The sequence below is a fragment of the Dermochelys coriacea genome, chromosome 2 (assembly GCF_009764565.3).
Source record: "Dermochelys coriacea isolate rDerCor1 chromosome 2, rDerCor1.pri.v4, whole genome shotgun sequence".
In the NCBI taxonomy this organism is placed as follows: domain Eukaryota; kingdom Metazoa; phylum Chordata; order Testudines; family Dermochelyidae; genus Dermochelys; species Dermochelys coriacea.
Window position 1 is genome coordinate 149,577,530 of NC_050069.1, and position 72,089 is coordinate 149,649,618.

Consider the following 72,089-nt stretch of genomic DNA (forward strand, 5'->3'; position numbering starts at 1 on the left):
TATTTAGTTATACATATCATATCCCACAATTTGCATACTGAGTCAGCCAGTCACTCCCTCCATCCCATACATCAGCTGGGCCCCAACATCCCTGCTTCAAAACACCTCCTCCACCCATTCACTACATTCCCACCTCCAACCTGGCCCCCTCCTCACTACTGTACTGAGTATCCCTGAAATCACAGATAGGGTTTCTGTTCCAAAATGCTAACAGTTTTATATTTGAAAAAAAGCTCCTCTGATCCCTGTCCAATATATATAGCTGATCTCCAAGAAACAGTGAGGTGTCACAGCTTGCATTGCATTGTTTCTATGCCATACAGTATACTTTTTCTAGACAGCCAGATACCCTCCCATTTCTTGATAAATGTTCTTCCAACACTCATTAATAGCTTTCATATTGTCATTATAGTGATCATTCACACACTCAGCCAGATCAGAAAAAACTGTTCAAGCCCCAGACACAAATCTCTGATGCAATCCAGATTTCTCCTCCCACATTGGATAAGGTGAACACAAGGAATTAAGCTCCAATCATTTCTACCCAAGCGAATCAACCCAAAGTGCAGTAAATTATACCATCTTCAGTCACTGTGCAAAGTGGGCAAAAGATGATGGCCACCTCTCGCCACCCAAATCAGCCTGTAGTCAGCAATACTCATGTAATGGGTACTCCTTGCCCTCCCAGTATCCTGCCTTCTGACAGTGGCCAGTGTCAGATGCTCTAGAGGAAATGAACAGAACTGGGCAATTTTGAGTGATCCAGCCCCTATTGTTCATTTTCTGTTTCTGGCAGTTGGAGATTTAGGAACACATGAAGCATGGGGTTGCATCCCTGACCATCTGAGCTAATAGCTTTGATGGACCTATCCTCCATGAACTTATCTAATTCACATAGTCGCTCTTCCTTCACCTAGAGAGTTTCCTTGCAAAACTCGCCTATTTGCTACTCCTGTTAGCTACCTCCTTCTTTTCTTTATCTTTAATAAAAGGTCACTAGGGTTTTTAATGGTGTGTTTTACATGGTATTAAGCAATCTGAAGTCTCCTGTATACCAAACTCCAAACCTTGTTTAACACCGTTTAATGTTGGACCATGGTTGGGTTCTGTTAACATCTTTATCCCATATATTCCATCTAATTTAATACAACATCCAAAGATTGAGTGTCATGCACTACCTTGAGTAAAACTCAACAAACTGAGACCATTTTGAACCATATCACATCAATAATTTGATCTCTAGCTCTGCATAAAACAAACAAACAAGCAAACAAACAAACAAACAAATAAAACCCACCACCTAGAAACTTTTTGGAAAATAGCTATTTTTTTCAGGGCTCCACAACCCTACCGTGCACCCTCCTGAGGCACACTGAACCTCAAAGGAATCCAGCAAAGCATGTCAGCTGTAGAAGATCTTTAAACAGAAGTCATGACACAATCTTAACTATAGTGGTGCTGCTGTGATTCTGTAATAACAATGACAGTCCCAGCCCCAAAGAGCTCCTGGTTGAAGTAAAGTGGTGGATGTGTGCAGGGTTTGTGCATGGATCAGGGTGCAGTGGCAGAGCTGTGGGGTACAGGGTAGAATGGAGCAGGATGGTTGGCGTGCACTGGCAGATCTGTGGCTGCAGGGGTTAGGATGCATTGGCAGAGCTTTGGGGTGCAAAATATTCTGGTATCACTTGATATTGGGATGTGTTTGCATAAGTACTCTGTGCCTAGCATGTCTTAGGAATGTGTATTTTTGCAATATTAGCCCTGTTCTTGCAAAATTCTGTAAACTTGCAAGCAGGTAGAGCCTGACGTTTGCTAACAGCCTAACTTTTGCTAGCTTTGCTTTATAACAGCAAAGCTTCCCCACTACTTTAGCTTAGGCCTCATACCCGGCCTCTACTACAAGTGCTTATATCTCAGGGCATGGCTACACTTGCAGATGTAGAGCTCTGTGAGTTAAACCAGCCCCCAGAGACCACAGCAGGGAAAGCACTGCAGTGTATTCACACTGTCAGCTGCAAGCGCACTGGCGTGGCCACTTTGTGGCACTTGCAGCGGCACTCCTGTACTGCATTCTGGGCAGCTATTCCACAGAGCACATCTTCCCATTCTGGCACTGTGGCTTGTGGGAAAGAGGTGGGTGAGTGCAGAGCATTCTGGGTCCTGTCACAATGCCCCGTGATGCATCAGTTCGCATCCCAGCAATCCCTGTGCTTCCGTCCACATTTAGCGCCATCTTTCAACAGTTTTTGTACTGCGCGCTCTGGCTTCCCTTTTGGTCTCTAGGGGTGGATCCCGAACTGCTGAGGAATATGCTAATGGGTCTCGCCAGCATGTCACGAATTGCAGTTGAGTTACTCCTTAAGCTACAAACTGACAGTGAGGACTCCGAGGATGATGTCGACTCACATAATGCATACAACTCGAGATTGCTTGTGGCATTCACGGACATGCTCACCACCGTGGAACGCCACTTTTGGGCTCGGGAAACAAGCACTGAGTGGTGGGATCACATCGTCATGCAAATCTGGGATGATGAGCAGTGGCTGCAGAACTTTCGGATGAGAAAAGTCACTTTCAGGGGATTGTGTGCTGAGCTCTCCCCCACTCTGCAGCACAAGGACACAAGATTGAGAGCTGCCCTGCTGGTGGAGAAGTGGGTGGCTATTGCAATCTGGAAGCTGGCAACTCCAGACAGTTACCGATTGGTCGCTAACCAGTTTGGAGTGGGAAAGTCGACCATTGGAATCATGTTGATGCAAGTTTGTAGGGCCATTAATCGCATCCTGCTCAGAAGAACTGTGACTCAGGTATGTTTCTTCAGGTATGTTGGCAACAAGAAGAAAGCCAAGGAAAGTGTGGGCCCCTTACTGAATGAGGGAGGCAAGCTAGTGACAGAGGATGTGGAAAAAGCTAATGTACTCAATGCTTTTTTTGCCTCTGTTTTCACTAACAAGGTCAGCTCCCAGACTGCTGTGCTGGGCAACACAAAATGGGGAAGAGATGGCCAGCCCTCTGTAGAGATAGAGGTGGTTAGGGACTATTTAGAAAAGCTGGACGTGCACAAGTCCATGGGGCCGGACGAATTGCATCCGAGAGTGCTGAAGGAATTGGCGGCTGTGATTGCAGAGCCCTTGGCCATTATCTTTGAAAACTCGTGGCGAACGGGGGAAGTCCCGGATGACTGGAAAAAGGCTAATGTAGTGCCCATCTTTAAAAAAGGGAAGAAGGAGGATCCTGGGAACTACAGGCCAGTCAGCCTCACCTCAGTCCCTGGAAAAATCATGGAGCAGGTCCTCAAAGAATCAATCCTGAAGCACTTAGAGGAGAGGAAAGTGATCAGGAACAGTCAGCATGGATTCACCAAGGGAAGGTCATGCCTGACTAATCTAATCGCCTTTTATGATGAGATTACTGGTTCTGTGGATGAAGGGAAAGCAGTGGATGTATTGTTTCTTGACTTTAGCAAAGCTTTTGACACGGTCTCCCACAGCATTCTTGTCAGCAAGTTAAGGAAGTATGGGCTGGATGAATGCACTATAAGGTGGGTAGAAAGCTGGCTAGATTGTCGGGCTCAACGGGTAGTGATCAATGGCTCCATGTCTAGTTGGCAGCCGGTGTCAAGTGGAGTGCCCCAGGGGTCGGTCCTGGGGCCCGTTTTGTTCAATATCTTCATAAATGATCTGGAGGATGGTGTGGATTGCACTCTCAGCAAATTTGCGGATGATACTAAACTGGGAGGAGTGGTAGATACGCTGGAGGGGAGGGATAGGATACAGAAGGACCTAGACAAATTGGAGGATTGGGCCAAAAGAAATCTAATGAGGTTCAATAAGGATAAGTGCAGGGTCCTGCACTTAGGATGGAAGAATCCAATGCACCGCTACAGACTAGGGACCGAATGGCTCGGCAGCAGTTCTGCGGAAAAGGACCTAGGGGTGACAGTGGACGAGAAGCTGGATATGAGTCAGCAGTGTGCCCTTGTTGCCAAGAAGGCCAATGGCATTTTGGGATGTATAAGTAGGGGCATAGCGAGCAGATCGAGGGACGTGATCGTTCCCCTCTATTCGACACTGGTGAGGCCTCATCTGGAGTACTGTGTCCAGTTTTGGGCCCCACACTACAGGAAGGATGTGGATAAATTGGAAAGAGTACAACGAAGGGCAACGAAAATGATTAGGGGTCTAGAGCACATGACTTATGAGGAGAGGCTGAGGGAGCTGGGATTGTTTAGTCTGCAGAAGAGAAGAATGAGGGGGGGATTTGATAGCTGCTTTCAACTACCTGAAAGGGGGTTTCAAAGAGGATGGCTCTAGACTGTTCTCAATGGTAGCAGATGACAGAACGAGGAGTAATGGTCTCAAGTTGCAATGGGGGAGGTTTAGATTGGATATTAGGAAAAACTTTTTCACTAAGGGTGGTGAAACACTGGAATGCGTTACCTAGGGAGGTGGTAGAATCTCCTTCCTTAGAGGTTTTTAAGGTCAGGCTTGACAAAGCCCTGGCTGGGATGATTTAACTGGGACTTGGTCCTGCTTTGAGCAGGGGGTTGGACTAGATGACCTTCTGGGGTCCCTTCCAACCCTGATATTCTATGATTCTATGATTCTATGACTCTGAGTAACTTGCATGACGTGGCTGGCTTTGCACAAATGGGTTTTCCTAACTGCGGAGGGGCGATAGATGGGACGCATATTCCAATTCTGCCACCAGTCCACCTAACTTCCGAGTACGTTAAACGGAAGGGGTATTTCTCTGTGGTTCTCCAGGCTCTTGTGGATCACCATGGGCATTTCATTGACATTAACACAGGCTGGTCCAGAAAGGTGTATGACGCACGCATCTTTCGGAACACAGGCCTGTTCAGGAAGCCGCAAGCCAGGGCTTTCTTCCCAGACTAGAAGATCACAGTAGAGGAAGTCAAAATGCCTATTGTGATCCTTAGAGACCCCGCTTACCCTTTAATGCCATGGCTCATGAAACCCTACACAGGGAGCCTTGACAGCAGCAAGGAGCAGTTCAACAACAGGCTGAGCCAGTGCAGAATGTCTGTGGAGTGTGCTTTTGACTGTTTAAAGGGCCACTGGTGCTCTCTGTATGGGAAGCTGGACATGGCTGATGACAATATGTCCACAGGTATATCCACATGCTGTGTCCTCCATAACATTGTGAAGGGAAGGGTGAAAGCTTCACTCAGGCATGGACCTTGGAGGTTGAACACCTGGAGGCTGAATTTGAACAGCTAGAGAGCAGGGCTATTAGAGGATTAGGGATGCCTTGAGGGAGCAATTTGAGGGTGAAAGCCACCAGTAATGTTTGGTGCCCTGCATGGGAGTGAAGTGCAGTGGTTCCAATGTTAGTAGGCATCTGTGTTTGCTACATATGATGAACTAACTTGCAGTGCCTGTTGCTTTCCTGGGCTACAGTATCTTTTATTTAATGCAATAATAAAGAATGTTTTCAAAGCCAAAAAATTCATTTATTGAAAAGAAAATTCATTTATTGAAAAGAAACACAACTGCTTGGGAAACAGAAAGGGCATGACACATCTGTGCAGTTTGGGACGAGGGAAGGGGGTGCGGTGGGGAACGGGACAATAACAGATTTGCTTATGTCCTGTTATCATACTTAGCCTTTCTGTCTGGAGTGCCGTGCAATGAGTGCTACACTTCAGGCTGGCTAAAATGCATGGTGATGGGGATTGAGTGCAGTGAGTAAGGGTCATAGTTTGTAGGGCTGGGTGGTGAAGCCACAGGTGTTGGAGGCAGGTGGTGGTGATAAGAACCCGGATGTTGGGGAAAGTGGGTGGTGGTGACATGGGGGCACAAGGGAAAGAGTTTTGGGACAAGGGCTGCTGGGGCGGCATGGATCTGCTCCATCTGCAGTGCTATGAGCGCCTGCATTGAGTCCGCTTGGCGCTCCATAATGCTTCAGAGCCGTTCCATGCTTTGGTGCCAGCGATCCGCATTCTGCTGGTGGAGCCTCCTTTCAGTTTCCCGCCACTCCTGTACTTTTTGATTTTTATTAATGGACTGCTGCATCACTTCATGCAGCATGTCCTCTTTGCTTTTTTGAGTATACTTCCTGATTCTTTGGACTCTTTTGGCTGTTGATAACAAGGATGGCTGGGATCTCAAGGTTGCATCTGCAAAGCCAAAATGCCACACTTAACAGAGGCAGAATTGTTCACACTAGACAGAGCAATTATTTGGCTGTACTTAAAGACAAGTGCAGTGTACACAATAGCAGAAATTGCCTGTCCCAAAGCAAGTGCACAAAACCCACAGGAGCCCCAAAATGGTGAGTAAGCACAGGGGCAAGGGGGACTGATTGTTTCATAACCGTACTGTCCTCTGGGTTTCTGTGCCTTGGGGAGAGCCAACAGCTGCAGGGGGCCCCTATACTGAACACTGTTCCCACGTTTTCCACAAGAGTTTGTCCTGGAAGATATCTCTCTCCTGAGGTTGACCTGGGAAGCAAGGGAGGGTCTTCCACTACAATGCAGCTTCTGCCTTGGCCCATATGCAGCTTGTCTGTGTGCCACAATGGTCCCCCGCCCCTCATGGCACAGTGGTGTGGACATGTTAGCCTTACTAGGACAAGGAGCACAGTAGCTCTGCCAAGGAACCTGCGCAAGTGGATTGCCCAGCTTCTGCATGAGACCTTTGAACAGCTCACTGAGGCTGATTACTGCGATGTGAGAGAGCGTATGAACCCTCTTTTCTGCATCTAGGCATGCATGCAGCCCTAACCCTCCTTGCCCCAAGAGCCTGCACCGAACAACTTCCTTCCCAAAATAAAAGCCACTTCCTGGGCATCTCCTCTGGTGTTTGTTCTTCCCCAAGAACTGTCATCTGCAACTGGCTACCTTCCTCCTGGCTTGAAAACAGCTCCTGGCTGCATGCATCTAGGGATGGCGGGCTGTCTCCCTCCTCCTCAGCACCCTTGCTCCCGCTTTCCTCCTCCTCCTGCCTTGTTGAACTGGGCTCTGAAGTTTCCATGGTGGTCTTTGGAGTGGAGGAGGGGTCAGCCCCAAGTATCTCGTCCAACTCTTTGTAGAAATGGCAGGTCATGGGGGCAGCACTGGAGCAGCTGTTTGCCTTGCACGCTTTGCAGTACGCATTCCGCAGCTCCTTCACATTAACCCTGCACTATAGTGCGTCCCAGTCATGGCCCCTTTCCATCATGTCCTTTGATATCTGCCCCAAGGTATCATAATTCCTACAGCTGGAGTGCAGCTGGGACTGGACAGCTTCCTTCCCCCAAACTCTGATGAGGTCCAGCACCTCGCCATTGCTCCATCCTGGGGATTGCCTGGCGCGTGGAGGCATGGTCACCTGGAAAGATTCACGGAGCAAACAGGAAGGGAATTTTCAAAATTCCCAGAGAATTTGAAGGGCGAGTCTGACAGTTGGTCACCTGAGGGCAGGGCAGTAGAGTTCAAAGTGATGACCAGAGTGGCTAGAACAGGCATTGTGGGACACTTCTGGAAGCCGATCAGAGTGCATTATTAGACCAGGGCGTCCACACTGGTGCCATGGAGCTCCAGCCAGGGCGCAGCAAGCGTTATGCTTCTCATGGACGTGGATTACCAGGAGCGCTCCAGCCGCAGATTCCAGGCACTCTACGTGCCTTGCCAGTGTGGGTGCTTCATGAGTTAGGGGCCTGGGGCTTCTTTAATGCGCTCTAACTCACAAGTGTAGCCAAACCCCCAGGCTCTCTTCCTACTACAACCCTCTTGACATTTTGTGGAGCAGTGGGCACTATCCAGGAGTTATCTGCTAGATATCCCCACTGCTAGCTGGTAGTTTTTGCTTGTCCTTTTTAGGCCATGTCTACACACAAAAGTTGTACTGCTTCAACTATACAGATACAGTTAAAGCAGTACAACCCCTTCTAGTCTGGATGCAGTTATCTTCATGTAAATGTGCTTCTTAAACTGGTATTGATTGTTCCCACACAGGAAAGAGGGTACGCTGTACTGGTATAGCTGCACACTTGGGGTATAACTATTTCAGTAAAAAACTTAACCCTCTAAGAGAAATAGTTACATTGGCACAAAATCCTTGTGTAGACTAGATCTTAGTTGACTTGGGTTCCTTTTTGGTCCCTTCCCTCTCTTGAGATGGTGGCCACTGATATTCTTCTGTGTGGGCCCTTTCAAGGGACCTCCCACCAACCAAGGTCAAATAAAATGATGCCTTATACCAGCGCTAAATCCACACACAGTTTTTTAAATGACATTTATGATTACATGCCAATTATTTGAAAATATGCAAATTAATTCCCCACATTTTCACACAATAACATGTAAGTATTTCTAATTCACCCCCTTCCACCCTCAAACATTGCCAACTCTATCTCTGCCCATTCCTTGGCCCTGCCCACCCAGTCCTCATCCACGTGCATGAGAGGGGGAGAAGCAACCTCAGAGAGGCTGCTCTCATTGCTGTGCTATGACCCACGATATGAGTAGTCCACTTTAGGGAAGTGATGGAGCACATTCCACCCCTTTACGTGCCTGCACTAGTGGATTGTTTGGCACAGTTCAAAACTGGCACTCTAGTCTGAGGAAAGGAATGTCCTGGTATTTCAGAGCAGGATTGCTATGCATTGCATTGAGAGCTAAGCTGCATGGGAACTCTTACACAGCATCTACCTACAACTGTATCAAGTTCTATCAGGATCAGTTTTCACAATACCATGTACATTACACTGGTTATATTTAGAAAAAATTCTAAGCATGGTCATGTATACATATAATGTTATAATTTGTAGGAGTAAATATTGATTATAGGAACTATTTGAGAATATTTGTAAAAACATTTTATGTTAAGAGAGAAAATGAGTGTTTGGAATTCTGAGACTGGATGCACATATGCTTCACTACATTGTCCAATTATTTTATTATAAATATTTGAATTTGATCTCTTTAACATGTTTGTGTTAACAAATGATGAACTGGTATCAAATAGTTAAGCTGCATGAGACATATATCAGATGAGACTGAATTAAAAAGATTGCATTTATTTTTAATAAACTTAAGTATGACGGAAGATAAAACATAGCTGCATGCTTTAATACATATAGACAGATACATGAATTCACAAAGCTTACTTAAGTGGTCTTCTTATCTTCTTTCAGAGTCCCCAGAGGAATAAGATGACATATGGAAAGTGTTCTTTTAGGGTAATCATATAAAGAAAACTAAACAGACAGAAATACATTAGTTGCTGACTGCAAGGTCAAAAGTCCCCAGAGGTGATATGGTGAATGCCAGCATGAGATCCAGTCCATACTAAAATGGGCTTGTGTTCCTGCTCATCAGTTCTCTCTTTGTTGAACAAAATGTAGCATTTTCAGTATTAAAATAAGTTAATCATGGAGCGGTAGAGTGATTATTGTTTTTAAAAAGGGAATTAAAGTGATACTTCTAGGTTTAAAATAATATATTTAAAATAATTATTCTTATATTTGTCACTAATAACTCCTGAGATAATAATTAAAATCTAGTTTATATCCTAATCACAATAGTCCTAACTAAGGCAAAGCTCCCAGTTACTTCAGTTGAAGGTTAAAGCTCTCACTTTTCACACTGATGACATGTTTTCTTTTTGGGTTTCATTCTGCTTAGGTAATAACAATAAAGTAGTCATTTTTTCACCAATTTTGTTTCTAGTCATTTTTCACTTTCTTCTCATTTACAAGCACAGTTCTGCTATGGTGAAGTTGCAAATGCATGTAGGGTGTGGAGTGACTGTTTAAATTTCAAAAAGACACTTTTTTCATTAAAAATGAATAATAATGAAAACATTTTTAAGGTTTGTAAAACCTTTTCCCCAGAAAATCTATGTTTGAAGCTTATTTACTTATTTCACTACTTCCTGATTTACATCAATTCTACTATTTTAATTTATAGTTACCTAAGTATAACATAAGTATGATATCACTCACTAGCCACGTTTTTAAAAAAAAATAGCTAACATTCGGCTCCTAAATCCATATTTAATCACCTTTATGTGAATGAGTGGCCCGTATGTGATCTTTTTGTAGTGAGTGGTCTGATTTTCCAAAGTGTTGAGCACACAGCAATTCTCAGCAGTTTTACTGGGAAATGTATTGGAACCTATATGGACAACATTTGTGCTATGATAGGTATTCATTCCATCTTCTGAATTCTACATAATGGCATTCATCATAACATTAATCTGTTTCTTACATTCTGAGGCATGGCCCTTCTTTTCTAGACTGAACCTTTATGAGTAAAGCTGCAACAGTTTGTGTACCACCTGAGCGCACAAGTTCAAATATTTCTGTACTTTCCTTAACATTCTCTGGATTCTCATACACTGCCGATTTCCTATGAAACTTGTTCTTGGTTTCTGACTGTTATATGCTATTCATGACAATAGATTAAATTAACATAGTCCTTTGTTCTGTAATATACATGACATGGCTGTGTTTTTTTCCCACATGAGATTGTTTTCCATAATTATTCATCAGATCATTTGTAAGAACAAATATCACTTTATGGATTGTCTACAAATCCAGAGCTATGCTTCATGTTATTTGTGATTGGCCAAGTAAATCACATATTTTGTTTTGTTTTGTTTCTTGATTGGATATCCTAAGCTTTATAAACAGGAGCAATGCCTGAACAAATTTTTGAGGCTTTGACTCTTTCAGGGAGGATAGAAAGCACTTTAAGAAGATAAAGTCAGCAGACCTAGTGAATTTTAGGACAGTTTACATATTTTTCTATCATCATTTGCAAAAGAAATAGCATTTTGTTTGTTTACATTCATTGAGCACATATTTAGAAATAGTTTGGTTCCTTCCTGACACATTAAAGTCAATGGAAATCAATGGGTGCTCAGCATTTTCAAAAATCAGGCCATTTATTTAGCTGCCTAAATAGGGGTTTAGGGCTAGATTCACAAAGGGGACTTATTGCAACACCTAACTTTATGTAAGCGGGGGAATAGTCCTGCTCTTGTGGGGAACTTTCCTGGCTTCTGCACTACCCTGGTGAAGTGGGCTAGCGAAAAGATCTGAGTCCTTGCTCCCACTTCCTTTACCCAGTGGCCTCCCAGCCCTTGAGGACTCCCCTTCCACTCTCCTGTCTGGCAGAGTCCTCATAACCCCAACAAGGCTGGGCCCAGCATTCCTGGGGGGCTCGACCTCCAACCCTGCTGTGGTCACCTAGGACAGGAGCTAGGGTGTCCCCACTCCGGGATACTCTTTCTGCACTGGGCACTTCTTTGACCCACTGACCATTACATACAAGTTAAAGCAAATGCAAGTTATTTAATCAACAATTAATTTTAAAAAGAATAAGGAATAATGGGAAAGGTTAAAGGAAACACATCAACCTGCTCTGTGGCAGGGAACATCACAAACAGTGACTCTGGAATGTCAGGGCAGTTCACAGGCTGTTCCTTGTCAGTCCCAGGCCTTCTTCTCAGGCCCTGGCTGTGCCGCAGGGATGCTGTGGGTTGGACACTTGCTCTGGTGGTGGCCACACGCTTTCAGGCTCTAAGTGGTAGGACCCTTCTTCCCAGTGTCGCCCCCGCCCTGTCGGGGTTACGAACCAAGTCTGGCCTGCAGAGTCTCTTGGCTGAGGCATCTCCCTGTGCTGGGCCTGCTGCCCAGGGTCCCCCTTGCTCTCCCCAGCTGCTTACCGCACCCAGCTCCAGACAGCTCCAGCCCCAGCTGCACCAGTTTGTTTCTTCACTGCTGCTGCTGCTATGCCTCCAGCTCCCTGGGCTGCTTCGTTGGCCCCTCTGGCTCTGGTTGCTGCAGCTCTGCTGCCAGGACAGGTTTGCTCTGCAGGCTGCTTCTGTGACTCTGCTCCCAGCACTGACCTGCTTCCTGAGCTGCTTTTCTGGCCCCTCTGGCTCTGGTTGCTGCAGCTCTGCTCCCAGGGCAAGTCTGCTCTCTCTGGGCTGTGCTTCTGGCTTTGGGGCTGCAGCTCTGCTCCCAGGACAGGGTCTGCTCTCGCTGGATCTGACATAGCTCAGCTTGGGCTCCTGCTTTCTCCTTAGCTCGGCCCTACTCTGTTTGACCCAGGCAAATCCAGCTCACACGGAGGACAGGACCTCCCTGGCTCCTGACTCTCTGATTAGCCTGCCCACCCTGTCATTCAGGCTGACCTGGAGCATTGGCCTCTCCCCATTGTTCCTGGGGTGCTGTCAGTCTCAGGGTCCTGATTCCCCATCAACCATTCCCCCTTTTTAGAACTGAGAGCTAACCAACCAAAACACCCCCACTGAATGTTAATAAGGGGGCAACAGTCTCCTTACATTTAGGTGCCTAGACATGCAGTGGAATACACTACCCTGAGTCAGGTGCCCAGGTTGCCTATACAATGCATGGGGAAAGTTAGGTCACTAAGTACAGTATCCCTATAAGCCAGCATGCTGAGCAGGAAGCTATTATATAGGCTATTCAATAACAGATACTGAGAAGAGGGCTGTGTCCTAAATCCCACCCATTTCAGGAAGTTAGGTGCCTGTCTCTGCTTGGGATCCACATCCAGAAACCCTCTCCCAAGTACCTACACAGTTTCTCGCAAGAAGAAGTGGTGCATGCCTAACATGACACAAAACACCCAAATTATGAGGAAGGAGGCATCCCTTGTAATCTTTAGCCTAGTGTTGAGAGTACTCACCCAGGATTTATGAACCCCTGCGTCAATTCCTCCCTCTGCCTGGTAAGGAGAAGGAATCTGAACTTGGGTTTCCTCCCTCTCAGATGATTGCCCTAACCACTGGACTATAGAGTCATAATCACACTCTGTGTGGCCCAATGCACATTTAATTATTTATACACAGTGGAACAACTTCAACTGGAAAGACTGAGAGCCAGCCACCCTCCACCAGAATACCCCATAACTCACCCATTAGAACACTCACCTGAAAGATAGGATACCCATGCTCAGATCCCTTTTCCTTATCAGGGAGAGTGGGAAATTGAACCAGGGTCTCACACATTTTGGGAGAAGGCTAAAGATCATAAAGAAGACAGCCTCCTCTTCTCCTCCTCTTCTCCTCCTCCCCTCCTCTGTTTGGGGCAGTTAGGTGTGCTCTGAGCATGCCGAACAGGATGGACCTCACAGGAAAGATAGGCAGGGCAATGCCTGGTTTGAGACTCCTGTTGGGGCTTAAATGAGAGAGAGGCATCTGGATGTTTCCCTGAGACAACAGTGCACACGCTCAGCAACATAAACTTAGGTGCCTATGAGACTTTAACTGTGAAAATGTAGGTGCTTTAGATGTCTCCAGAGTTAGGCGGCAGCTGCATGGGGGTTTTGTGAATGCTACTGGTGCCTAAATATTGGACTTAGGCACATAAAAAGGCAATAGGTACCTAAGTCCCTTTATCAATCTGACCCTTAAAGTCTAATTTCAGACAGGTTTCAGAGCAGCAGCCGTATTAGTCTGTATCCACAAAAAAAAAAGGAGTACTTGTGGCACCTTAGAGACTAACAAATTTATTTGAGCATAAGCTTTCCTGAGCTACAGCTCACTTCATCGGATGCATTCAGTGGAAAATACAGTGGGGAGATTTTATATACACAGAGAACATGAAACAATGGGTGTTACCATACACACTGTAACAAGAGTGATCAGGTAAGGTGAGCTATAACCAGCAGGAGAGCTGAGGGGGACGGGTTGGGGGAACCTTTTGTAGTGATAATCAAAGTGGGCCATTTCCAGCAGTTGACAAAACGTGTGAGGAACGGGGGGAGGAGGGGAATAAACATGGGGAAATAGTTTTACTTTGTGTAATGACACATCCACTCCCAGTCTTTATTCAAGCCTAAGTTAATTGTGTCCAGTTTGCAAATTAATTCCAATTCAGCAGTCTCTCGTTGGAGTCTGGTTTTGAAGTTTTTTTGTTGAAGAAGTACCACTTTTAAATATGTAATCAAGTGACCAAAGAGATTGAAGTGTTCTCCAACTGGTTTTTGAATGTTATAATTCTTGACGTCTGATTTGTGTCCATTTATTCTTTTACGTAGAGTCTGTTCGGTTTGGCCAATGTACATGGCAGAGGGGCACTGCTGGCACATAATGACATATATCACATTGGTAGATGTGCAGGTAAACGAACCTCTGATAGTGTGGCTGATGTGATTAGGCCCTATGATGGTGTCCCCTGAATAGATATGTGGACAAAGTTGGCAACGGGCTTTGTTGCAAGGATAGGTTCCTGGGTTAGTGGTTCTGTTGTGTGGTGTGTGGTTGCTGGTGAGTATTTGCTTCAGGTTGGGGGGGCTGTCTGTAAGCAAGGATTGGCCAGTCTCTCAAGATCTGTGAGAGTGATGGGTCATCCTTCAGGATAGGTTGTAGATCCTTGATGATGCATTGGAGAGGTTTTAGTTGGGGGCTGAAGGTGATGGCTAGTGGCATTCTGTTATTTTCTTTGTTGGGCCTGTCCTGTAGTAGGTGACTTCTGGGTACTCTTCTGGCTCTGTCAATCTGTTTCTTCACTTCAGCAGGTGAGTATTGTAGTTGTAGGAACCCTTGATAGAGATCTTGTAGGTGTTTGTTTTTGTCTGAGGAGTTGGAGCAAATTCGTTTGTATCGTAGAGCTTGGCTGTAGACAATGGATCATGTGGTGTGGTCTGGATGAAAGCTGGAGGCATGTAGGTAAGCAGAGCAATCAGTAGGTTTCCAGTATAGGGTGGTGTTTATGTGACCATTGCTTATTAGCACCGTAGTGTCCAGAAAGTGGATCTCTTGTGTGGACTGGTCCAGGCTGAGGTTGATGGTGGGATAGAAATTGTTGAAATCCTGGTGGAATTCCTCAAGGGCTTCTTTTCCATGGGTCCAGATGATGAAGATGTCATCAATGTAGCGCAAGTAGAGTAGAGGCATTAGGGAACGAGAGCTGAGGAAGCGTTGTTCTATGTCAGCCATAAAAATGTTGGCATACTGTGGGGCCATGTGGGTACCCATAGCAGTGCCACTGATTTGAAGGTATACATTGTCCCAAAATGTGAAATAGTTATGGGTGATGACAAAGTCACAATGTTCAGCCACCAGGTTAGCCGTGACATTATCAGGGATACTGTTCCTGACAGCTTGTAGTCCATCTTTGTGTGGAATGTTGGTGTAGAGGGCTTCTACATCCATAGTGGCCAGGATGGTGTTTTCTGGAAGATCACCAATGCATTGTAGTTTCCTCAGGAAGTCAGTGGTGTCTCAAAGATAGCTGGTAGTGCTGGTGGCATGGGGCCTGAGGAGGGAGTCTACATAGACAGACAATCCTGCTGTCAGGGTGCCAATGCTTGAGATGTTGGGGCATCCAGGATTTCCAGGTTTATGGATCTTGGGTAGGAACTCAACACTACAGATTTTGAGGTGTTTTCTTTTTTCTGTTTTAATGTAGTCATTATGAAGGAAGTTCCTTCTCTCAAATAATGAAAAGCTTTATGTTTTACTCCTGCTTGGCTGGAATATTGGTATGGGTGTACCAGGTACTGAGGGTTTAAGAAGAGGGAAGAAGGGGCAAAGTATTTAGCTGTTCCATGCATGATATAATTTGCAGGAAAATGAAACTGTAAGTCATATCACACTTCTGATGAATGCATTCCAGGAGAAAATCCTTCTCTCAGATCCATATTGCAGATCTAATTCCCAATACTGCTCTTCTGTCTACCTGTATAGAAATCTGAACATATCTAGAATTCCAGCTGACATAAATGGGAGATCCATGCATATAGGAGAAGAGAATATCAAAGTAGAGATAGATCTGAGAAGAACTTCCCCTAAAATTTTCAGGTCTTATATCTATTAGCTTTTTCCCTTTGCATATCTATGCCCATACAGCCACCTTTATTAATACTTGAGTGATCTGATGCCTTTTTGATGGTCAAGTGATTACCTCCCAAACAATATATATAGCCAGAGCCAATTTATCTTAACCTTCACAGATATGGTGGTGTAATCGCTTGTGCCTTTCAATTTGTTAATTTTCAATATTAATTTCAATTACAGTTTAAATAATAGAATTAAATTAATAGAAATAAGAGATAGAAAAATACCTATAATAATAGAGTTTGTCCTTCTAAGAATGTTTCATTGTTGCCCCAATTTTATAGGAATCCCCTGAATCTCACATGAACCCCAAACATGTAACAAGAAACTAGGTGACATTGCAGAGATTAAAAAATAACTCCAGGCTGTTATATTTATGCTTTGTTCATCCACTGCTCCCAGACTGAGTCTGACAAAGATGCAAAAAGCTCTGCAAAACTCTTTTTGCTATGTTGATTTAACCTCCTTGCTCTTTTGAGAGCTTACAAGAAGCAGCTCCCACAGACAATAGCCTAGAAGTAACCAGTGGGAGGAATTACACACACAAATTTTTTTGCCTGGCAATCTTGACCAAGAAGCCTATCAGCAGGCTTCAGAAATGAGAACGATCCCCAGGTTATCAAAGGTCTGATTAACCTGGATGCCTCAGATCTGGATAGCCAGTGGAGGCTAGACTAGAGAAGAGGAGTCATTGTCCCTGGTCCTTGATGTGCCAGGACAGGCAACTACAGGCCAAGACTAGCTTGTGCATGGCTGCAATCACCCAGAAGGTTGCTGAATCCAGGAGAGTAGTGCTCAGGGGAAGGGAACCAGAGACACAGGTCCTCAGTTAGGAAAGGAGTGCACTATGTGGGTAAGAGAAATCAGAGACTGGGGATCAAATGCAAACCTCACTTGGTCAGCCTCCTCTGCACAACAAGCCTGGGGCAGTGAAGGCTTGAGGCCTCCAGGAATTTATCCCACCCCAAAGACTGAGCTCTCTGTGACAGTCACCACAACTCCCTACCGAGCTCCAGCCCAGTAGCATTCTGAGGACTACAGAGAGACATGGTAGTTGCACCTGCAAGACTCCCTAATCCTTCAATCCCGCTTTATTGTTTGTGTTAATTTTGTTGCCTTTTGATTATTTGAGTGAAGGGAGTCTTTGATTATTGCTGTGGAGTTATGGATTCCTTTGCTTATTTATAATCCCTGATTCCCCTTGCCTTTCCCTTTTATCCTTGTTCCTACCTATACCATTTCTTTAATTTTCACCCTATCCTTTCCCCTTGGTATAATAAGAATATATTCTTACAATTAGTTAGTTCTTGATTCCTGAATTTATAATGACTGTAAATGTCCTAAAGGATATTGGAACTGCATATTTATTTAGTTACCTCCTCCCTAGTGGAGGCACTGCACCTCTAAAAGTAAAAAGCAAGTTGTCTCATTTTTACGTAGTATATAAAGACCAAAGTCCACTGGATTTCTGGTGACTGGGGTGCTCCAGGAGAAGACTGTATTAAAAACAAATCATTTAATTCAATCTAAAACAATTTTTTCAACTTTGTGATTTGCCAAAAAAGATGAAAGATTTCATTTTTAGATCAACCTGAAACTAATTTTTTTAATATTTCAGAATTGCCAGAAATAGTTTGCCCAGATATAATCATGAATTTGCTTTTTTTCTTCCATTTTGTTTTTATTAGATGTATTTTTGCTGACAGGCTCTGAATGATACTATGTCTTTGTCCCAATGCATAAGTTAGAAATGTTTCTAAATCTTTCTACTATTCTCCATCTGATCATCTGAATGTTATTTATTATATTATTGAATATGTCACAGTGATCGTTAATAGGAAGCTAGGACAAGCTCTGGAGATCTAAATAACTTGCCAGACCTGTTTTGCACTAGCTGAGTATTCTGAGGCCCATTACTCATATCCATTCTGGACATCAGTGTGGGAAGATTGTCATAGTTGAGAGAAATGGCCCCAATTCTCTAAGTAAACAAAGATGGATGCTTCTTAGGATTCCAGGATCAAAGAGGGAACCAAAGTGCAAAACTCCTTGACAATGAAAGAGCATAATTCAACCATTAGGCCATGCATACATGTACAAAAAAGGTGCTCCTACCTAGGGTATAACTCAGCCAGGTCAAATAATTAAACAGTGTTTAACTGTGTCTACATAGGCATTAGGGGTGTTTTTAGTAAGCCTCTATGGACTGGAAAACAAAGACTGTCAGTCTTCAGTGAGAGGGAGAGACAGACATGTATGTCATCTACATATTGAGGTATCACAGCTGAAACTGTCTCAGTCTCCCCTAGTGGCTGTTGAACGACATAGGTAATAGAACAGAACAATGGAGAACCTGAAAAAAAATGCCTTTGGATCAGATGAGCAATTTCCCAAGACCATCTCATGGGATCTCCCTAACCAGAAAGAATAGAAACAATAATATTCCCTTCTACTGCAGCCAGAGTCCACAAGTAGGTATAACCTCCATTTGGGGTTTGCCAGCTCCTGGAGTGCCAGACTAAGTCCCTAAGGAGCGTTACAAAAAGACTACAACTATAATGGCTATTGGAGCCATCTGACACCATTTCCCATCATGCATGCAATTCAGGAGTGGGAACAAAAGGAACTAAAAACCCTTTCTGAGGCCAATAGATAGGCTTCGACTTGGGGGTGAGCTGGACCAATTACAAGCCAGGACTGCCCAGCCCTATGGGAAGGGACAATCTGACTCTATAAAAAAAATCGGTTTTGGTTTTGAAAGCTTAAAAAGACAGTAGAATTCAGGGAATCCCCACTAAACTACCACTCCCCCCAAAGGGAGGCCTTGCACTGCTGTGAGATCTGGAGAGACAGAGAATTCCATCCTGGTGTCAACTTCCAAGAATGGAGCCAATACCCAGGAGGATTCCAGACTAGGTAACCCGCGAGTCTGGTAGAAGTCAGGAGAAGATCCTGCCCCAGCCATGGATGAAGAGTAAGGTAAGGGGAACTTTTGGTTTAAGATGGCCAAAGTCACAGCACTGCAACATTTTATCTCAAAACTAAACCTCAGTGGGCCATGTGCCTTGGAAGGTGACAGGGAGAAAGATGGGGTTTGGGATGAATTGTAAATATTGGGAGATTAGTTTATTTATTAATGTTTAGTATTTATTAGTTAACCATAACTTTCCTTCCTCAAAACCTATTTTTCCTGTTCTCAGTAAAATCTCCCTTTGTTACACTGTTATTTTGGGGTCGTCATTCCTTTGCTGGGGTTTGTGTTTATATATTTTGTTATCATTTGCGCACTGAGCTTTACACTCCTTACCAACTAATTTGCTCAAGGGACAGCCCTTTTATCCATGGCACAGTGAGGAGTCACCATGGGTAGAGGCATGAGATGCCAAAAAGAACCCAGGACCCAACCTATTCAAGAGAGCGGAGAAGTCACTTCTTAATATTGATGATAGCAAGCACCAAGGAGAGAGAAGCGAGGAGGCTTAAGAAGCGAGGAGGCTTAAGGGGCTAGAGAGGTCAAAAGCACTGCATAGGTCAAAAGTATCAATGTCTATTGACACAATTAACAGACTCCTGAAATCTGTCAATTGGTAGTTGTAAGTCAATGAAACTAATATTGTTTTTGTGCCATATCACTGTAAAGCCAGACTGAAAGTGATCAAGAAAGACAGAGGATGGCTGATGACACCAGAATTTTCTCACCACCATCTTATCAGTAATCTTGTCCCTAAAAAAGAGTTATAAACAGACCAATAATCGGCAAGGCTGCTGAGATACAGTTTTGAGAGAGAGAGAGAGACTGGCATTCTGCCCTGCAATAGTAGATATTGACAGTCTCCAGCAATAGGACTAATATCTCTGCACTAGGTTTTAGCACCCACAAGGGGACTGAGTTTTATTCACAGGTTGCATTGCAAAAGAAACTTAGATTATCCAGAACCTCACCAAGCGAAATTGGCCTAATATCAATGAGGAAGACATAGCATTTATCCCCTCCCATCAGGGGTTAAATTAATAGATTCATAGACTATATACCCAGAAAGGATCATTAGATCATGTAGTCTGATTTACTGTATAGCACAAACCATATAGTTTAATACACTTACCACTGCATTGAACCCAATAATTTTTGTCTGACTAATGCATAACTTCCAGAAAGCCATCCAGTCTTGATCTGAAAATTCAAGCGATGAAGAATCCACTACTTCCCTTGGTAGTTTGTTCCAATGGTTAATCACCCTCACTGTTAAAAATGTGTGCCTTATTTCTAATTTGAATTTCCTTGGCTTTAACTTCTTATTATGCCTTTCTCTGCTGGATTAAAGAGCTCTCTACTGCTTGGGATTCTCCATATGAAAATACTTACACACTGTGATCAGATCACCTCTTGATTTTTTTTTAATGAGCTGAACAGATTGCACCCTCTAAATCAGTGGAAGACATTTTTTCTAACTGCTAAATCATTTTTGTGGCTTTTTTCTGCACCCTCTCAAATTTTTCAGAAGATAAAGCACAGTATGTGGGAGCTCTCCCTTTCCCTCCCAATTCTTGGCTCAAGGGTTGGGCCCTCTCACCCTGTCTGAACTCCTCCTTCTCTTACGAGTGAAGAGATCTGTCCATCTACCAGATCCTCCACATCCTCTCTGGAGTGAAAAGTGAAGAGGAGACCCTGCTGCTGGTTTTCTCTTCCATCCTGGTGGGGAGGGAAGAGAACAGAATATACTCCAAACAGCCTCTCAGTCTCTCCATTTCCCTATCATTAACTTTTCTTTCCCTTCTCCCACCAACCCACTATGCAGTACTAGAAGGGGAAATGACTATGTCCTGAGATTTGTCTAGGTCTGTCTTTTCCTCACAGAGGAGATAGGGAACTGCGACTCTGAAGTCTTCTCATCTTATCATCCTCCCATCACCAGAGGCTGGAGGAAACTTATTTCAAAGAGTTCATGGCCAGAAGGGATAATTAGATCATTTTGTCTGACCTCAAATTAATGGCCTGTGTTACACAGGTCAGACTAGATGATCTAATGGCCCCTTTTGTCCTTAAAATCTATGTAACTATGAAAAGAGACAGGAAGACATAGAAGAAAAGAGAAAAAGTGGACTAAATTAAAGGAAGGAAGGGGATGAACAGAAAATTTAGGAGCTATAATAAGATTATTATTTTATTATTGTACAGAAAGTCTGGTGCCAAAATATTGCAATAAAATTCCCATGAATGTTTGAGTGATATGTGTTGAGAAGGAGACTGGAGATACTGGTTGCAGATAGATACAAAGACAGGCAATCAATATTTCTATTCTTATGTACTCGGGAGGAGATAACTTGCTTTAATTATAGATTTTTGTACATTGTTATTGCTGGTATTTGGAATGTTTGTACATCTTTTAATGCAAATGTCTTATGGGAAACATAAATAGGTTTGGGAGTGTGATAGTTTTGATTTCTTTTTTTGCATGTTTTTTGGTTTTATCTATTTTAACTTCAATTTCATGCAAATGTACAAAATAATATAACTTGTAACTAGTACAGTACAGTAAAATACCAGATTTGTGTGTATTTTTACTAGGGGTTTACCAGGGATATGCCCTCTCCCAACTCTATACACTGTACATACATGGCTAAATTCTGCTCTCAGATAAACTAATGTAATTATGCAGTAACTCCAGTGAAATTATTTGAGTTGCAGCAGGGTAAATTCTAAGTAAATAAAGGCAAAATTAGGCTAATATACTTTTATTTGGCTGGCTGTAGGACTGCCTGAAGGCATGAACTACTTCTAGATAAAATTCTTTGCTTGTTTTCATTTTCTTTCCTGTGCCACATTCTGTCACCATCAGACAGTATAACAACACATCATCATATGACATTGAGACCCATCATGATGGTCAATAAAGTATGTGAGTTTCCCTGCTATTTTCATCTATTTTAACTACTGCCTATCAACAAGTGCTTTTACTGTAGAGTTGCCCAGACTGGTCTAAACCTGATTTATTTTGTCTGCAAAGTTAGCAGAAAACTCCTCAGAGTGAGAAATATCTGATTTGCTTCCAGGTGAAGGCAGGTCAGATTTATTAGGTCATCCACCACCTGGAACAGTTCCACTGATTGTGACTTTGTGGATGGTATAGTGTAGGGAAAGAATGTTTTTTGTCCTCCAGCACAGCTATGACACTGGACTTTAAAAAATCTCTATGCTACCTTCAATCAGACACAGTTCATTGATGGCATCTGTGCTCCAATTCTACCTCATGTTTAAACTGTCATACATCATCTGTATAACAAAATGTATAGGAAGAGTACATCATCCTCCATGACTTTGCCCATACTGGAAGGAACATACACCTGTACTAGCAGATTTCACAGAGTCTGGAGGAGATGGACATTCATGGGACTCATTCCCACTATTGGGTGTGCAAGAAGCACTTCAGGCTCCTGTAGCAGGGTGTGAAGGATTCAAATAGGTACTCTGGGGAGAGGACCTAGCATATGATGAGCTGGACTGAGTGTTCTCCAGGGCTAAGAGTACTGAGCCTGAATTCAGTCACAACTCGCTCTTGACTCTGCCAGCCTCAATGTATGGCAGGACATTGATGAGAGGCAGAGCGAGGAGGCAGCAGGGACCTTGGATGAAGTCCCCGAAGAAACCCCGGGAGACCTGAAGGAAGAGAAACGTGATTCTGCACCTCTACCTGGCAGACCTGGCTGAGAAAGCGCCCTCCCCACCCCGTCCTTCCCGAGGAGCCTGAAGAGGACTCTTAGCTTTGGCAGGAACCAGAATCTGAGCCCCGTAAGTTATAATATGCCCCCACACTTCCCAGAAATATCACCTCTTGCTGCAGTAATACATGAAGCCAGCCTCCTCATCACCCCACCCATGCTCCACCCCAGCCTGGTCCCCAAGCAAGACACAGCTGTAATTCAGTGATTGTACTGAAATCACATGAAGCACTGTATTTAGTGGAAGCTATAGCAGAGTGTTAATGAGCAGTCCTTGTGTCCCTGCATTTGTCAGGCAGCACACTGCCTAGTGATATTCGCTGGGTGGAGCCAACTGCGGGTGGGAAGGGATGGAGGGAGGGTTCTGAAAGTGCCTGAGAAAAGAACAGTTTAATGATGCTTGGTTTCTCAAAGGCCCCAAACTACCTCCTTCCATCCCCCCCGTTTCCTTCCCCTTGCAAATGGGAGCCCTGTGGAAGGCAATGGAAGGGGGCAGGTGGCCTGGGTTTGAGTCTGAAAAGGGAAAAAGAACCATTTGTTCGTCTGAGAAAAGTCAGAGCTGTCCATTCTTCCTGTGACCATTGCAAATGTTTATTACTGTTCTCAGTCCCTGCTGTAAAAAGAAAAGGAGTACTTGTGGCACCTTAGAGACTGACAAATTTATTTGAGCATAAGCTTTCGTGAGCTACAGCTCACTTCATCGGATGCATTCAGCTGTAGCTCACAAAAGCTTATGCTCAAGTAAATTTGTTAGTCTGCCACAAGGTGCCACAAGTCCTCCTTTTCTTTTTGTGGATACAGACTAACACAGCTGCTACTCTGAAACCAGTCCCTGGTGTGTGGCCTCTTCCCTTAGTGAGCTACTCTGCAGAAGCTGGGTGAAGTGGGGTGGGTGAAACATGTGTTCTGGCAGTTGCACAAACACAGAGCTGTATCCCTTAGCAGAGGAGAGGCGACTGGTTTGTTGATCCAAAAGTTCAGGGAAGAAAATATACTTATGATGCTACTTTCTGTTTCTCTGTCACTTTCAGTGCTGTTTGCAGGAGATGTGGGCTGGACTTTCTGGCAATACAGGGGGAGTTAGAAGGTGCGTTCTTTGTGGTTCTCTGTTCCTCTTCCATGGGAATTCCATCTGCTAGCTTAGAACATAATCAATTTCCTCTCCAACTGGTGCACAGTCTTGTAAACATAATTCAGCAAATTTTTGGTGTAGCAGAAATTCATACTGGTTCTTCAGGTTTAATGGCCAGGCAAATATGCTTGGTTCACCTTCACAAACACTTCCACTCATATAGAGGGGGGGTCACCATTTTCAGAAACATTTTTCTGGCGTAAGTGGCAAGGTGTCCTATGCAGGACTGGAAAACTACTTCTCTTTTCCATTCTGGTACCTTCAAAACTGCTATGTTCTCCAAGTGATGGCTGCTCTTTAAAGAACAACAAGATGACTTGATAATGTTACCCCTGAAGAACTGAACCCTATCCTAAGTGTTCCATCTGTGCACTGTAAACATTAGACCTTAACCCATTTCGTGCTTTGCTGCACATTTGCCGTCCTTGCCTGTCAACTGCCCTTCTCTCCAAATCTTCCCACTGTAAATACTATAAACATTGCAACATTTTAATAAAATTAATGCAAATATCTTATCACTTTTAACCTCAGACCCTTCCTTGTGGGCTGCAAAAGTAGTCTGAAAGAAGGAAGCTGTAACAACTGCATTCCTTGCAGACTTTGGCTGCACAGTTGCACTATGTGGGGGATATAATTATCTTCCAAGGAAAATGAAATATAATGCTACCTTGTGTTTGACTTGCCAGGACATTCTGAAGCCAAGAGAGAATCCATTCTGCTGGGAGAGCACGAGTGGTATCCCAGAGATAGAAGAGGAAGAAACCAAGTGCATCTGGAGGACCTGCTTGTTGGCATTGACAGAAGGAGTCAGGAATAGTCAGATTTTCTTAGGGCAAGGGAAGAATGGTCTTTTAGGATGAGAGATTCCTGAAAATGGGGACACAGCACTGGCAGTGGGAGCACAGAAAGAATGGAATCATGCACTTATGCAGTCCCTAGTCCAACTGGTGGCAGAATGCTTTTGGGGCCCACCCACTATGGTGGCAGCTGCTCCTCTAGGGGAACAGTTACCACTTTCTCCTCCTTCTCCAACTATCTCCCAGGCTGCTGCTGAGGTGGTGATCACCCAGGCTGCAGCTCCTTTCCTGCCAGGGGGAGCATGTAGGATGCTCAGCACCACTTCCTCCTCAGTCAGCTGAAACCCCTCTTGGGGGAACCCCCAAAGCATTCAGGAAGCGAATGATGGACTTGATCCAGTCCCTGTAGCCTTGCATGTGTTCAGACCCCAAATTCCACACAGGACATGTCCACATTTGTCCCTCTCCACAATATTCTGCAACCGCAGCTGTTCCCCACTTGTCACGGCAAAGGGGAGGGCAAGGATGAGGAGACCTCCTCAGAAAGTAATGTTTGCCCGCTTCTGAATGAATTTGGCTTGTTTTTTGTCTTTTCTGGAGGGTCTTTTTTGTTAATTTCTTTCTGTTCAAAGTGGTTCTAGCTTTATGTAACTCTTCCCTTCACTTCTGCATGCATGTTGTTTTCTGAGTATGATCAACATGATACTTCCTAGAGATTTGGGATGAGGTAGCAGGATTCACAGCACATGACTGCATGATTTCAGTAAAAGTGTGGTGCCATAGAAATGCTAACAATTTCAACCCCACACCTGCAGCCAGGAATTCACTAATGTTTAAAAAAAGGTTCATGGCAATAAAGTATGCAGTAAAATAACTGTTGATGGCCAAAACAACCCAGTGAAAAATAGAGGAGAATTTTACTTAAAGCTCTTTGTATTTTGTTAAAAATTAAGTGACAAAGGAAACAAAATTAAACAGTTAAGATATATGATACTGAGCACTGATTTAATGACTCCTCCACACCCATCAAACAGTTACCACTGGCAACTATGGCAGTACTCATGACATGGGATCAATTATGTATATACTGGGTAAGAGCTGTGAGCTATGGTGTCAGAAAGAATTGTGAGGAAGGAATGTGTTAAGTCTCCCCCCAAACCTTAAAGAACTGTTTTTTAAATTCCTTTAGCATTGCTGAAGTGCTCCCCATAAGCCAACCCAAAACAAAGCTGTTAATACGTAATGAAAACATTGCTCAATGATGGCAGCACAAAACCACTGTCAAAGTTGTTAACCTTGAGGGTCCTCCAACCCCAGCTGTCTGCTTTCAGTTAGTACATTAACTGCAGGGGATTGAAACCCTTTGAGGTATCTGGCAACAGAAGTATGTGGCAATGCTCTATTGAGCTTTTCAAGCAGCTCCACTGCATCACAACTATGTACCTTGGCACAGTTCTAAGTCACTTGCTGGTTCCCAACTGTTCCATTTTTAATGGGCACACAGTATCACAAATTTTCCTGGCCTGCAGGGAACCAAGAACAGTGTGTATATCGGTGGTATCTGGGTACCTGCACAGGCCTTAAAAACAGATCTGTCCTGTGACCATTCACTGTGAAAGCTTCTTTAGCCTTGCATACATTATGCAAAGCACAGCATACCACAATAATTCAAACTGTGTTGGCCACACTGGCATCCAGACAAGCTCAAAGGCATCACCAACAGGCTTTCAGACACAAAGGCACACGCTACCACCATTCTGCAGGTATTCAGTCTATAGTTCAATTCCCTTTTCCTTGGGTGGGTGATGTCAGGGTAAGGCTTCAATGAGCCACAGTCAGAGATGGTATGCAGGATCATCCAAAATAAAGGTAGGCACAGAAACACTGTACATAGGCACAAACTGGCCTCTTTTGATGGTCCCCGCACAGTTCACAAAAGCCATCCTCTGAAATCCTGCTATAATTTCAGGGATTTGGGTTATGGCAACTCAGTACTGGTAGCCTGGCAAACCTGTACAACCACCATACTGACAGTTGACTTCCCAACTCTGAATTGGTTGGCAACTGACCAGTAATTTTCAGGTGTTACCAGCATTCAAAGGGTGATAGCTACCTGCATCTTCACTGGTATCCATTTCCAAAATCAAGTGTTCTGGTTCTTTAGGATTTCTGCAAGCTGCTCACACAATTCCATGAAGTTCTGCTTCCTCATTCTGAAGATTTGAAGCCACTGGTCATCATCTCAGATTTCCAAGGCCACCACACTATGCTGGTTCTTCAGGACCAGAAGCAGTGCTCCACCCATTATCACACCATTGCAGTTCTGTTATTCAACACATCTGTTCCATGGGTCCCAAGTGGAATTTCATTCCCCATCTGAGAATCAGCTGTCTTTGCTGTCTGAAATCTCTTTGAACCGATTCCACCCAGTATTTGGTACTGCACCACATGAATATGTGTCCAACGAACAACAGCAGGAACAGATCCACATTTTCACAGACCTGTTCTATGTCTCGAATGCAGTTTGACAAAAGGGAGAGATAACAGGAAACTGCTGTTATCAAATGTGTGAAGGTGACATACAGTTCCAGCAACATATAGCAAGGTGGTTCCAACAGTGTCTCCTGTGACAAACAGGACTCTGGGATACTGCCTCTGAAACATCAGCATTAATGTTACATACAAAAAGAGGGCAGTGTGGATGAAGGTTCATGCCTATGCACAGCCTATACCTATGCCCGGCACAGCATATATAGACACTTGTCATGGGTTCAGGATACATGCTTTATCAGTACACAGACAAATACCTGTGTACACTTGCATGTGTAAATAGGTGCCTCACTGCAGCCTGTGCTTAGGTGCCAAACTGTCTGAAAGACATGGGGCTTAGCAAACACCCCTCTCCTTGGAATCTCCAATTGAGCTAAGTTATTGGGCTCTATGCCTAGGATACTTGCTTTGGTGAATACCATTCTTAGGTTTCTTAGTGAACATTTTGGCTTTAACCTCAGTGGGTGCAGAAGCAAATCTTTAAAAAACAAACAAATAAACAAACAAAACCTTAACTAAAGTATAAGAGTATTTAGTGCTTAAGGTCCCAGTACAACAAGGCATGTGCCTATATTTAATCACATGAGTAGTCCCATTGGCTTCACTGAGATTACTCATGTGTTTAAAGTTAGGCATTAAGAGCCTTGCTGAATCAGGGCCTGCAGCAGGGGTTTGAGAGTCAGGATGCCCAGGTTCTAATTTCTGGCTCTGCCACTTTATGCCTGAATCACCTCAGCAAGTCACTTAACCTTTATATGCCTCAGTATACCCTTCTGTAAAATGGGTATAATAATACCTGCTTCACAGAAGTGTTTTGAGAATTAATGTGTGTAAAGGGAATGAAAAATGGTATATAAATGCTAAATATTAAATTTAGCACATAGTAGAAAATCTAGATAATGTGTCCCTTCTACACACACACCAAAGAGTATTGGCCATAAAAACCTCCCTTTTCCAGGTTTACATTTACAAAGGTAAAGGTGGGAATTAAACTCACAAGTGCCACAAAAAAAGCATTAATGCTGAAAGTTAGTCCTAGCCCCATCAGACTGTGATTAGATCTCATCCAAGGGAGGGTCTGATCACATAGGCTCTGAATGATTCCCTTTCTCTGCTGCCATCTCCCACTCCCAAACTCACATTATTTGGAGATCTTTCCAATACAACCCCCCGAATTTCCCCCCTTATTTTCATTTTCAGGGCTTTTTGGATGGAGTCTTAAAGTAAAAGTTACCTTTTCTTGATATTTAATACAATACAAGAAATACATTTCGAATTATTTGAAGGACAGATTTAGTGACAAAGGGTAAATATACATCACTAAGACTTTATTAAGTCTGAGGTACCCTCACAACCAACCTACCTTGAATATATGTGCTATTCCAAATCCTGTAAAGACAAAGTCTTCTTACTCTGTGGATGAACTGAAAGCTATTTCATTCTGTTGTGTGAGAAATGTACTAATTAAAAGTCTTTAATAGTCAGATCTCAACACAGAGTAACATTTATTTAAAATTATGCTCATAAAAGTTAAAAGAAAATGTTTGTATGATGTATTTGGTTGTCTTTTAATTGACTACAGATAAACGAGGTGACTGTTGCAATGTATTCTTTCAATCAGAATATCTGAAGTTCAACCTCTTGTTAGCTTAATATTTAAAATTGTTTGAGATAGCTACAGATAGTTAATTGCCACTATTTTTTTTTAAAAAAAATATTATTTAAAGAACAGGCTATCTTCCCAGTTGCAATTTTGCATGCATGCCTGGGAAAAAGTAGGTGACATAAATCACATGCATAATCTCAGGAGACAATCATTTTAAATCTTAATTGGCTGCCTTTTAAATATCATTTAAGGTCTCGTTTTCTCGGCCTCTCTCTCTCTAGTTAAGAAGGTGTTGTGTCAAAGTCTATTACCTTGCTGGACGTCTCTCCCTTAAGTTTTTTTAAAAAATAGAACCATCAGCAGAGGTTTGAGAGGTCGATAAAGCTTTTAGATTTGGAGATGTTTTCAGGGAGCCCATTTCCTGCGGCTAAGAGTTGTTAATGGAGCTTAAGGAATTATCTTATGACTCGGGCTGGGAGAGCCGTATATTTCTTCGCTCCTGTTCCCTTGTCGAGGCTGAATATGCTGCTGTCAAACTCGCTTAATGAAAAGTAACGCGTCGCTGATTACAGTTTTATTTGGGCTCTATGTAAAAAGCACTGTTAATTTAGCATCCCCTCCTTTGTGTGTTTGAATTTGCCATGGCTGAATGATTTAGAGTCTCTCAGTTTCAGACCGTTTTCTCCATGTTTTTCTTTCTTTCTTTCTTCTCCCTTCTTTTTAATCCCCTCTTTATATTTCTGCTTTGTATATTTATCCAAGTTATATGGCTTTCTTTCTTAGCGCCTCCCTTCCCTCCCCCCCCCCAACAGCCGAGGAACAGTTGAAAGTGATCTTTGACTTGTGCTATTGAATAAAATAGTAAAGATTAATTTCTCACAGTCTTTTGTTCACACTTTCTGGATGCTTTTGAATGAACTGTTATGCCTGACTGCTAATCTCTAGATAAGGATTAAAAAAAACACACCCCAAAACAAAATTCTGATTTCATACAAAGAACATCCTATATACCTGTAGCCTACTGCAATCAGGTCCTGTTAGATAGCGGGTACAAACTTATTCAAACTTGTTTTACAATGACAGTGACACAGCATTAAGGGGTAAAGCATTTTCTAATTTATAATATTGGAATTTTTTTGCCTCGAACAGAATTTTATTGCCTTTATTTTAAATATTATTTGAGGATTTCTTTCTCCAGATTTGAATGTAAGTCAGTGTTGTCAGTTATTATCTCCAAGAGTATTTGGAGTATTTGTTACCATTTTTTCAAAAGCCCGGCCGCGAAATACGTGCAAAGGTGCCAAAGAACTCTATAGAAATCAGACCAATTTTAATGCTATATTATTGTTTCCTCTGAGGGTAAAATTCCTGCAATTATACACAGAAAGTGTATTTTTGAATAATTTAGCATTCCGTATATGAGTTGATTTTATGTGGTACAGCTGATTTAGATAAACACATTTTCTGAATTATATTTACTCCATAACTTTGTCTCTACATCTGTCTTCTGTTCTGAAAATACTCATTTGGCTACCATTGTAATGAATAATTAAATCTTCGCCCCCCAGCCCGCCCTCATATATCCTCAATAGCACCACCGAACTTGAAATCTGCAGCGAATCAGTAGCATGTGCACACGTACTTACATATACAATAACACGTGTATAGACACACATGTACATTTTTGCTTTAACATAGCTACCACAGAAGCCAGTATTTTTTCTTATGGTGGTTATGCGTATTACTGTCCCATTTGCTTCTACTGCTGGTTTGATGGCGGAATACGTGCGCCCCCTTCCCTCTCGTCTCTTCTACCTTATTTTGGTTTTTAAAAAATTTGCTTTGTCTAAAAGGCTTCACTGAAAAGCTCTCCGGCCGCCCTGCTGCATTAAAATTCCTGCCGGCCCAGCATCTAGCTGAGAACACTTCTCCCCAGAGACTCCACTTTCGCTATTACTGTCAAGTACCCTTGACTCTTTATTTTTGCCCTTTTATCTATTACAACTAATTCGAGTTCTTTTGCCCTTTTCAGTTTAAGACGTGGCTTTCTGTAAAGCCTCCCCCTGCCACCGAGATCTCTGGGTGCAGAGCCTTTAGAAATTGAGGGGTTTACTGTCAAAATGAAAATTTCACTTCAAATTATCTTGGCTGATGCACGTTTTCCAGGCCGGGGGCTCCTGTCTCAGCCTTTTGACAGCCAGATCAGCAGCGAGGTTCAGTGATCTCGATAATATCATCCAAGAGAGCGAAAGTCAATACAATGACAGGGAATATGACTGGATACAATCCAATTACAGCTGCTTTCAGAGAGGGGAAGGGTTTGATCTACTCCCCACACCCAGATTCCTTTATTCAATTGCTGCACTAACCAGTCTCACTCTAAAGTTTGCGGGTTAGTGTGTTTTATATTTTAACTACTGTAGTTGCTGTCTCGAGATTTCTTTACAAACTCCTGGGGGTAGCGCTCACTTTCATTTCTGGTCTTTCTTTTAATTCTGGGGGGAGAAAGTATGGGAAAGGATGCAGGGTTTTTTTCATGTTCCCACTTTAGTCCCATTATGAGCGTTTAACTCTTGCCCACATCAGTAGATAGGGCTCCTCTGGATTGTAAACTGGTATCTTAAGAAGATTATTTTTCTTATTTCTATCAGGTTTGGTTTATCTTTTCTTTATTTTCCCCGGCCCGCGGAACAGAAAGTTTGTTTCTACTCCGCGATTGAAAGGGAAATGTTTAAAATGCTTGTTATTTAACTGGTAAATTGGCAGCGAGACCTCCTGAAACACATGGAGAAGGAGCTCTTTCTCTTGGCTGCACTCTATTTAATGTCAAAACGGTAAAGCATCTGTCCTGAAGTGCTGAAATATTCATGGAGAATCAACGATTCTTCATACTATCAGAGGAGCTTGAAGCTAAAACGGTTCTTTAAAATATCAAATTTTCCATGTGAATCAATTGCTTCGCACTCATAAAAAGAGATTCCCCTGCCACAGCGGCAAACACTGGGTCCCGGGGTGATTTTCCCCAGCCTGCTCTCCAAGATCCCACCTCCCCCTTCTCAGGTTTATGCGGCGGACACTGTCTACCCTTAGTGGGCAGCTGGAGTCTTTTTTCTCTTCTTCTATTTTCTCCCCCTTTATTTCAGCAAATCTAGAGTACAACTACACTTCTATCTATCTATCTATCTATCTATCTATCTATCTATCTATCTATCTATCATTGGTTTAAAGTATGAACATTTAATTCCTCTTATTGTTTTTCTTTCCCCGCTCCTTTCTTGGGTGACAACTGTCAAACTCAACAAATGTAATGATGGATGGCCCTGTGTTTCTCTAGCAGAGAAGGGCTCTTGAGACTGGACATCCATATTCCAGTGTAACACACAGTATTCATTAACACGGCGTTCTTCAACAGAGTACAACCAGGTAAATGTAGTGTTGTACTTAAAAGCATAACAATAACTATCTGTTTAAAGGAGAAATCTTAGACCGTTATTTGCTCAAGGATCTCCGAGTTTAGAACATCCTGGATTCCTTTACGCACACAGAAAGAGAAAAAAATAAGGCCCAATGAAAAAGTATTAGTATTTCTGATTTAAATAAATTTGTTTGCAGTTATGCTAATGATTTGTTGATATTTTCATGATTTTTTTCTAGTATTAATGCAATCATCTTGACATTTCTTTAAATTACTAGAACATCTATGAACACATTCTAAAACTGGAACATATTTATTTTGTAATGCAAAACGCCACCACTAATTTTTACTTCTGAAACAGACAATTTATTGGAGTGAACATACTTTTTAAACATGTTTGTCAAGGTAAATTTGTGCAATAGTGTAAACTTGGTATAAGTGCCGTTTGTGAATTATATGATAACAATGAAATCAGAAGGAAAAAAATCTGAAAAGTCTTTATAACTAATATTGGCATGCCTTAAATTAAATATCTGAATTTAAATTTCTCGTTTGTAAACTTTTGGATGTAAACTTTTAAGTTCGCCTACACTATAGTACGTGCTTTTAGACATGGAGTTAAATTATTTTTAGGACACTGATCCCTTAAAGTCGCCGCCAACAGAAATTCTTCAAAACAGCAATGAGTAAAGTCTGCCTGTTTAATTAAGCAAACTGAACGTTAAATCCTTATCTTTGTTATTTTTTAAAAAATTATATTTAAATTTAAATTCTTCCAAATCTCTTTTCAGTGTATCCCACTCTTCAGGTGTTAGAAAGTTCTTTGCCACTTGGGGTGTTGTTAAGAACAAAACATTTTGCTTCCTGATTTGGGAAATGCAAGAAATTCTTTATTTGAGTCCTGGTGGGATAAGTTTGACAGTTGGCCTTTGAGCACGTTAGTACTGTTCCCCATTGAGCGTCCTAAAGATCCCGTTTCCAGAATAGCCCCTTTGGTGGTAGCCCAGGAAACTGTTGTGTTGCTCAAAGCTTGGTTCAAAGTACTGTGTCTGAATATGGGGTCATGAAACACCCCATCCACCCAGTTCCTGAGATTGGTGACTGGGGAATCCTGATGTCTGTCAATGACACTAACAGGAGCAGAAACTGCAACGGAAGAGGATACTCCTTGGCGTTTCAGCATGCAGGAAGGATACTCAGTTTGGTTTAGAGAAGTGGCAGTGTGAGCCAAGGACCAAATCCTGGGTTTTGTCTCCAATATTTGTTGCCCCTGCTGAAAACACATTTTGGACTCACAACTTCTCTGCCTTACATTGGTTAAGTCTTGCTCACATTCGTCCACCACATTCTTGAGACAGTTTTTAGCCCTCTCCAGGTCTTCTTCAATAGTGGCCGCCGGGATCGGTGTCTTTAGAGAAGGCTCCTTGCAATGATTAGTAGCACATGTGTCGGCTGCCCTTAGCTGGCTGCTCTCCAGGTGCTGGAAGGGCTGTTTCAATTCGCATTCTGAGCTTTCCGACTCAATGGGGTCAAAGTCATCCAAATCACTCAGTTCCAGCTCTTTTTCTTCTTTGCTGGTGGCCTCTGCAGGAATGGGAAAACAGTAAACCATACGGAATAAATAGCACCGCAGCGCTTCTTTAAAGTAACACCATCTCTAAAGATCCGGGGTACTGTTTAAAAGGTCATTTCTAATAAAGACTACAACTGCAATTCTGTAGGTATGTTTCTAGGCTATGTGCAATTCATAAGTATATCCTACCCACTCATGCAACAACATTCATGATAAAAACAGTCAAAGGGGAAACTGAAAACTGATCTGGCTACTCTAGAATTCTGCTTGTTAATTGTAAATGTATACTTAATAAGATACCATCGTTTTTCTCGTTCTTCATATTGTCTTCCTGTGACTCTTCCTCCTCTTCCTCTTCGTAGGATCTCTTCTCATCGGAACACTTGTTCCTCGGAGGCCAGGTCATCTTGTTCTCCTTCTTGAGCCTCCTCCTGGCGTTGGCGAACCAGGTGGAGACCTGGGTGAGGGTCATCTTGGTGATGATGGCCAGCATGATCTTCTCGCCCTTGGTGGGGTAGGGGTTCTTCCTGTGCTCCTGCAGCCAGGCCTTCAGCGTGCTGGTGGTTTCACGAGTAGCGTTTTTTCTTCGGGTGCCTCCGTCCATAGTGCCATACCTGTAGTTCACAAGACATAAATCACACCATATGAAGATCATGTCAAAGATACAGCGAGGTGGTCTTTGGGCACCTGATCCAAAGCCCACTGAAGCCAAAGGAAAGATACATGGGTCTTGGACCAGGTCCTAGGAGAGACCACTAGTGGTACCGTCTTCTAGCACTAGTCAGTGTCGGAAGAATACTGTATCAAAACCTGAGGGGCCGTAAAAGGCTTTTAGTAATGATTTACCCCAACAATTCAGTGGTAAGAGAGAAGCAATGATAACATACCATTTTAAAATGAGGAATACTGGGCATACGGAATGTTTTAATTCAATTATGCAATAACCTTTGAAGAACAAATAGAAAAGAAAATGTCTATTTTTATTCAGGTAAATTGCAAAGTCCATTTTAACAACTTGTGTGACAGAAACATCTTAGAAACGCACAGACCCGCACACAAAAGTTCTGCTTTTCAGCTGTTTGATAAATCCTTCTCAAATAAAATACATTTAAGTGACCTCAGGGTGTAACTGTTAACAGAAATATATTTCCTCCTTATTCCTTTTATTAGTAATCTCTCCGACCCTTTTGTTCCTGAAATTGTAAAAACGTGACGCAGAAGACACTGGACTGCACCTGAATATTTAATGCACATCATCCGGGAAAGGTCATCGGCACCCAGTGGGCTTAAAAGGTTGAGATGGTTTAAGTGGTTTTATGCTGTTTTAAAACTAATAAACATACCGAAGATAAAAGGGCTGTTCAATTTAACACAATATAGGAAAAACTAATTAATACCAAAAAAAAAAAATTGACTAGTGGAAAGTATAGCTCCTTGAAAAGTAAAGGACCAGGTGCTGGGTTGGAAGAACAATGTGTTTAAACATACACTTAGAAAAAGTTTCTGGAGAATATGATGAGAGAACCAAGATAAATTGGCATGATCTCTTCAAGTACTGCCAAGGTATATAGGCCTCATTATTTGAGTTTTTCAAAGCTACTCCCACATTTGTTAAAACATTCAGCTGACTAGAGTAGAATAATGAAATGGACTGAATTACATGCAGGAAAGGGGGACGTAGTGTATTTGATACATAGTTTGCTAAAGTCCGAAGCCATTCACAGCACCAACACTGCTCGGTGCTGACAAACACAAATGTGTGGGTATTTAGCCAGTCCCTCCCCCTCTCCTCCGCCCCTCCCCTCCATGTTTAATTTAGAGACTTAGTGTCAACATTCAGAATAAAGCTTTGGTTTTTACTACACTGTTTGAGCAGCCTGCCCAGTAGGTCCCTCTTCAGTCTCCAGGTAATGTACAAATGTGAGGTTTGTCAAAGGAGAAAAGCAGGCTTCCATTTTGCCTAACTATTTATTTATCTGCCTTACCTTGATTAATAATTCCTTGTTAAACCGACACAGTGTTCCACTGTTTAAAATGTCTCCTTCTTCGTTACATGTGTTTAATTGTTTGCTTCTTACCTGTCATACTGATACTGACTGAGTGTGTGATCGTAGGGATAGTAGGCAGCCGCCTGGGTAATGCCCGCATGCGTAGATCCAGTCCCATCCTTCGCGTCGAAACTGTTCTGTAACACAAAATCGAGCGTGTCCTTTCACCACTTCCCACCCCCAGCCCCGCCGCCCAGTCTCTCTCCTTAGAAGTAGTTAAGGGAAGTGAATTGACTTGTTACATTTATGGTAAAATGTAACACAAATGTTACAGTGTTGCTATGGAATACATTGTTTTCCACGGCAGTTTGGCTCCAAAACAATTGCCTCGTATTTGACTGCAATAATGAACCTGTTTCCCTTCTTATTAACAGGTATTCTCCCAACCGAAATAACTAGAAAAAGCTTAATTCATAGTTTCCTTCTCTACAGAACCGAGAGCAGATTTCATTTATTAACATTATAAAACAATGACCTAGAAAGTGACAACAAGCGTTTCAACTTTTAATGACATCTTAGCTATTCACAACTATCTCCTTTAATTAATCAGAAATACAATGTGAAAAAGAGATGAAAGATGAATGGCAACTTACTGCTGTGGTCTTACAGTAAGATATGTTCTGGCTGTAGCAAAGGTCTAGAATTTCAGCAGTCGGTGAAATCAATACACACATTAACCCATGCTATAATCATGGCAAAAAAAAAAAAGCTCATTCCAAGGTATATCGATTGTTCTGCACCTCTGTATATGCAACTTTGAACTACCAACCTATCTATATCGTTCATTCTAGTGTCGTTCATCAGATTCACAGAACTGTCTTTTAACTGTAGTATCAGGTAACTGTTAAGCATACTTTAACATTAGAGAGAGAGTTAAAAGGCAGAGCTATGCGTCGATAGTCAGAAAATAGGCTTTCGTAAAGAACTACCAGTATTTAGATATTTAGTAGAACTACTTAAAGTGGTCTCTGTCCTAAAACATGACTGACTTAGTATAGCAATCTAAACATAACAGCACGTGAATTTTAGTCTTAGTGAACAGTTCCAATTCAGAAGAGAGGGGAGAACACAAATTTCCTCTAGGGACTCTAACACGCAAGCCAAGAAGCGAGAAGATATGTTTTCGTTAATCTTTTGAGCTGGGATTTGTTTTACTAATGAGTGACAAGAAGATTCTAGGGTTGCTTACCAAAGAATAGAAGGCAGAAGCTTCAGTACCATAGGTAACATAGTTTCCATAGCCCTGGGTACTTGTGTAAGGATTTCCATAAACTCCTAAGGCAGCTGCAGAATTGAGCTCATGTCTGGCTGTGGCTAACAGCCTGCTTTCGTATACAGGACAATAGACTGGCGTCTGAGCCGGGGCTGCAGTGCCTGAATCTGTCAGAGTCCTGCCACTAGACTCACAGCAAGTTGTCAGGGAATTGGTGGTCATCAGGAACTAAGGGAAAAGAGGAAAACTTTTTAAAACCTGCAGTTAAGTTTTCACATTTGTTTCCTTTCAAGGCAGAGGAAATGAAGGTTTCGGGAAATGTACAGATTAGATATTTTATCAGTTAAAAAAGAAGACAAAACTCTAAGCGTTTAATGAAAATCTCTGCAAAGGGGCGGCTACATCAGGTTTTCAGGCTGCTTATATTAAATGCTTTTAAAAGTAACTTTTAAAATGGATTGTACAAAGTGTTGATATCATTTGTCTTCACTTGCAGCACAATGCTCCCCATCTGCGTTTTTAAACCTTTTTTTTCTAAATCACTCATGCATATTTATTTTGACTGCAGATTTGTAACAGCCCTACATACATCTATTATTAACCTGAGGGTTTCAAATATCCCATTATGTTTCTACAATAGATATTTCAGTAATTTCCTTTTAAGTGTGTAAATAGTAAACCTAATCCGGAAGATAAAATATTATTCTTGGAGTGTTTCCATACCCCTTCTCCTTTCCTCTAGCCTTCCCCGCCCCTCCAGCCCCTCCATAACACCCTAAATACTGTATGCTCCTTTCATTTTACAAATATGCCCACAAATTTAAATATCTTATAAACAGACTGAGTGCTTAACCAATTGCACGCTTTCACATACTATAAAGGAACACTGCAGCTTTTATCACTGAACGGTAGAAATCAATAATGACTGAAATTCAATCAATTAACGTTTGCGGACAATAGAGTCTTACCTGGGGTGCAGAAGAGTAAGGGTATCCAAACTGAGGATATGACATGGTACAGAGGCTCCCAGTTATCTAGAAACAAGGAGAGACGTCTGATCTGCACGCTATTGCAGCCTTGCTCTGCTCTGTTGTACCAATTGATTGGTAACCACAGGTTCCTAGATGCTTATAGGACGAAGCAGAATACCATATTTAATTTACCTACATGAATCTTAAACTTTTTTTAACTGAAAAACATGTATGATGAATGTAGCATTTTTTTTCTACAGCTGCAAACTAGAAGTAATTTCTACAAGTGGACTCAGAGATTGACAAACGTGGCGACAGAAATAAATATTTTGCACAGATGGAAAAAAAAAAAGAAAAGTAGTTCAAACAGGTCAACTCAGATACACGTTTTATAAGCAGCAGAGACTGACTCAATTTGACCAGTCTGCAAGTTTAACATTCATCTGTGGTAGGTTTGAGTTTGAGTTAAGAACATACAAAGCAGAGTTTGGAGAGCACTCAAACATCAGATACTTGAGTTTATAGTATTTTAATATGGTTCTGTAGGACGACTATGAATGGTTTTGATCTCAAGAATCAATATTACACCAACTAAGATTTTTCCCCTTCGACACTGAAGGATGGCAAACCCTTTTAATTAGAAATTAATTAATGAGCAGCTGCTTCTTCCCACCCCACCACAATAATTAGTCTCAATTACAAACGAGACATATGAAGAGACACACGAGTGAGTCTTCATTTACGATGTAATCAACAGTTAAAATTAGCAGTAACACTGACAATAAACCACATTGCATGCAGTTTTGTTTTCTTTGCATCCTTTAGTCCAGATGTGCGATTAAATTTAAAAACACTATAAATATACGTTCCAGGCAATGACTGAAGACATGGGTGTTCCCCTCGAAAAGAGTTTGATTGCAGTATCAATATTTGTAATTTTTTTAGAAAAGTCAACGTTTACCTTCTTTAGGGCCCGATCCTGCTTTACTCATGCATTGAAGTGAATGGGGCAGTAAGGTGCTGCCATAATACAGGCTCGGATTCGAACAATGATAGTTTATGTTGTTGGATGGAGAATTTATGAAAGAACCGTTTGTCGTTTTAGGTTACAAAAATTATTTAAAAATTATAGTCAGCAGCTTTTTACCCGATATTCTGGGAAAACGCACACTCATAGCTCTCCTGATATCACCTCAACTCTGCCCTTTGAGATTAGTTACTAAAATAGCTTTCATCAGTGTCTTGGACTCTGTTTGAAGCGTAGCATTCCCCCATCAGAGGCGGGTGACCTAGAGGATATAACTTAAACGTTATTGTTTGTGGGAGCATGGCAGGTCAAATCATTTTACAGATCAAGGGCCTATTCCTATCTCCACTGAAGCCAATGGTAAAACTCCCATTGATTTCAATGGTACCAGGATCAGTCCCTTCATTATTTTCAAGCGCTTTTAGACTGTATTTCGTTCATCTCAGTAGCTCCCCCACTATGGATCCGGAGCAGAAAGAGTCCGTTTATACATGAGAAGTATTTTAAATCGCCCTATGGATCCAAACCCCGCAGTTTCGCTCCTGAGAGTATACTCCCATTTGATTTAGTTGGCGTGTTGCTTGAGTAGGGATTAAAGGCCCAATTCCATGTGGGGCTGACCGTCCGCAACTCTCTCTGATTTCGGTAGGAACTGGGGCGCCTTCAGCACGGGGCTCCGGGTGCCTGCACTGCAGGAGCTGGTCAGAACAGAAAGGCGAAAGGCAGAACCATTTTACCCGCTCTGTGCAGCGCTGCAGTTTCTGACACTGCCCTACAGTTCTAATAATCCAGTTTGTGAAACTTTATTGTTGGAAACCCATGCAGAAGAGACTTGTTTACTTTTGACATACTCCTGTCATGGTAAATAAACAGGGGGAAGGAATCTCCTTGCAAAGAATACCGAATCCCCATGATCTGTACTCACTCCTCGCTTCACCCAGGCTACCAGTTCCCTCCTTTTTGAGGAGTATAACGGCATCGCAAAGCAGCTAATGTGGCATTGGAAGTCACCCTGTCGTCACCATAGGCTTTCCTCTCTAAGGAAGTGACCTCTGCTGTGGCTGTAGTAATTGTCAATAATTTATAGGGAGTAAATTACCAAAACTAAGGCTCCAAAGAACAACAAGCTGCCAGTGGCAGTAATGTGGCAGCAAGTTAGCCGGGCATCCGTGAGCCTTTTGGAGGAACTAGGGAACAGCTCGTTGCGCTGGAGCCATGGCTGATGGTGCAGTGGCGTGCTGCTCCATGGTGTGCAGACTTGCTCGGAGAGATTCCTGGGTTCAGACATGTGAATAGCCCCAGGGTCACACTCTAATTAATGATGATGTTCTCTTCTTCTCCCCAGCTGGAAGACTGCCTCCCAGAAACGAATCTGCCCACTCTGACAGCTCGATTGAGGGTGATTGATGACTATCTGGAGACCACAGTACACATAATACAGTATCTGCTGCGTAATTACTTTAATTTACAGATGAAAATACTAGTTCTAGGATTGGGTTAGACTACAACAAGCGGTGTCCTAAGGCGTCTTAAATAGTTCCCAAAAAACAAATAGACACAGTAAATGCAAATTATTCAGACAGTTTAGTGTCTGTAGCCGGGAGAAATGCTTAAAGAACAGGAGTCAAATGACATTAATAATTGTTTTTGAATTCCGTATTGATTTCTTGAGAGAGTGTGTTTATTCTTTTCTCACCTGCGATGCTAATATCACCTTCTTTCTATGAATAATAATAAACTAGCCATTGGGGCTTATGCTACAATGAAACTCTTACTTATTCTTTCCAGTTACTCAGCGTTTCCAGAACACAATGCTACTTTTAGTTATTCATTATTACAGATAACACAATGTATAACCTTATAGAGGATTTTGTGAAAAAATAATTGAAAAAATCCGCGAATGTATAAAAATGATCTTCCTTAAGAGATTTGCACTGTCTTTTGCTTACATAAACCCTGGAATATTATGAACTGGTGCTGGGGAGGAAAACAGCTGCACTTATCTCAAGAGTGGCTCTGTGCAAAGCACTGTAATTAGCTGATAGAGCTGGAGAACTGTTTTGAGAAGCTGTAGCACAATCATACAGTTTTTCAAACTGCATGTCTTGTCTTTTTCTTTTGATACTACTGCAGACGTCAACCCAGCAGTGACACCCATAACACAGCAGGATTGATATTTAGATGAGTCGATTAATCTTTACAATACAAGAGCAGATTCAACATTTATATTCCTTGTCTGTTTGTATATCTACAATTGTCTTTCACTACCCTGTACCAGGCAAATCCACTGATACCCGGTTTTTTGCACTGAAGGTTCCCTTATTAATCACTGTAATCATCTGTAATTTTTTCTAGTCTGCCTGTTACATTACTTTACCCTAACTCAGCATTATACTAGTACCAAAGGGTATTCCCACGAAAACTGTCTATAACATTTTTTGATAATTTACATCATAAAACGGACAGTTTATAAAAACTGGCATTACCTTGTTACAGTGTTGCTCTTTTGTCACTTACAGTCTACAAATAATGCTTTTTTTTATGAGAAACTCAACGAAGTTATATTTCATCATGAATTTCTAGTGCCAGAGCAATAAGTCCCGCAATGATTTAAAATCTTTGTGGCTCTTGCACATGAACAACATAACACTGTTCAAAGCCAAGTAAAGACGATTAATGCTGTGGGCTATATCCCCAAGCATTTGGAAAATGCAAGCATTTGGTATGTAATAAAAAATTATTCTTGCCAAGCCCTTTTTTTTGTACAAAAGAGTTAACAGCACTTGAGCAAAATAACCAACCGGAGCTATTTGCTAAGTTAAAGAAAGTAAAACCGTCTAAATCAACAAGAAGTGCTCCAGAGTTTCCCAAGATAAAAAAGTACAGACACAAACGTATCTTTGAGAGCCAAAGCTTAATGAAGTATGTCTTAAAGGGTTACTACAAACTGGTTGATTTTTCTTCTTCTCAAAGAAACTGGAGCCAATGTTCAGACAAGTTTTATTATGAAAACATGAAACAAGAAGGAAACATCGTGATACTTGAACAGGCCACAGCAGGTAAAAAAACAGGGAAGCTCTTCTAAGGCTAAGGCTTTGATGGACGTCTTCAGGGACGCGATCTAGCCGCGGTTATACAGCTACAGTTTCACTGGATATATGCCCATTTCCTTCTGTTCTGGAGGTGTCATTGCCTCGCCATTAAATATTTCAGGGAGACGATATATACTTATGGGCTAAATAGACGTTAGTAAGATCTTTCGGTCACGTTTGCTTTGTTTTCAAGTTAAAGATTTAAACAACCTTGACTCAGTGTCTGACAAAGGTTGTGAAGCTCTACGTGTTGCCCATTTGGGATCTGACATGAAACTGAGGGCAGCCTGCAACATTTTCAAATGAATTAGCTCCCATAAAGTCGGTATTGACATTAAATAGGTAGATTTTGTAAAAAGTGTATCTGAAGTGTAATTACATACACTGCAGTCTAAATCAAGGGACAGTGAGTTTTTCATATCTCTTGTACATACATATCTATAAGCCGTCACTATGATCTGTGATTTCTAGAGTTATGATGACATACACAATGATTGCCTAAAAGGGCATCTCTAATATTAATTTACCCAGGTTACAACTACATGTAAAATCAGTTGCTTAAACGTATCCACTTGGAACACTTTTATATATAGTCTTTACTTAAATCCTCTTGACAATCTAGATCAATGGAAGAAGGATCACATTCTCACACTAGTCTTTGTATTTATTAACTTTTAACACTTAAGAACTCGAGCCAAGATACACACACGCACATTTTCAGCATCCAGGAGCAGCTGAAACAGAACATATGCACTCGCTGAACGGTTGGGTGGACTCTATTGTACAATAACATTTCCATGCTCTCTAGATTGCGCAAAGACTACAGCCACTATTGCATTAGCAAAGCGAAGATCACACAAGATTTTTCTTTTCATTTTCGAAAGTGCCGCAGGTTCCTAGGCATTCAAGCGCTCCCTCCTTACCCTCTTCGAGCTGCTGGCAATGAACAGCTTTACAATACTTCAATGTGCAGATAAAACTTTCTTACTGCAAGATCAAATTCGATTCCTTTCAAAGTTTGACCTAAAATCCAGAAATTTTAACTCAGTGCCCTCCCTTAACATACGCTAATATCCACACCCCTTTCCCAAGAAATAACATGCATACTAGATTATATTTGTACTCTGTCCTAGGTAAAGACTGCACAAAGCCAAACGATTTATCACAGGTAGTTTCTCTTCTGCCTAGCAGTTAGTTTTCAGCTGGCTTGCTGGTGAAGCAGACTCTGAGGAAAGAAAGAAAGAAAGAAAGAAAGAAAGAAAGAAAGAAAGAAAGAAAGAAAGAAAGAAAGAAAGAAAGAAAGAAAGAAAGAAAGAAAGCCCTATCATCAAAACAAGCAGAAGGTTTCTTTACCTGAGATCACGCCAGGCTTCGACTAAAATCTTCTAGCGAGAGCTTTTCCATAGCAGGGGATGTCGTCTCTTGTCTGCAGTGACTCACTTTGCAGAGAGCTATAGAGAACTAATGTAGACATTTCTCAGTGTATAATACCTGACTGGAGTGGAATAGTGCTTTCAGTCCCTAGGCGCCACAATCACTTCACTAACCCCCTGTACTAGAGTGACGTTCAAGTGAATAGCTTCACTGATCACACTCTTTCCTACTGATTAACACTTTCCAACACGACCAGACACTCGAGTTTCAACTTTTCCGTTGAAAACGGATCCAAGCATTCCTTGATTCATCGAGCTATAAAAGCTGCTTATGGAGAGGGGGACACCATAATTAATAGCAGGTTAGTAAAAGTAGTGCTGCCGCTCCAAATGTTGTCCTTGTTGCAAACAATAATTGAATTGATTCTGAAAGGACACGAATGTCCTCCATTTAACCTAATGATCTGCAGGTTGTACACGCTGTAAGGCAACCATCTACCAGAGAGTTGATTAACTGCGCACACATCCAAACTATAGTTTATCTGTACAAGTAAAGATTGCAAGACGCTAAATTTACAGACAGCTCTTTTTTAGTCTCCCTCTCTTTTGATGAGTTGGTCTTAAAGGGCATCGTTACCTGTGCAAGTAGAGAATGTGTGCCTGGACCTCTTCAGCTACTGGCCTTAATTTTTTCCATAATTGCTTGGTCAGTATTCTAGATCTCAGGTACCATGCACTGCAGCAATCCCCCAGCTACACATGGACGGTGAAAAACACCTTTCTTCACCTCCTCTGTCCAGTTTGGATCCATAAAAGAAAGACAATGGTCAAATGCAGAACGTTTCAGTTCTGTAGTACCCTGCAATGATTCTCATCAGTTGAAAATCCTTGGCAGCATTTTATTAGGGGCCCGATCCTGTTCCTATTGAAAGCAATGGCAAAACTCCCATTGATTTCAAGGGGAGCAGACTCGTAGCTGTGGTACCAAAGCTACGGAAGTTCAATCACCAGCAGATTTAGAAAGGAAAGCTATGTGCTCATCTAGTGTTTTCCTATTCTTGTTTGTCCTACAGTCTCCAACGATGGGCAACAGCTTACTGGGATTCTAAGGAGAAGTCCATTGGGGTGACCCATTAAAGTCGAGGTTATTCGACTGTGAACTTGCTACACACAAATAGGGCCGGGGTACTGCCAGTGGTCACCCGGTTTCATGATGTTAAAATAACATGTAGGATAATGACCTTTTACTACAGGCTGGGGTGTTGCTGCAGGGCAATCAACTATTACTGCAGGGCAATCTCAAGGAAACTTAGCTGATATATATTGCAACTCTTCAGTGGCATACTGTATTTTACGTTTTACATCAGAACCGCGCCTTCTTTTCTTGGTTGTTCAACAGTGTAAGAACTCAAGACTGTCAGAAAGTTGTTTGTCTGGGGAGGATCAATATCATTTGTGTTTAAATATATAAGCTATAGCAGATGTCTCAATAGGGAAGAAGAGGAGAAAAGGGCTTTAGCCTTAAGAAATAATATTCGAGTGTATCATACCAAATGATTTGAGAATGGGAGGGGCTGGGGATGAGAGTCTGAGAAAGGGGAGGGAAAGCCCATTTGTAATCTATTATCTTCCTATAGTAATTACAAAACGTGAACACTAATGTTAATATGCAACTCTGCATATCAACTTGTTTTTGCCGGAACTATGTCATGATAGTGTCATTTACATGTACCTATACTTACAAAGTTCAACACATATTGCCCACTGTGGTGAAGTGGCATTTTAAGTTTGATGAAGGTTATAATAGAAAAGGGTCTTTTCAGATTATCTTTGCGAAAGCAGCTTCAAAGGCACATAAACCACCAAATAAAGGAAATAAAGAAAAAACACATTTTTCTCATCTGCACATAATGGATAGTTGTAAACAGTCACGTAGTGATCTTTTGCACTTTAAAACAAAGTAACTAAACCATCGCAACATGGTTCCTGATTTGCCCTCCCACTGTTAGCTTAATTTCAGAGAACATAATGTAAATATCTAATTTCAGAAAACATTACAGCATTACTAGGGATATTGCTAGCATTCCTACCATTACCTGAAGAATTCTAGCCAAGTCCTTGTGTTTTAATCGAACACATAAAACACCTAAATCCAAAGGTGGGAGGCACTTTCCCACTCAAGTTCCCATTGAGTGGAACGTGAGCAATACCTTTCTCATGTTCCAATGACTAGTTTGGCTCCGTTCTAGTTCCATGAGATGACATATCTGCTTATGCTAGCGGAGCACAGACCCTTCCTTTGGCTGTCCCCTTTGATAATTTCCCTATAGTAGGAGAGGTGCCTCGTTTTAATTTGACAATGGAAGAGAGGTGGATGTGTGGAAGGAAGGTTTTATTCTATTTGATAAAGCCATTGCCTGGAGCCTAAGTTTGTGCTAAGGAGCCTCTCCATTTCATTCTCTACTTTCCCTTTTCACTCTTCTGCTTTCTAAAAGTTTATCTTTTAATCCGTAGAGGCTACCTCTCCAAATAGCTCTCAAAGAAAAGCAATCTGTTTCAATATTTTATAAAGATGATTCGGTGGAATATTCAGTTATGTAAGCTCTAAGTGAGAAAATGTTCTTCAGAATAATATGGCATTCCCCCACCCTTCCTTCTGTCCAGGCTGATTCTGATCCTTTTGGACTGGACTGAGATGGACTTCATATTGTTGTCTGGATTCATACACATGAAAGACAAGGGGAAAAGACTATGTTCCATTTGCCCCAGCAACAAGAAACAGATGATTTTGTGGGATACACTCCTTTGATTATGAAAGATTATCCAGGCTCAAGGCTTTGGAGAAAGATCAAGATCGCTAGTAATATGAGGTAGCTTAAAATTCCTTCCCAATTCTAAATGTGATGATTTGGAGCTAAATCTTGAATAGCAAAAGTCACTTTGGCTTGAGTGGGAGTTTTGCTTCCAGGAGGACTGCAGGACTGGGTCCTTCTGTAGTTCCCTACATATCTACAAGGATTGTACCTGCCACTATCAACCAAGAAGGAGAGATACTTCCTTTCAGCACCCACATCCCATTACTTATTTTCCAAACTATCATTCTCCAATAGTTATTTCATTTTTGTGCTGGCAAAGCAGCTTGAACATAATTTGATAAAATACTTCAGTTCCTCTAGGGCTGGGGTACCTGCTGCTTTGTCTTCCTCTCTGCTTGACACTTGATACAACAACCAGGTGAAGCTGGTAATTTCAGAAAGAGATAATTTAAATATATTAATGATTATTAACAACATCTTAGATTAGTATAGCAACTTTACTTCAGAGGGATCAAAATAATAGATTTTTCATTATCTTAGTGATGGTAGAGTGGGTGAGTAGATGGTAAAAATGGGTGAAGGCCTATAATGTTCATATAGTTACATATTCATACATGACTGAAATACACCCATTTCTGTGGGGGACATTGTCACTTTTTACCATGTGCAACACCATTGTACAACCCATTAGGACAGGAAGTAAAGCAGAATTCTGTGGGAATTTATGTAAACAGGGTATAATGACCTGAATGGGAATTTGCTGAGGACATAGAGATCTTGTCTACTCTGGAGATACAGTGTTTGCCACCAGTGTATCTACCAGTGTAGTTGCACCAGTGCAAACCTCTAGCATAGATGTGATGCACAGGAATATTTTGTGACATTTTTACCTTCCTTTCAAACTGGGGTTACCACCTTGCTGAACAGGTGCAAAATAGTGTATACTGGTACAAGGAATGTATTCTAGCAGTTTGTACTGGAGCAGCTGCATTGGTAAAGCTTCACCAATGGCTACAATCTCAAGATAGACAAGGCCTGATGCTAATACTCCTCTTTTGTGAAAAAGGATTCTTTAATTATTAAAAAATGTGATTAAAACTTTAGTTTTACATGTTATTAGAAAATCAGCATCTCCAACAGCACCAGACAGAGTGAGGGACACCTACTGACTTGCCAAAGCCAGTTCTAGAAGCAGCACCCTGCATGTTCCCTTAAGGCATTCCTCTTGTGAGAACTGATAAGATAAAGGTTAGTCTCTTACATTTTTCTGCCTTTACTTTACAGAATATTGAATCACATATAGACAAGGGCTAAAAACATACACCAGGCTCATAACTCATGCACAATATGAGGAATGCCCCAGAAACAGTGAGTTTAACCTTTATCTAATCAGGAAACAAATGAAATTGTTTAAATAGCTAGGATATTTGGGAGAGTCAAACCAGATCATCTAGGATATATTAAGATGGTGAAATAAGCAATCATGTTTTCACTATAACTGTTTTTAGTTCCCCTATGGTTTTGAAACACAGTTTTGCGCTCATCTCAAAATAGCAAAGTTGATCTTAATGTGCAAAAGGGACATTTATTTTTCTTTCCTCATATGAAGCTCATGATGTGATGTTCAAAAGACTGAAATACATTAGAAAACCTTTAGGGGTTTCTGTGAAAAAAGGAAAGGCTATTCATTTGAACAATGACTCCAATGTGTATATTTAAATATGCAACGTTTATCTAGCACTGACCTGCATTAGCCAAAATCCATAAAACCACACTTGTGTACAGAATTGTATAGTTAAAATGTAAAACAAGAATTTTTAATTACTGGCAGGTCATTCTGAAGCTTTTATATTTAACAAAGATATATGTTTAAAAATAATTTGCTTCATGCAGGCAATAGTTCTTTTCTAAAGTCTATGTTAGACTGCTTTATTTGTGTATCCATAGTGTTTAGAAGTATCTCAGCATAGATAATATTTATTACAATTAGACAGTTTAAAGGCTTTCATGCTACATTTTATGTATGAGTGGGTGGAGGGAATTGTGATCAGATAGGGGAATAACATCATTCTATATGTATAAAAACTCAATCATCTTAACACTCTCTCATGTAACTGGGCAGTGAGAGTGCTCAGCCTCATGCCCAGGATACTTAGCTTCACAGAACCAGGATCATTGACTGTGATGGGAGTTTTGCCACAATAAGCCATGTCCTACAAACCTTACTCATGTGGGTAGTCCTACTGAAGTGGAGCCCTAAGTAAAGCATACAGGAATAAGGTCCTTGATCGATGGGAAGATGCAATAAAACTAGAAGCAAAGAGGACTAGTAGCCTGATCCTACAAATCCTTTCTTGTGGGAGTAGTGTCATTGACTATGGTGCTACTCACGCAAGTAAAGACTTTTCACACAAAGGTTTGCAGGATAGAATCAATTGCCTTGTAAAACAACGATACAATTAAAGCAACATTTATATTTTTCAGTTAGACTAGCTTTCAATAGGATGAACAATTTCTACTAAATTATTCTAATTAGCTATTTTAATTCTTCCTGAAAGCTCTCAATCATTGCTTCAGAGGAATAATGTGTAAAACTGAAAATTATTTTATGACACTGATTATAACTACAGAAAAATAATCTGCGAAGTCAGGAATAATTTACCATAACAGGAAATTCATTATTGAATTGTTTAACGTAAAAGTTTAATTATGGTTGCAGATAATTTTCATGTAAATATCATTGTGATCACTCTAAGAGGTTATTTATAAAAGTGTACCAAAACTCTGAAGCAGTCTGAAAAGATTTTTCTTTTTGTTGTTGTTGTTTTGCTTCCCAAGTCTCTCAAGTATACTATATGTTTTAACTTAAACCAAAGTATTGCCAAGGGCAGACAGGAGTTCCAACAGTGACCAGTGTAATACTCAGTGCTTTTAATTACTGTAGCAATAAATCACACAGGAATGTCCTCCAGGAACTAAATGATTTTCTAAAAACATTTGAGAATATTTTTGAAATTCAATTAATTGAAGGCACCAGATAAAAGGTACATATTCTTAATGGCTATAAAGTAACCCTAGGGGATGTAACTGAGCTCCAAGCTTAACTTCAAAGTGTGACCGAAATACTTACTGTATTACTTTAAAAGTATTCAGATCAATGAATCAGTTAAGATTACTTATACATTTACCAACCTTTTCATTTTCTTTTTGAATATGATAGAAAGAATTGCTCTGGTTTCCCATGATACAAAAAAGCTGTTGAGACCTGTAAAGGAAATTGTAATTAAAGCCAGCCTTCAGTCAAAACTGGTATTATGAATTTTTAGTTGACACAAGATAAAGGCCAGCAAAACATAAAAGTGGTTTGATGAAACATACATTTACATGTTTGATACAAAAAATTAGCAGGTTTGTATTTCAGGCTCTGGGGTAAAATCCTGGCCTTATTGAAGACAATGCAAGTTTTGCCATTAACTTCAATAGAGCCAGGATTTTATCCTGTTTTTTTTTCTTTTTCTTTGAGCATCAAACTTATCAAGAAAAATGTTTTATTTTGGGCCATATTCTGTTTTGTTTACTCATGGGAGTAGTCATGTTGATTTCGATATGGACTTGTTCATGCAAGGTGCTGAACAGCTCCTGAAGGCAATGGATACTATCAGCTCCCATGGTAATGGTTTGGTGGTATATGTATGGTAATGCTCAGCACCTTGCAGGATTGGGCCTTAAGTGAATAAGGCATGCAGTATTGGGCCCATTGTTCATTAATGATAAGATATCATGGAAAGAAAGAATTGAAAACTGAAATTGTCTGAATGGAGAAGTGGTGCATATGGAGAGGGTAAAGCACTGTAGTACACTTAGTGAAAAGTATTAACAAATGTGTAGTTGCTGATGGAATAACCCCAGCCAATTTTTTAATAGATTAATCTATTCTGATCAGTTCTTCTTTCCCTTCAGTATTCTCCTACCTAATTATGTTCCTACTTAGACAAATATTTACACTGCATGAAATTGGGTGCTAGTTTATAGACATTAGTTATTAATTGTTTCAGGTGACAAAGTTCAATATCTAATATTATTAAAAGAAATTATGTACTGTTAATACCAGTTCATAGAGGAAAAATAATTAAAGATGCATTATTCGGTTGTGAAGGAAGTTTAGAAATAGCTGAACTTGAAATATGCACACATGCATGCACATGCACAAAACACAGAAAAAGATGCAAAATAGAAGAATAGGTATCCATTGCAGATGACAGAGCTAAATTCAGAATTCAAAACTGCAAAAATATTGGAGGAATAAGTGCATCTCTCTCTCTCTCTCTCTTTCATATCATTCAAAAGTACAGACATAAAAAGTCCTAGAGCTATCTTGTATTCTTTCACACACTTTATAAATCTGTGTGGTTAAGGTAAATGTAGGGGGTCAGTGAACATTAGGACAATTCAGTGGATTACAATTGCAGAATCACCTGTGCAAAGGAGTTCCGTGGTGGTCCACTCTGCAAATTCACATGTTATTTAATAAACATTAAAGTAAAGAACGAATAGCACTCGGCCTTGTCAAGTCAAATACTGCTGTTCTTGTCATGAGACTCCTTTAGTAAGAGATTACAAATTGTAGCAAAGAGTTTGATGAATTATTTTAAATGTAAAATATCTATAAGATCCAGAAAAACTAGTGTTCCCCCAAAATACTACATCTGTGAACTCAACCCAGATTAAGGCCAGTTCTACATACATAAAAACACAGTAAATTACATATATACAGAACAGTAAATTCCTGTTTGGGCCACCCATTGCTCCAAAGACGGTGGTCAGTAGCTCTAAAAAAAGTGTTATTTTTATCAAGAACTTTGCAATCAGAAGAGCTTTTCTCTGGAGCAGTTAGCTTGAATATCTCAGCAAGGCTGTATGTTAAGAAGCCATTGGGTCTAACAAAGGAATACATAAATTTAGGATTAGGTCACACCTCCACAAAGTTCTGAGAAGCTGTAGCATATACCTAAACTTTCATTTTTTTTACTATTCCTTTTTTAAAATTGAAAAATAAATTGATTTAAAAATGACTCAGTTTTTAGCTGTGATGAAAAAGTTGAGTTGCTGCATTATAGAAGAAATGTAGTATAAAAGAAGTTAGGTTATTGTATTGAGATTAAAGCTGTGTGAGCCTGGGAAATCTTGTCTGGGAAGCAAGATCATTTAAAAGAAAATTCAGACTAACACATTTTAATTTTAGCTAAGGTATGCTCAATAAAAAAAATACTTGAAAGAGAAATTGTAGGGCTCACAAAAAGTCAATGTAGTCAAAATATTTATCCATAGTGTTTAGAAGATCTTTATATCTCAGTGAAGATGTATAGGCTTTAGCTTTAGTCTATGTTAGGCTGCTTTATTTGTGTATCCATAGTATTTAGATTTATGTAAATTTCCTATACTGGTACCCAGTTTGTATGTAAGGATGTCACTCTTGAATTCTATCAAGGGTCATTTGTGAGTTTTTCTAATTTATTTCTTTTCTTTATAACAAAAGTTTGTGCTAGCATTACTAGGCTATTCATTAGATTTGCAATGATGCAGATTCTCTATTATCTATTTGTTTTTGTTTCCTCTATTATGTTTTAACCTTGTAAATAATGTAAAATAAATGCTATGGGCAAAATTTGTAAAATTTGGTGCTCAGAAGTATGTTCCCAAATGCATATTTATATACCTAAATAACAATTGTTTTAGGTGCTTAAATAAGGATTTAAGAGATTAACTTTGGGTTTAGCAGTTTTTTTTTCTTAAAGGACTGGGCATTTATACGGATAATGAAAATATCCAGAATAACCCCCCTTCTTCCAAAATCTAGGAGGGTATATAAACCCTCATGCTTCAAGGCACAAGGCAGCTTTTGACTGAGGGGGTTTGGAATAAATTGTATAATTACCTGCTTTAGATGATGTCACAATTTCAGCACTTGTATTCCCCCTCCATAGTCCCTTGAGGGAACCCACTTGAGGTTTCTGGCTCCCTGCCATACCCTTTCCTGGGTGGCCAACTGTGTCTCTCTCCCCGCCGCATGGGATTTTAAGGTTGCACACCTCCCTGCCTTACATTGGGATATCCACAGGAAGCCAGTCTGCCTAAAGTCCAGATCCTATGCATTGCTCTTCTCTGAAGGCTTCTTCTCAGAGCATATAAATCTTTCACTTTTTATTAAATATTTCTGTGGAGAGGAACATTTATGAGTTTCTGCACAATTTTTAAAGGCTTTACTTTGGTGAGGAAATTAACCCCCCCCCTCCAGTGTATTGCTGGAAGTTACAAGTTACCACACAGCTCTTTCTAAGGAAGAACATTTATACTTAAGATAAAAGCATTACAAATAAAACATATACAAACAATACAAGTTCCTATACATATACAAAAAGTTTACCAAACCCTCAGTCATATGGGGCCCTAGAAGACCAAAGTCTTTCCAACCCTTCTGCAAGGGTTGGACCCCTCCTTGGACATAAGGTCCTACCCATTTGCTGGATCAGAAAGGAGTCCCTGAGTCATTTTAAACCCAGGCTTTTTTAAAAACAAAAGCCCTGTCTTTGTCTGTTCATTTCTGGAAAAAATATTTTGAAACAGTGTATGTGAGTCCCCCAGGTGGTGGTATCTCTCTGGAGGTGTTTACAACCCGAGTGTTTCACAAACACATTGATAATTTAGATAATAATAAATCCCCACGACCAGATGGTATTCACCCAAGAGTTCTCAAGGAACTTAAACGTGAAATTGCAAATCTACTAACTGTACTCTGTAACCTATCATTTAAATCAGCTTCTGTACCCAATGACCAGAGGATAGCTAATGTGACGCCAATTTTTAAAAAGGGGTCCACGGGTGATCCCAGGAATTACAGGCTGGTAATCCTGACTTCAGTACCGAGCAAACTAGTTGAAACTATAGTAAAGAGCAAAATTGTCAGACACACAGATGAACATAATTTGTTGCGGAAGAGTCAATATGGTTTTTCTAAAGGGAAATCATACCTCACCAATCTACTAGAATTCTTTGAGGGGGTCAACAAGCATGTGCACAAGGGGGACCCAGTGGATATAGTGTACTTAGATTTCCAGAAAGCCTTTGACAAAGTCCCTCACCAAAGGCTCTTACGTAAATTAAGTTGTCCTGGGATAAGAGGGAAGGTCCTTTCATGGATTGAGAACTGGTTAAAAGACAGGGAACAAAGGGTAGAAATAAATGGTCAGTTTTCAGAATGGAGAGAGGTAAATAGTGGTGCCCTTCAGGTGTGTGTACTGGGACCAATCCTATTCAACATATTCATAAATGATCTGGAAAAAGGGGTAAACAGTGAGGTGGCAAAATTTGCAGATGATACAAAACTACTCAAGATAGTTAAGTCCCAGGCAGACTGCAAAGAAGTACAAAAGGGTCTCACAAAACTGCGTGACTGGGCAACAAAATGGCAGATGAAATTCAATGTTGATAAAAGCACAGGAATGCACATTGGAAAACATAATCCCAACTATACATATAGAATGATGGGGTCTAAGTTAGCTGTTACCACTCAAGAAAGAGATCTTGGAGTCATTGTGGATAGTTCTCTGAAAACATCCACTCAGTGTGCAGCGGCAGTCAAAAAAGCTAACAGAATGTTGGGAATGATTAAGAAAGGGACAGATAATAAGACAGAAAATATCATATTGCTTCTATACAAATCCATGGTATGCCCACATCTTGAATACTGCGTGCAGATATGGTTGCTCCATCTCAAAAAAGATATATTGGAAATGGTTCAGAGAAGGGCAACAAAAATTATTAGGTGTATGGAACAGCTTCTCTGAGGAGAGATTAATAAGACTGGAACTTTTCAGCTTGGAAAAGAAATGACTAAGGGGGGATATGGTTGACATCTATAAAATCATGACTGGTGTGGAGAAAGTAAATAAGGAAGTATTATTTACTCCTTCTCATAACACAAGAACTAGGGGTCACCAAATGAAATTAATAGGCAGAAGATTTAAAACAAACAAAAGAAAGGTTTTTTTCACACAATACACAATCTGTGGAACTGTTTGCCAGATGATGTTGTGAAGGCCAAGACTATAACAGGGTTCAAAAAAGAACTAGATTTGTTCATGGAGGATAGACCCATCAATAGCTATTAGCCAGGATGGACAGGGATGGTGTCCCTAGCTTCTGTTTGCCAGAAACTGGGAATGGGATGGATCACTTGATTATCTGTTCTGTTCATTCCCCCCTGGGGCACCTAGCATTGGCCACTGTCAGAAGACAAGCTACTGGGCTAGATGGACATTTGGTCTGACCTAGTATGGCCATTCTTATTTACTTTAATCGCCCCCCACTGTTTTTAGTTCATGGTGGAGCTGTGCAAACCCCCCACCCTGGAGTTGCATAGAATCCTTGGCCCACAGTGATATATAGACCATTCAGACACTTAATACAATGTAGTCCTCAAAGATATTGCATGTACTTGCAGAGGTTTTTCACCTTCCTCTGAAGGAGCTGGTACTGACTATTGTTAGAGTTAGGATACTTGACTAGAGGGATCCTAGGTCAAACCCAAAATAGCAATTCTCATGTTCCTACTGAGGACTGGAAATTTTGGTCTATCTCTATAAATTTTTTTGACTGCACAGTGTATCAAAGGTGCTCACACATCAATCATTGGCATGTTATTAAAGCTCCTGCAACAGGGGCAGATTTGTTAGACCTCACTGGTCAGAACAAACAGGAGAGTGTTTGAACGGCAGAACATGATGGTTGCTGTTAGTCATTTTGGAGGAAGTTGGCCTTCTGGCACTGGTGTCTCTTCAGGAGCCTGTGGGTCTGTCTACACAACACTAAGCCTGGGCTGTGACTCAAGTTTAAGCCCAAGCCTCCCCTGCCATCCACTCTGAAATCAGTCTGACTCAGGCCAGGAACCCTTTTGGACTGGGGACTGCAAATCCTGCTAGAGGAAGTGTCAGAGCAATGAGTAGTAGCACATGGTACAGACAAAAGTACCTTGTACATTCATCCACTCCAGTCCAGTTGCAGCCTCTGTGTATAAAAACACACCAGAAAGGCCAAGGAGAACAGAAGGACAGTGGACACCCAGGAATAGTTGGCTATGCTATTTAGCAACATGGACCTTTCATTGTTTTGGCACTCAGTTTGGTTACTGTGTTGTAGGTTTGGACGGCAGCTGGTCTGCCTATCTGGTCCTTACATTAGTATGTAAATACATGTGTAAAATGAAGTGTTGAATTTGTACACAAGCCAGAAATAGCAAATTTTATTATATGTAATATCAAAAGCGGCACAAACATTCATAAATGTCATCCTATGCTCATTCTTAAGGCTGTAATTCTGTCGCAGAAGTCACGGATTCCGTGACTTTTCATGACTGCTGTGACTTTCGCAGCTGCAGCAGCTGGCGTGGCTGACCCCAGGGCTGTTCGAGCAGCTGGCCCCTGGGATCACCTGAGAAGCAGTCCTGGGGGCTGCCCTGGAGCCACCTGCACAGGCCGCTGCTGTAGTGGCCCTGAGGCCAGCCACTCAGGTGCTCCCCGAGGCCAGCTGCCTGGGGCCACCCAAGCAGTGGCTGATGCAGCAGGCTCCGGAACCACTCCAGCAGCGACTAGTGCGGCAGGCTCTGGAGATGTTCCAGCATTGGCTGGTGTGGCTGGCCCTGGGAAGCGCCCGGGCATCAGTCTCAGGAGCCGCCCCAGGGACTGCCCGAGCTGCAGTGTCCCCAGAGGCCATCAGGAGGGTGGTTCTTGGGGGCCTAGGAACAGCAGGGCTGCTGAGGGCAGTCAGCCCCAACTGCTGGAGCAGGGGCCCCCCCAGAACAACGGGCCCCAGGACCAGAGATTTAGTCATCATGGTATTTGTAGTAAAAATCATGCACAGGTCCCAGGCCATGAATTTTTGTTTATTGCCTGTGACCTGTCCATGACTTTTACTAAAAATACCCATGACTAAATTTTAGCCTTACTCATTCTCAATACATTCACAATACAAATTTACAAACTGTCATCATAGTAACCCATAAATTGTGAGTTGAAGTACATGGACAGTATTTAAAAAATTTATAACACATCACCATACATTTTGGGAAAGTGTATACAAAATTCATAGAAATGAAATTATAACACATTTTTTAAAAACTCCAGCAGCTACCCCACATCCATACACAGCACAAGTTCAAATCTTGCTTCATACATGGGACCATGCAAACCCTTTATGTGGGTTCACAAAGCATGTGGATTCAGTGCCAGTCATGACAGGTGCACTGTCTGGCTGTGTGTACATGTTCAGAAATCCAGCACAGTCCTGAGTCCCCTCTTGGCAAAAAGTTCTCTATTCTCCTTGCAGGCATTGTGCAGAATACAGCAGAACATATAATGCAGATAGCATTGATAACACTGGCATTCAAATTGTTTTAAACACAGTGCCAAAGGGATTTCAATCTGCCAAATGCACATTCCATCACACCCTACAGCTACTGAGTATATTGAACATTCTTTTGCCAGGTCCTCTGAAATCAGGGTATGGTTTCATAAGCCATGGCAACACGGGGTAAGCAGGGTCAGTAGTGACAGTGATCTCCATTGATAACATTGTCATTCGGTGGGAATAACGTCCCAACTTGTCCAGGAAGGTAAAGTCCTGATCTCAGGAATACCCTGGCATCATCCACCCTGCAAGTGGATCCCACATTAGTGTCCATGATCTGTCCCTGTGCTCAACCAGGGCCTGCATAACAATGGAGTAGTCCCTTTGTGGTTTATGTACTCATGTGCTCCTGGCACAGGGCAAACAATAGTACAAGAGTCCCATCAGCGGTCACAGGGCAATTTGGAAAGTCCGATCTCTCAAAGCCAATAATTATTTCAGCAACATTTGTAAAGCCCACCACAACTGGGTACAAATTGTCATCACAACAACCCGCACAGATGATTTGTCAACTACTGACTGATTAGTTACAGACCTGTAGCAGTCTAGGGTAGCCAGATTCCAGATGGCTATAGTAACCCACTTCTGGACTGTCATGGCCTCCCTCATATGGAAGTCGTGGTGCTGGAGGGATGGGGCAAGCTGATCACAAACCTTTCATGTGAATGTTCTGGACCCACTGCTGGTCAGCCCAGGTTGCTCGATGATGTGATCCCATCAGTCTGTGTTTGTGGCCCTGCTCCAGAAGCTCTATTCTATATAGGTGGAATCTGTCGCTAAGTCAACAGGCATGAGCTGTATTAGCTGGTTTGCAACTAGAACTCAATACCCTTCCTCACCCCCTGCCCCAGATGCATCTTTGGCAGGTCAAAAACTGCCACTGGAATGTCCACCAGGATCTCACATATGCTCCTCCTGATTCCTGAAATACAACTCACAATGTGAGGTGGAGAATTTTTTTCTCCCAGGCCAGGATCAATGTTAATGGCTCTGGCTGCTGGGAGTGCGCAGACATAAAATAGGTCAGCTGAATGTGTTGGTGGGATAAAACCATCCAGAACACTTCCATTCAACTCCTGCAGAACAAACAGACAAGTTCTCCCACAACCCACTGTGAACCAAGCCCTAAAGGAGCTACCGCAGGCCAGGGTTCTAGGAACCCTGCAATATGATGGTATATGCCAACAAAAGTTGAAGTTCTGATTTGGGTGTGCGCACTGCAGGATGGACTCACCAGCATGGTTGTGACACCTATGTTTCCGAAACTCTCTGGATGCTCAAGCACTGAACTGGAAACAATGAGTTTACGGACATGGGCAACACAGAGCTGGGCTATGTTGGGTAGTAATGCCCTGTCAGACTAATTCTTTCATTATCTGTTAAGTCCAACATTTTCAAACCTGGGCTTAATATTAGGCATCTAAATCCATGTTTAGGAAGCTAAATGAGATTTCCAGATTTACTAAGTATCCACAGCTCCCATTATAGTCAATGAGAGCTGATGCTCAACATCTCTGTAAATATACTAATTATTTCGATTCCTAAATATAGATTCAAATGCCTAAGTTGAGGTACCCAGTGTGAACATTATTGCCTCAGGCCAAGATTTTCAGACAGGGATGCCTAAAGTTAGGCATGGTTGGAAATTTCATTTTGTCAAACTCAAAACGTTTCATCTAGCTATACTGGTTTCAGCAATGCTACTGAGATACTCTGACTCAGGAGGTGGGATACCTAAGATCAAGAGTCTGATTAGAATGACTGTGGTAAAAAAACTTTCCTCCGAATCAGACAGAGCAGGGACTTGAACCAGCTCAGTGCCCTAACCAGCAGGTTACATGCACATACCTGACTGCCTAAATTGAAAAAGCTCAAGTTATGATTCAAAAATGAATATTTTGACACCAGTTTTGTAAAAATGTTTAAAAAATTGTGTTTTTGTTCTAATGCAGAACAAAACCAAATGTCAAAACCCTAAAAGGTTCTGTGAAAAGGAATTGTTATCCTCAGCTCAGTTTTATTCCCAAATCCATAATTAGGCATCTAAATAAGTTGCCTAAATTTTTGAAAGAGTTGAGTATCATAAGGACAGTTATACTGTGTCAGACAAAGGTCCATCTAGCTTAGTATCAGCTCTTCTGACAGTGGCCAATTCCAGGTGCTTCAGTGGGAATGAATAGAACAGGCAATTATTGAGTGATCCACCCCCTGTAGTCCAGTTTTAGCATCTAGCAGTCAGGGTTTGAGGAATACCCAGAACATGGTGTTGCATTCCTGACCATCTTGGCTAATAGCCATTGGTAGACCTCCATGAAGTTATCTAATTCTTTTTTGAACCCAGTTTTACTTTTGGCCTTCATAACATCCCCTGGCAATGAGTTCCACAGGTTGACTGTGCCTTGTGTGAAGAAGTACTTCCTTTTTTTGTCTTAAACCTGTTGACTATTAATTTAATTAGGTGATCCCTGCTTCTTGTGTTATGTGAAGGGGAAAATAACACTTCCTTACTCACTTTCTCCACACCTAATTATCACCTGCCAGCATCCACATTGAGGAAAGAGGTAAGAGGCTCTGCCAGTGCAGAGCAGAGGATGGCAAAAGGGATGAGAGGTGGCTCTTCTCACTGCCTGGAGGAGTAGAGGAGGCTGCTCCCTGGCACCTGCTAGAGTAAGAGTGGGAGGCAACAGCTCCCAAGTTGCAACAGGCTCACTCTTGGGATGGCCTTGGGGAACACTGCCTGGGGGTAATCAAACAGGGGAAGCATAACACTGGGGGCAGGAGTGGTATCAGAGGATAATTTAATCATCCATCAATGGCTATTAGCCAAGCTGGTGAAAAACACATCCCCATGATTGGGGCATTCCTAAACCTTTGACTACCAGAAGTGGAGAGTGGAGGATGGGGTGGATCACTCCAGTTGCCCCCTTCTGTACACTCATCCTTAAGCTCTTATACGGGCCATTCAGAGACAGGATACTGGGTAGTATGGGCCATGGTCTGATCCAGAATGGCAACTTTTATGCTCTTATGACTACTTTCCTGCATTAAGGCATATACCTTGTCTTTTGACAGTTAAATCTATTGGTAATGCAGCTGTCTTAATTAAATCATAATATTTTAAAACTGATATATTGTACATCTGTGTTTAATTGCTCAAATGCCTATTTGTGGCTGCTTTATCTAAGTCAATGATATTTTCATAAAATTAAAGTTTTAATATGGAATGAATTTTGCCAAATAGTTCATCATCTTCATAAATCTCTGTAGATCAACTGTGTATTATGGAGCAAACACTTTAGCTTTTATTTTATCTGGATCAGCAATTAATGCATGTAATTTCTGTAAGGCCAATTTTTTACTTTTTGAAGTTCATTATTAGTTGCCTTTATATTGCTTTTTGCAAAAATGTCTAATATTTAATCTAGTTCTTTAAAATCCTTTGCTAAAAGAAAAACACATTAAAATTTCAGCACTTTTTAATCCCTCAAAGATATGAACAATTACTCTTTGAAATATGTCCTAAGAAAATTAACACCAAATGCATTTATAACCTCAAAAAAGGTGTATTAAAAGTCACTACTTGCCAAAATGCATGTCTTGCATCTAATACTGAGTATATTTAACTTGTAAGAGCTTAGTTGGATGATGGACCAGATACATGTTCCTTCAAAGTTACCACTACCTTTGACTCCAGTCCTGGACTATTGAGACCTGCTTCTGGTCCAAAGTTGCTAGTATCTCATCAACAGCAAGAAATTGTTCAAAGAGGACCTCCATGAGTTGATCAAAGAATTTTGGATTCCAAAAAGTCTTCTTTTCCTCAGTGACCTAAACAACCAGAAACCTCATCTGGTTCTAATTTGGTAGGCAACCTACTTTTCCATTTTTGTTTTTCTCTCTCATTCATTTATGTCTCCTATAGGTGTGTCTCTTTTGCCCAGGTCAGGTAGCTCACTGTCTTCCACAGTCAGGCCAAACTTTGCTGACAGGGCTTCTTTCTAGTCTGAGCCCTTGGGTACCATACAGGTCTAAAGGAACATCAGACACACCACTTGTGTTTACCTCTCCATCTTGATCAGAAGGTGAATTTTTTCCCTTGGAGGGACGGACCAACACTATAGATGTCTGGATTCTTGAGGTCATCTACTTAAGATCATCCAGTAGCACCCTTTTCCAACTTCAACATTGTAACTTAGGTTTTGCAATGTCAATTACTAGCTAAATGGACCATTGCACCAGAGTTGAGGCTTCTACTCTTGTTATTTATTTGTATGGAAGAAGATGAGAGTTTTGATTCATTGTAGACCTCCACCTTCCAAAGGACAGGGTATGTGAGCTTTACCTCTGCATGACAACAAACTCTGTGCATATGGGATTTTTTGTGTTTAGTTTGAAGGACTCATATACCCAGGTATCAGTTCAGTCCTCTCATCAATATTAAACCAGGCTCATCCAATTTTCAATGACGGTCCCATCCATTCAGGTTTGCATTATCCCTATAGGTTTTCATCAGAATCCCAGTATTAGCGATTGCCTACCTGGATGACCTGTTGATGAGGATGAATTCTATTCTTATTCTTTCTCTGGCAAGGTGAAGGACCAATTGTCCTATAACATATATTACTATCTGGATAGCCATTTGTCTTGGATGTTTTAGATACAACAAATCCTGCATCTTGGCAGCGGGTTAGACTAAATGACCTTTGTGGTCCCTTCTAACTTTATGATTCTACATGGTCATTTTGGAAAAAAATATTTTGAGACTGTCCCGGAGCCTCTTGTTCTAGGAATGATTCTTGTTCACTGGAGGGCTTCTTATGGATTGCTTTAAGGCACCCAAGGCCTACATTCCTTTTCTCCTATAATGACCTGTTCCTGAAATCATGTATCTTCTAAGATATTTTGCATCCTATGTGAAATAGGGTGACCATATTTCCCAAAAGAAAAAAGGGACACTGCATAGGCCTGGCCCCTGCTGCTCTCCCAAGCTATGTCCCCCCCATGGGGCTGGCCCCAGCTGCTTGCCAGAAGACCGCCCTCCCAACGTGAGACTGTTGCTGGTCACTTGAACCTTGCCTGTCCCCCTCACACTGGAACCCTTCCTCCTCGTCCCACCCGTCAGAGACTTGCCTTCCTCCCTGCACGGGGCTGGAATCTCTGCTTGCCCTCCACACTTCCTCCACACTGCACCTCACTTTTGCCAAAAAATTCAGGAGGACTGGGACAGGGCTCAAAAAAGGGACTGTCCCAGCCAAAACGGGATGTATGGTCACCCTAATGTGAACCTGTCTCTTGGAGTCATTTTCACCCACATCTTTTGCAAGAGTTCTGTTCTCCTGATAGCATTCTCGAATCTTTGAAGGATTCCTTACTCAAGTCCATGTCTGCCAGGGCCTTGTTGGAGTTCTTCAGGAAGCCGGTGTTCTTGACTATGGTGTTTCCTCTTCCTCTGTTATCATTTTAGTGGACCCTTTTTCAACCAGTTCTCTTTGCAGTTTTTGGTCACTGGAGGAGAAATTTCTCATCTTAAATATTCTGGAACTCCAGGTTACCCTCTTGACACTCTTCTGGATGTGATGTCTCCTGGGGCAGCTTATTTTGGACTGCTGTGAAAACATGAAGGTCTATGTCAACAGGAAATATGGTATTGGTAGTGGCTACTTGCTGACAGAAGTCCTCCATTGGTGCCTTGGGCAAGAGTCCCACCTGCTTTCTCTCTGGGATTCTATAGGGAGACCTATTTTTCTACCAGATACATTGATCTTTTGGCAGAAGAGATGTATACATTCCTGAGAAGAGACGTATACATCCCGGGAAAAAAGTTTCTTCTTCTCCTGATAAAGGAGATCTTGCCAAGATTTGGAGAGATGAGGTTTGACAGTACTCTTTGACAGTACTTCTGTTTTCCCTAGGTAGACTGTCTTTCATTTGCCTTCTGATTTTCTTCCTAAATGTTCTATGCCAATTATCTTGCAGCAGCATATATCAGCCTGTCTGGTTTTGTTCCATAGTCTGTCTCACCAGAGAAATGTAATTGGCACACATAAGACATTAAAAGGAGTCATATTTTATTTAGACAAAACTCAAAACATTTTGCCAGTTCCATATCTTTAAAGGGAAGGTAGCTGGAGATGGAGGAGGCTATGACAAGTAAGTAATTTGCCCTAGAATTTTCCCTTGAAAAGACTTATATTCACCTATGTGACAGGTTTCAGAGTAGCGGCCGTGTTAGTCTGTATTCGCAAAAAGAAAAGGAGTACTTTTCTTTTTCTTTTTTCTTTTTCTTTTTTCCTAGACAAATTGGAGGATTGGGCCAAAAGAAATCTAATGAGGTTCAATAAGGATAAATGCAGGGTCCTGCACTTAGGATGGAAGAATCCAATGCACCGCTACAGACTAGGGACCGAATGGCTCGGCAGCAGTTCTGCGGAAAAGGACCTAGGGGTGACAGTGGACGAGAAGCTGGATATGAGTCAGCAGTGTGCCCTTGTTGCCAAGAAGGCCAATGGCATTTTGGGTTGTATAAGTAGGGGCATAGCGAGCAGATCGAGGGACGTGATCGTTCCCCTCTATTCGACACTGGTGAGGCCTCATCTGGAGTACTGTGTCCAGTTTTGGGCCCCACACTACAGGAAGGATGTGGATAAATTGGAAAGAGTACAACGAAGGGCAACAAAAATGATTAGGGGTCTAGAGCACATGACTTATGAGGAGAGGCTGAGGGAGCTGGGATTGTTTAGTCTGCAGAAGAGAAGAATGAGGGGGGATTTGATAGCTGCTTTCAACTACCTGAAAGGGGGTTTCAAAGAGGATGGCTCTAGACTGTTCTCAATGGTAGCAGATGACAGAACGAGGAGTAATGGTCTCAAGTTGCAATGGGGGAGGTTTAGATTGGATATTAGGAAAAACTTTTTCACTAAGAGGGTGGTGAAACACTGGAATGCGTTACCTAGGGAGGTGGTAGAATCTCCTTCCTTAGAGGTTTTTAAGGTCAGGCTTGACAAAGCCCTGGCTGGGATGATTTAACTGGGACTTGGTCCTGCTTTGAGCAGGGGGTTGGACTAGATGACCTTCTGGGGTCCCTTCCAACCCTGATATTCTATGATTCTATGATTCTATGATTCTACTTGTGGCACCTTAGAGACTAACAAATTTATTAGAGCATAAGCTTTCGTGAGCTACGGCTCACTTCATTGGATGCATCCGATGAAGTGAGCTGTAGCTCACGAAAGCTTATGCTCTAATAAATTTGTTAGTCTCTAAGGTGCCACAAGTACTTCTTTTCTTTTCACCTATGTGAATTACTCATTTGTTTACCTGAAAGTTAAAACATATCTCTAGTGCCAGTCAGTTTTTATTCTAAGGTTCAAGAGAGATGCCCAATGTGGCAGAGTGATGGATAACTTCATTACACAACTTATGAAGCTTTTCCTCCCTTTCCTTGTACATTGTCACTTTCTAGTCAATCACCTTGCCCTGGTTAAGCCAGCTGATTTCTTCAGTATTAAAAATATGCAAAATTAACTTTTCACTTTACCATGCTAGAAAAAAAGAGCCTTATCTGTTTGAAAAGGGAAGAGTCCTGTTAGGATGTTGCAGATTACTCCCTTCTTTGTGTCAGTCCAGATGGTGCAATGCAGGAGGCAGGTGTTGATCTATGGTCTCACCTCCTCTCCACTTCTCTCTTTTCCATGTGATTTGATCCCTGAAGGAGAAAGGATCTAGCAGTTGGTGCTCACAGGGGCTGATAGAACGATCTGTCCTTGAGCAGGCCACACAAAGGGATTCTTCTTGCATCCCTCACTCCCCCGTGCACCTATGCAAGAACAGATTTCAGTCTGGCCATTTAGATCAACATTTTCCGAATTTATCACTAATTGTACACTCTTCAATTTCTGGTTATATGAAACACCTGGGGCCTGATTTTCATAAGTCATGGGCAATGACAAAATCCTCTGAAGGCACAAGGAACTGCGGGTATTCAACACCTCTGAAAAATCAGGCCCTAGGTATTTAAAGTTGGGCATCCAGTCACTGAGGCACTCCAAATTAGTGGAAGTTTTAAAAAATGTTGGCCTTAGTCACTAACCTTTGAGTGCTTCAATTTGCAACCTTAATAACATTCTTTTAACATGTTTTAATGTGATTTATATCTACATTAACCCAGCAAGGGGCATCTGAATACTGATTATTCTGTATTACAAACATTTCTGGGAAGTGGTATAAATTATCAGCCACCTGGTTATGCACAGGCACCGTTTTTTGTATCACATCTCCTTATAATTCTCTAGAATTTTAGCAATTTTAAGATTTTATTTGAAAAATAGCTTTTTTGAAAATGAAAATAAAATATGAAAAAACTTCATTTTTAAAAAGCGCCATTTTTGTGACCTTTTAATTTATCAAAAATGAAATCAAAACTGTTACTGAAATGATTACAAAAAATTTTCATTTACTGAAATGTAGGTTGTCAGTAAAATAAATATTTTATGACCATTTTTATAACATAATAAGTTTCAATAAAGTATTTTTTGCAAACATTCGAAAATAGGTCCTTTTAAAATTCTGAAATGGAAACAATTTCAAAATTGTGAAAATATTTGCAATTTAATTTTTTTTGATTTTTTAAAATATTTTAATCATATTTAAATGTCTGGTTAGCAGTTGCATATGCTCAGGTAAACATTACTTCCTTTCACTGAATTCCTTTCTTCAGTGTGGTGCATGCCAAGTACAAGCTGTGACACATAGAGCAATCTCCTAGAGAACCCTTACTGAATTAAGCTTAATATCTTTGGAGTCCCTTGTAGTAAATGAATGGTTTATGTGTCCTGGTGGTCCAGGGGATGGGTAAATACAACTCCTCTAGGAACTGAGAACTGTGGTGAGTGATTACCCAAAGTCATGCAGCCTGTAACATCTCCAGAGAACCTCCATCCCCTGTAGAGGTTCACATATACTAGTTGAAACTGGATTCTCCAATGACCAACAGATAAAGAAAGGGTTTCTGGTGGTAAACTGACTTATGGCCTTCTTTCTGATCCAGCAAATGGACAGGACCACTGCTTCAAGGGAGGTCCCAATCCTTAGGGAAGGGTTAAAAGGTCTTTGGCCCACGGATGCTATCAAGGCTGATTCCCCACTCTGGCACTTCAAGTGCAGAAGGTGGGGGCCCACAAGGATACTAAAAATTAACACTGGCCACTCCAGGCCTGTATTAAACTCCCTAGGTTACAGTTTCTCTCTGACCTTGGATTGTTAGATGCTGCCACCACCCAAATACAAAAAAAAAACCCTTTGAAACCAGAAAGACACATTGAATTCCTTCCTGTGGGGTACCCTCAAGCCCTTTCTACCACCCTGCTCCCTTCGGGGAAGAGCTCAGGAAGAAAAACAAAAGAAATCAGCTGTTGTCACCAGCTAATTAAACATATGCACAAACCTCTTAGGATACCAAAAATCCAATCCTGTTATTAAAAAAGGTAAATTTTATTAAAAACAAAAAGAAAAAAAATACATCTGGAACTTAGGCTTTTGCTAGATTTAAAAAAATCACTTACAAAATTTAAACATCAAGAATAACCTTCCTGAGGTCCAGCTTAAAGGTTACAAGCAAAACAAAAAGCATTTGGGGTTAGCACAGAGGAGTCCACAAGCCAAGAAATAACAGAAATAAACCTAATTGTGTCTTTCTAAACATTCCTGATCTACTTACACATTTGGGAGTTCCAAATAAGTAGTTCTAGGTATGATCTGATGATTTATGATCATACCTGCCTTAAAGCTTCTCATAGCATAACTGCTCCCTGTTCCCCTCTTTCCCAGAGAACACAACAGATACAAAAGGGAAGTCACCCCCTTTTAAAAAGTTCTAGCCTGCCTATTGGCTCTTTTGGTCAGGTGCCCACTCCCTTTCCTTTACCTGGGGACTTTTTTAACCCTTTACATGTAAAGCAAGCAGAGAACAGCTACCAGGACGGACTTTATAGCTTACTGGCTGGGTGGGTGTCCATAAAAGGGAGCTACTCCCCACCCTTCATTTATCATAGATGCCTCATAAGATTTGGGTTCTTGTCCTGAGCAAAGGGTGTTATGAACTTGAAACCACAGGAAAATCCTTGTGTAGTGTTTGAAGGACTGTTCACCTACCAGCACCCATGTTGGAGTTAGGGTGACCTCTGATAAGTGTATAAGTATGTGTGTAGGCTGTTTTATTTGTTTTCAATATGTTTTATCTGTAATGCTTTCACTTTAAGAATAAAATATGCTCACTTAGGAAGAGCTATGTGGTAGATTAAATGTGGTAACTTACACTGTTAAGAATCTCTGAAGAGATGGCAAAACAAGCCCGCTCAGGTAACCTGTCTTTTGCTGGGAAGGTCACAGTATAGGCAGGGAACTGTTCAGCCTGGAAATACCCTGGTCAGAAGAGAGAGAGAGAGAGAGAGAGAGAGAGAGACACGGGTCTTCATGCAAATGAGACAATAGCTGGGAAGCTGTAAGCCTAATATAGGTGCCCTTGTTAGACTGTGGAGAGGGAATACAGGTGCAGTTGCCTGAACTGTGACACAAGCTACATAGCCTATCTTACCCCAGCTCCAGCAATTCATCTTATTAAAAAAAATAAAAAAAAATCATCTGGTTTATGTGATGCTCCCAAGGAATGACAAAATAGGTCCCTTTCACCTGTTGATCTCTTCCTTAATGTAGTGACTCCTGTCTTCCTTGCATATGGACTGGTCCTTCCTCCCTTTACATCACAAAGGTGTTCCCTCCAACTGCCGCACTTTTCTAGCTGGACTCAACTCCAGTATAATATTCACTCCTCATTGAATATTATGCAGGAGTTGAGTCCAGCCAGACAAAGCGGTTCTGTTTGTAAACAATAGTATCAAATGGGTTCTGTTTTTAAACTCTTCTCAGATGGGTTCTGTTTGTAAACAATATTCATCAGACTGTCCCTTAATTCTGGACTTCTGATCATAAATAGAAATTGATGTCTAAGGGCTTTGCTAATAATAACTAAAAGAAGAGGACATATGCAGCTTTTCATACTAGACAAAATTTCAATATATTTTCTCCATCTCTTTGTTTTCCAAAGTGAAATTTATAGCCCTAAGTACATTTCCTTGGAATATTTACAGATTTTTATGTACTTCAGCAAGTCCTCCAGTCCATTGTACAAAATTCTTGAAAGAAACATAAATCTTTCAGGACTGAAAATGTCTCTTTTCCAATTTGAGTTAAGAAAGTGGATTTTCACTTGAGACTTTCTTCAGTGCCATTGCTGTAAAAACTCTGATGTAACCTTCTAACCCCCCACCTTTTTAATCAGCTCTCACCTTTCTCTCCTTTTCCATATACAGGCATTTTAGACTTCTTCTTTTTTTTCCTTACTTTTCAACCAAAGACTCCTCCTTTGCAGCTGTTGCCATGTGAGTACTTTGCTCTTCCAAAAAGGAACCCATCAAAGATATCCCATAAAGATATCCCATTTTTTTTTACCATTAGTCATCTTGCCATGATTCTTTTTCTTCAGATCCAAATAAGCCAATTGTTCTTTTAAAATTAACTACAATGATGAAAATAAACACAAGAAAATAAAATATTATCATTATATGGTTGTACTATTTATTACTATAGTGCCTAACCTTAGATCTGGGCTATTTTGTGCCAGGCACTATACAAACATAGAGCAAAAGACAGTCATGGACTTGCAAAGCTTGAAGTCTAAATAATGAATCATTTCAGGAAGAAAAAAAGTGAAAAGAAAGGTGAAAATGGCCATCCATAGAAAAAGCAAGCAAGGGGAGTACTGATGAAACAGTGTTCTTGCCACTTGCACATATCTAAAAGTGAAAGAGCCACCAATATCAGAACTTAAATTCATGTCTCAGATCTCTATTATATTATTGAGTGCTAAGGTTTGCATGAAGACTTTTTCATTAACCTATACCTTACCTCAATCTATCTGCCCAATGACTCCACATGTAAGGAGGCTGATGTGTATTCGTTATTACACTTAAGGGGAGAAATAACTATTCTGCCTGATCTAGTCTTTATTTCACACACTGTAAGGATAGTAAAATCATTAGTTGAGGTATGTTTGATTAAAAGCACTCCTTTTTGGTACAGCACACCCCACTTTAGAAACCTGTTTGGAGGTAGTGTGAAGCCAATGTAAACCCATCTTTAGAGAATTGTAACATCCTGTATAGTAACATTTCTGCATTACATCCAAGAAAATCCTTACTTTGAGCTGTTTATCTGACTTGTGGCCCACAGATTAGATGTGAAGGTTTAAACTTGTTTTGCTCTTCACAATATATGTTTAGATAAATGTTTTGAACAAATCTCTTTCTGTTTGCCCCCAGATAGCCACAATTGTCAGGGCTTTCTACAATGGGACCAAGAGTTTGACTTCATACTCAAACTTTAAGTGCATGAGATGTTAATTAGGAACTTCACAGTGCCTCATATTGTAATGAGTGACAATGCAGCTTGAAAACAAAGCAGTTTTATAGGCACTTCCCCCTTCCCCCCCCAAACTATCATAACTGCTTAGTTGAGTGAAAATGACTCCTCCTCAGACTTTTATCAACAGACTAGAGGAAAAAAAATGAACAGATTTCTGATATTAGAACCACCAGAAGACAAGTGATATGAATTCAATATTCCCAATCTCATGCTTTAGGAAATATGAAAAAATAAATCTTTTATATAAGTTAGCAAAATAAGTGAATCATTTAATTGTGACTGAAGTCTTTTAACCTTTCAATCAAAGTTTAAACTGCTATCCTAATAAGGTGTATAATGCCATTTTGCTAGTAGTGATGTATAATAATCAGAGAGTATGCTGGTTTTAGAAGAATTCTTTTCAAACACTTATATAAAGTGAAACTGAAAATTCTAAGACATACAATGAGAAAATGAAGTTAATTAATCTCTGGGAAAATATTCTGACAGATTAAATGGGAAGGAGAAAACGGAGAAGCAAGAATGCTTACAGGAGACCGTGGGTGATGATTTACAGCAAATTAGACACAAGTATGCAATGCAATATGGATAGCAACACAATCTGGTGAAATTTTGGGCTTTATGTATAGAAGCTGAACTACAAAGAAATATAGGAAATCCCATAACAGATCAGACCAGTAGTTCAACCAATCCAGTAACCTGTCTATGATAGTAGCCAATATCTGTAGTGGACAGTCATGGAATGATTTGCTCTTAGGAAAATATTTCATTTAATACCATTCAGGCACTGTTTGATTTATGCCTTGAAATATGAAAGTTTATATTCCTTATGAACTTTTATTCTATCTACTTCTTATTGGGGAAGTACATACTGTGAAATGTGTCTAATTCTTTAAAAATACGCTACTAAGCTTTTGGCATTGATGATATTTTGTAGCAATGAATTCAACAGATTATCTATGCATTACAGGGAAAAAAGTTTTTGTATAATTTTTAAATTGGCTTTCTTTCAATTTTATTGAGTGTCTCTTTGTTCTTCTGCTCTGATATGGTGAATAAGAACTCACACTTTACCTTCTCTTTACCATTCACTATTTTATTTATATCTTACAAGTTTTCTTCTAAATGAAATAACCCCAGTATTTTAAATCTCCACATGAAATTATATTATTTATTAAATAGCACATTTCCCGTCTGTGAACTCCTTGCATTTCTGCTATATCTTTTTTGAGATGAGTTAATCAGAAATAAGCACAGTATTCAGAATGAGGGCATAGCATTGGTTGGAATTATTATTTATTTTTATTTTGATAATACCCAAAAGCCCCAGACAGCATCAGACCTATTTGTATGAGCTACTATACAACCTTGTAGTAAGACATAGTCATTGCTCTGAAGATAGAATCTGATTCCAAAAAAAGACATTAAAATTTGGTGTTCACAAATAATAGGATGGAGAGGGAAGGTAGGGCAAGAATAATATTGACAAAACTGAGTGGTTACAAAACTTGATGAATCTCATTGTATAATAGCATTACAAAAGAACATAAGAATGGCCATACTGGGTCAGACCAAAGGTCCATCTAGCCCGGTAATCTGTCTTCCAACAGTGGCCAATGCCAGGTGCCCCAGAGGGAATGAACAGAACAGATAATCATCACGTGATCCATCCCCTTCCCAGCCCATTCCAGCTTCTGGCAAACAGAGGCAAGAGACCCCATGCCTGACAATCCTGGCTAATAGCCAAGGATGGACCTATCCTCCATGAACTTATCTAGTTCTCTTTTGAAACCCGTTATAGTCTTGGCCTTCACAATATCCTCTGGCAAACAGTTCCACAGACTATGTTGTTTGGAAAAAAACCCTTCCTTTTGTTTGTTCTACACTTGTTGCCTATTAATTTCATTTGGTGACCTGTAGTTCTTGTGTTAATGAGAAAGAGTAAATCACACTTCCTTGTTTACTTTCTCCACACCAGTCATGATTTTATAAACCTCAAACATATCCCCCCTTAGTTGTCTCTTTTCCAAGCTGAAGAGTCCCAGTCTTATTAATCTCTCCTCATAGGGAAGCTGTTCCATATCCCTAATCATTTTTGTTGCCCTTTTCTGAACCTTTTCCAATTCCAATATACCTTTTTTGAGATGGGGCAAACACATCTTGTGATACAGCATAGCCAGAAGGCAGCAGGAGAGTGATATAGGAGAGATATGTAAGTCCCAGGATGAGGAGAAGCCTTATTTCCTGTAGAGGGAAGAAAGATTTCTTTAGATTAATTGAAAGCATCTGAAGCCAATTAGAGCACCTGAAGCTAGTCACCTGATAAAACCCCCCTTCTTCAATCAGCCAGAGGAAGGAGTTGGAGCAGAGAGCAGTTAGGAGGAGTTGAAGTAGAGGAGAGTTTGGAGAAGTGCTGTGGCTAGCTAGAAGACCAAGATCCTAGGTAAAGAGACACCCAGCTTGTGCAGAGAGAGAGAGGGTAGGAAGCCCCACAAGCTGAAGAGCAGGAGAGGGAAGTAGCCCAGGAGAAGGAAGCACTAGTTCAAGTGGTTTACCACTATCCCTTGGGCCCCTGGGCTGGAACCCAGAGTAGAAGGCGGGCACAGGTCCCTCCCTCTCCACTACTCTTCTCTGGGTTACTAGTGGGACAGTAGATACCCTAGTTCAGGGGCAGGAAACTGAGCCCTGAACAGCCCCCCCCCCAAGAAGAGGAAGCGTGGGACCCATCATAATTGTTCTGGCAATTTGTCACAATCTGCATGCCGTATTCAAGATGTGGGTATACCATGGATTTATATAGAGGCAATATGATTTTTTCTGTCTTATTATCTGTCCCTTTTTTAATCATTCCCAACATTCTGTTAGCTTTTTTGACTGCCGCTGCACATTGAGTGGATGTTTTCAGAGAACTATCCACAATGACTCTAGGATCTCTTTCTTGAGTGGTAACAGTTAATTTAGACATAAGAACATAAGAATGGCCATACTGGGTCAGACCAA

At 41.2% G+C, this 72,089-nt stretch overlaps 1 protein-coding gene and 1 non-coding gene across 2 annotated transcripts; one reads left to right on the plus strand and one right to left on the minus strand.

The window, feature by feature from the left end:
• Positions 1 to 32,386: 32,386 nt before the first annotated feature.
• On the minus strand, positions 32,387 to 43,475 carry IRX4 (iroquois homeobox 4). Its single transcript, XM_038389850.2, has 6 exons — positions 43,316 to 43,475; positions 37,841 to 37,999; positions 36,849 to 37,100; positions 35,690 to 35,796; positions 33,912 to 34,225; positions 32,387 to 33,622 (listed from the first exon to the last, which is right to left on the minus strand). The coding sequence occupies exons 2-6, from the start codon at positions 37,883 to 37,885 to the stop codon at positions 32,880 to 32,882; spliced, it is 1,461 nt and encodes a 486-aa protein (XP_038245778.1). The 5' UTR covers positions 37,886 to 37,999; positions 43,316 to 43,475; the 3' UTR covers positions 32,387 to 32,879.
• An 8,836-nt stretch (positions 43,476 to 52,311) lies between these two features.
• LOC119852400 lies at positions 52,312 to 52,427 on the plus strand. The gene has a single exon (XR_005291652.1). It is a non-coding gene; the product is annotated as a U5 spliceosomal RNA (small nuclear RNA).
• Positions 52,428 to 72,089: the final 19,662 nt, after the last annotated feature.

Excerpts from the sequence above, each read along its gene's own strand:
- IRX4 (XM_038389850.2), bottom strand. The coding sequence starts at position 37,885 with ATGTCATATCCTCAGTTTGGATACCCTTACTCTTCTGCACCCCAG. Across the intron at positions 34,226-35,689 it reads AGTCAGTATCAGTATGACAG|GTATGGCACTATGGACGGAG; the intron begins GTAAGAAGCAAA and ends TGTGAACTACAG. Across the intron at positions 33,623-33,911 it reads GAAGAACGAGAAAAACGATG|AGGCCACCAGCAAAGAAGAA; the intron begins GTATCTTATTAA and ends CCATTCCTGCAG.